This window comes from Peromyscus maniculatus, chromosome 23 (assembly GCF_049852395.1).
Source record: "Peromyscus maniculatus bairdii isolate BWxNUB_F1_BW_parent chromosome 23, HU_Pman_BW_mat_3.1, whole genome shotgun sequence".
In the NCBI taxonomy this organism is placed as follows: Eukaryota; Metazoa; Chordata; class Mammalia; order Rodentia; family Cricetidae; genus Peromyscus; species Peromyscus maniculatus.
The window spans coordinates 39,878,153-39,950,241 of NC_134874.1; the positions used below are offsets into that span (position 1 = coordinate 39,878,153).

Consider the following 72,089-nt stretch of genomic DNA (forward strand, 5'->3'; position numbering starts at 1 on the left):
ATGTAAAAGAGGCTTGTCAAAAATATCTGTGATTAAAGTAATGATGTCAGTCACCAAAACCAGTACAAACTCTTGCACTCACAAATACTTGAGCTCTATAAGTAGCTGCTGAACACATTGGAATCTGTGTTACACTGTGGTAGACACTTGTATTTTATGATGTTCTCTTGGATTTTTCTTTTCTTGCTCCTGCAGGCTCTTGTTCCTTTTTACTCGTATGATGCTTTTCAGTGCGATTCCAAAGCACAACGTCCTTTACATAGTGATGGGAATGTGACGATTGCTGCACTTTTTTCACTTGTTAATTATTACTGCATGGATATATATGATTCTAGATGTGAAGAAGAAAAGGCAATACAGTAAGTGCTTTTAAAATGTATTCCTTTTCAGAATTCGGATTTCATTGTCTTCAACTAAGTTTGCATTCACATGAATTTAACTTTCATTTCCCATCCTGGCATTCCCTCTCCTGTATACACAGAACTCTTTTCCAGGTGTGTCTTCCTCCTGTTACCTTTTTCATCCCTCAAAGAAAGAAGAGTGTGTTTTACTTCATGTTATTTAGTAAAGTTGGTACTCTGAATGTCTCTACATTCCTCTGCCTTGCCTTTCGTTGTTCATGGCTTTCTCCACAGAGACAATGATTTTCAAAAGTTAACACATTGTTTTAGGCAGTTGTTAAAGTGTAGTTTTTTCCCTTTGAGAATATGTAATGCTATTAATTGCAGTGACTACAGAGTCTTCATATGATGATAGAGTGACAGGGACTGCCTTTGTTAGCTGCTGCTGTTTTGGAAGTCAGAATATGAGAACTTGGTTTTGGGACCTCATCTGTTAAAATGATTTCAAAATGAAATACAATTTTTGTGTATAATTCTGATTAGTAATCCTTTAGATTCTGTCAATCTTGTACCATACTCTCCATTTCATTCCAGTTTTTCTAATTATTTACATCTGGTAGGGTTGTGTTCTACAAGGCACATAGATATTGTTGGTGACCTCTGCTGGTTTTATCTTAGTTTGATGCCAGTTGGATTAGAGGCCATGGAAGACAATGGCAGTAGCACTGAGTGGACTCTGCTGGAGAGAATGTCTAAGCAGGATTCTTTGTGAAGGATGTGGGATTTGTTTTACTCCATGCAGACATTTCTGAAGCCATAGAATCCACTTATTAAGGTCTGAAATGGAGGAAGATGGCTTGTGTTCAATTTAGAACAAAACCCTGGAAAATGGAAATGCAGAAACAACGTATAGGGGAAGAGTCAGCAGATGGACAATTAAGAAAATAGATACACTTATGAAGTGCTGATACAATTGTGTTTTTGCTGAAACCTGGATGCAGTGCTAATTCATCAGTCCTGGGGATATAGAGCAGGAAAAATGATCAGGGAGGCAAAGTTGATAGATATAAGTATGCATTGACAGCTTAGTCTGAAATAGACACAGCAAATGTGGTGACAGAAATCCATTTGCAGGAATGTGCCTATGTTCCCTTATGTGGAATGTGGGTTTCTTTTGTATTTTCCTCTCACGCTTGGTTTTCCTCACATTTTGATTGTATGCACATAGGTATTTTCTTTCTCATAATCGTAACAAAAAGTACATGGAATGTGTGGCCAGGAATATATTCATCACATTAATATTTTTGTGTCTTAATTTCTAATTTTATTTTACTTTCATGCAGTCCTAATTTAAAAAAAAAAGTTATATATATATAGTTATACTAGGTATATATACATATTACAAGTAAGTATTTCCTTTCAGATTAATGTATATTAATTCATATGAGCAGGATAGCTAGTTTCCTTGTCAGGTAGATTTTTTAAATGTATTTTATGAGTGGACCACAATATCCTAAGAGACTTCAAACAGAGAATCTCTCTACTCATCTATGAGCATCATTTTTAACATTCACTTAAATGTAAAGCTTACATGACAAGTCAATATGGCATTTGAACAATGCAATTACAAGTAGATCTGTTGTGTTGAGAAACTGAAACATGCAACCTTCTCTCCCATCGGATGATCCCCCCTTGTTACTTAGCTTCTATGGGTCTGTTAATTGTAGTGTAGTTCTATTTGTAGCTAATATCCACTTATAAGTGAGTACATACCATGTTTGTGTTTCTGAGTCCGGGTTATCTCACCCAGGATGACCTTTTCTGGTTCCATCCATTTGCCACCAAATTTCATGACGTTATTTTTTTAAAAAGTGAGTAATACTTCATTGTGTTAATGTGCCACAATTTATTCATACACTCACCAGTTGAAAGGCATCTAGGTTCTTTTCTAGTTCATGGCTAGTACAAATAAAGCTGCTATGAACAGAGTTGGACAAAAACCATTTTGATATGTTAGAGCATCCTTTGGGTGTATTTTCCAGGAGTCGTAAATCTGGGCCTTGATCTACATCGATATTTAATTTCCTGAGAAACCAACATATTGATTTCCAAAGCTGCTGCACAAGTTTTCATTCCCACCATTATTGTAGGAGTGTTCCCCTAGTTCCACATTCTCACCAAAATGAACTGTCACTGGAATTTTTGATCTTAGCCATTTTGAAATGTGTAAGATGGAAGACCAGTGTTCTTTTTATTTGCATTTGCCTCATGTCTAAGGATGTTGAACATTACTTTAAGTGATTCTCGGCCATTTGAGATTCTTCTGTTGAGAACCTCTGTTTAGGTCCGTACCCCATTTTTTAATTGGATTATTTGGTTTCCTAATGTTTAGTTTCTTGATTTTAGTATATTTTGGATATCAGCCCTCTGTCAGATATGTAGTTGGTTAAGATCTTTTCCCATTCTGTAGACTGCAGTTTTGTGCTTTTGACAGTGTCCTTTCTCTTACAGAAGGTTTTCAGTTTCATGGAGAATATATTCCTTGATAGTTTGGACATCATAATGTTTCTAATTAGGTGCTTTCTTCCTAATAAATGTATTTCATGTTACAGGACAAAGATTTGCTTTGTGGCTATTCTAAAATTTCTCACAATTCCTTTCAAATAGGTTCATATTTCTTTTTGTGAAAATAAAAATATGAAGTTCAAGACTGATCAAAACTTTCCATTTTTAATTTCACTATTCATTTTTTTCTTGTATACCCACAGTCTACAAATATAAGTACTTCAATTCTTCTATTCCATTTACCTTCATTAATAATGTGATCTGCATGTCACTTAAAGTTCCCTAAAATATCAATGGATTAACCACCCATTTTTTCCAGTCTTTCATGTAATCCTTTTAAGTGAATTTCTAACATATTCTATCTCCTTTGATTTTTTAATGGAAATGATGTGAATTGAAAAACATTCAGAAATCCACAGTGGACATTTTGTTCTGTTTCTCCTTTGCTCATGTATCTTTGTTTTGCTCTACTGGAAACAATCAATGCTTAATATGTTATTTTATTTTTATGTGTACTTAATGATCAGTGATGTTAAAACTTTGTAGGTGCTAGCTGTATGAGTTTTTCTTTGGTACAAGATTAGTTCATGTCATTACCGATTTGCTGGTTGGAGGCTGTTTTACCTTGATTTAAAACTCCTTCAGTTATCTGAAAATATTTGACATTAGTCCATGAACTAAAGAACAAATGGAATGTGTTTTCTCCTATTATACAGTGTTTTGATTAAAGTTTTCTTTGTTGTAGGGAATAATATTTTGTAGTTCCATATTCATTTTGTGTGATCCCTTCTTTTCATATCTGAGGCTAATTTGTGTAACACTGGCATTCTCTTCAGTAAGTTCTTGCCTACATTAATGTCTTGACAATTATTAGCTGTGTATTCTCCTATCACATTCAGTGTTTCATGTTTTAAGGTAAGGACTGTGATTATTTTGAATTGATTCCTATACAAGTTGTAGGAAAATGGTTGCTTTTCACTCTACTGCCTGTTGATACCCAGCCTGTCAGCTGCCTTTGTTGTATAGGATCTTTGTCCTCAACTGTCCATTTTCCTCCTTGCCTAAAAAATGTTTGGCTGTACCATTGATGTGTAAATATAATTACAACTACCTAGAAGTACAAGCTTACCCCAGGATAGTGATTATCATCAAGAAATCTAACCATGTGTATTTGAAAGTCTGTTGGCAAACAGAAATCATTATTTGATATTGGTGTGCATTGAGATGTACAGATATTAGGGAAATTGTTTTGGAGGCTCATCAAATTTCCAAAATAGAAATAAAATGACATATGAAACAGTATTCCAATTCTGGCCTCCAGAAAACTCTACATTCAGTCATGGAGATTTTCTATATCTGTGAATAATATTCTTATCAATTTTTTGCTTTTAGTTATTGTTTGGTTTTGTAATTTAAAAACATTTTTAATCTTTTTTTTATTTAATTTTTCAGTATAAAATTAAATTTATTGCAATATGTTTACATAACTAGATACGCATTTCTACAAAATATTAACCATTTCTTCATGATGAGAAAATTTTCTTTTCTTTTCTAATACTTCAAATACATGTGTGTGTGTGTGTGTGTGTGTGTGTGTGTGTATGTTTCTTGAATTTGTGGATAAATATTATTATAGCATGAATACTTTAGTTTTCAAATTCTACAAATTTTTTTCATTTTACAAGGTTTGTTTTATTTTTATTCTACACATTAAGATTTATTTTATCTCTATTGTCAGTATTATTGTGTGTATTACTACTCAGTGGATTTTTTTTAACTTTTCACATTTGCATGTATATATATATATATAGTACTTTGAATACATGACGTAGAGGATAAAGGTAAGTCCCAGGATTAGAAATTTCAAAGCCACATATCATGATATATATTCTGGAATCCAGGAGATGTAATTCCAGTGAAAGAATGGACTTGGTAGTGAGGTGGTAGCAAGCAGACAGAAATCAAAGTTTCCTTCTCTCGTGTCCTTATATAGGCTTCCATCATATATGAACTGCATTAAATGTGTGTCTTCCTCCCTAAAGTTCCAGATTACATACGTGTCTTAAATAACTGGATTAAAAGACTGTTTCGCTACCTCTAAGGTTCAGATTATACATAGTGATGTAGATAACCAAAGTTAGCCATTGCAGCTCCACCCTTTGCCAAATGAATACACAATGATAACTCCTTTTGGTGTGATTAGTATCCAAATGAACAGACCACGAGACATAGGAGGTTTATCAAATACATTTCCTATGTACTGTGAGAATATTCTATCAATGGGGAGACCTTAAGTAAAATCTGTCTCTTCTCTCTCAATGACACCAAGTTTCCTTCTCACCAATGTTCTCCATAGAGAACCCATGAATTCATGAGGGATACTTACAGAAAATAAATAAGGTATTTCTGATGAGAGCGTGATGAAACAGAGTTAGTCACTGTGGGACTGTGACACAGTGGCCACCATTTTGGACTGTCCAAAGTGGTCACATGTACCAAGATGGTGTAGAAGTCACATGACATATGCATTCTTTATCATACCATTAGCAATGTTAGTAGCCAAGTTATATAGTTGCTCCCATTTAATGAAGATCCTCAAGTCATGTGTTCAATAAACCAGGTCATATTTTCTTTTCAAAATGAACTCAGCTTCAGAGTAATATAATTTCATCTATTATCAGGGCTTTCAAAGATGTTGTGTAATTCACTTTGTGTGGGAGGTAAGAACATAGTGAAAGAATAAAGAAAGAGGCAGGCAACAGAGGAAAATAAAACAAGTAGCACAAAGTACCCAAGAGGATTTAAGTCATGACTGTAGGCTGTTAAAATACAGGAAACTCAATACATTCAAACTCATGCACATTCTGTTCTTCATTATATGGCTCTTAGAAAGGAGAGGGGAGATGGCAATGGGAGAAGGAAGAGATGTGCGTGGGTGTGGGAAGCTATAACCCCTGCCAGGTTCATATCCAAGATTGCTTGGGGTTGATGCATGTGACACAGGCAGACATCCCCATAAGCATCATTGATCTTTAATCAGAACAACTGAAAGGCTGCAGTCTCCATCTATATACAGACAGAGTGAATGTGGTGTGGAAGCCTTGAAGTTTTTTTTGTACAGAACAGGGGAACCTTAAAGGATGTAAGTGTCCCTTTCCTGGTTATTTCACTAAAGCATCAAAGAATTATGTTTGTGTTTTCCCATACTAGAGATTCCAAGGTTTATATCAGTCCAGGTTAATGTTCCAGGCCATAAATTTTAGATACACCTGAGGCTTTTAGTTAATTAAAACATCACTAACCATATATACCATGACATTAAAACTATAACCATTAAATTGATGACAGAAAATTGTTTGTAGATATATAATAGTGACAGTATAAAGGCCATTGTTACTATATCATGAGGATGTGGCCCAACATCTTACCAAAAGATATGATGTGAGTCCCCATCATAAGTATTGGCAATCTTTCTCTCCAGGTTCAAATTGAGGAGCTACCAGTTTACTTTGGCCTTCATATTTGCCATTGAGGAGATCAACAGGAACACTCATATCCTACCCAACACATCTCTAGGATTTGAGCTATATAATGTAATAAACAATCACCTGGATATTATGCGGGAAACTTTACTTTTCCTCATAGGAATGAGAATAAATATCCCCAATTACACATGTAGAAGGGAGAACAAACCTGCTGCCTTACTTACAGGAACATCATGGGAAATGTCTATACAAATTGGGAGACTACTGAATCTTTACAAATATCCACAGGTGAGGGACATGGCTGTGAGACAACAAGAAACTCATATTAAACTGGAGACATTTCAGGTGTTTTCAAATGTGAAGAAGTAAGCCTGTGGCTTTCATCTATTGGAGAATAAATCAGGCATTTGTTTATATGTCCTTATATACTTTGCTTACGAGAGAGAAGAGAAAGAGGGTGGAGCTTATAGTCAGTGTTTAGAAAACTCTGTTTCTTGTGACAAATTCTTCATAAATGTCTTCAGAGAAAGGATGGGAGTTTAAAATACCATGAGCATAAGTTAGTTTATACCAATCCAAAGTGTCACCTCAGGTTTAAGACTGTATTCTATGTCAATCTTTTCACTCTTGTTTCCTATTTGAAATTTTCTTTAGATTACTTTTGGGCGATTTGACACTATCCTAAGTGACAGAGGCCAATTTTCTTCTCTCTACCAGACAGCACCCAGGGACACATTTCTGTCACATGGCATTGTGATTTTGATGGTTCATTTCAGCTGGACCTGGGTGGGACTGGTTCTCATAGATGACCACAATGCAGCTGAGATTCTATCCAACTTGAGAGGAGAGATGGATAGAAACAGAGTGTGTATAGCTTTTGTAGAAATGATTCCATTCAACTGGATGAACTCTGACTTTAAATCCAGAACAATGCATCCACAGATCCTGAAATCATCTGCAAATGTGGTTATCATTTATGATGTCACTAAATCTTTATATGCTATAATAATATATATAAGTATACATTCAAGTGCTTGGAAAGTCTGGATCATAAAGTCACAATGGGATGTAACTACTGATGTTCCTTATTTCATATTTGATCCATTCCATGGTAGTCTCATTTTTGCACATCCCCATGCTGAGATTCCTGATTTTAGGAAGTTTATCCAGACATACAAGCCTTCCAAATATCCAGGAGATCATATCCTTGCTCTTCTTTGGAACACATATTTCAATTGCTCTTTTTCTGGACCTGATTGTAAAAGTTTGGTTAACTGTCTACCCAATGCTTCTTTGGAAATGTTGCCTGGAAATGCTTTGGAAATGGACATGAGTGAAGAGAGTTACAATGTATATAATTCTGTATATGCTGTGGCTCACAGTCTCCATGAGATGACTGTCAAACAAGTAGAAATCCACCATCATAGCAATGGGGCGGTAAATACCTATCCTTGGGAGGTAATTTCTCTTCCTGTATATTTTATACATAGCCCTGTGACATAGGGAGGTTTCTAAGGAACACACTACATGATTGTATACAGTGGCAGGTTTTATACAAAAAAGCACCTGAGAGACTGTATAAAATTTATTATCTAGAAGTCTTTGTGGACTCGTGTGTTATTGTTCACGATTAACGGGTGGTAATAAGAATATAAATGTATGTATCTCATCATTTAGTTTGTGTTACAATTAACATCAGAATCTTGCTATCCTCAATTGAAACCCCATTAATTTAAGCATATTTCAGAACAGAAATAGGAGAATTAGATCCTAAAATGTCAAATGCTATTACATCCTTAAAGTTTAAATTCTGAATCTATGTGTGAAAGTCTTAACTGACCATTTTATTACATTTTGGAATTAAACACCCCAAATTACACCTTGAAACTTTGAGTAGATTACTTAAATATTTGAATTTCAAGGTTTTGGTATTTGCATGAATCAACATTCATGGAGTAAATATTTTTGTTTGTCTACTTCTTATTGTATAAGTGTGTGTGAATTCTTTCTTTTGAAATAACAGTCTAGAAACATGATATATTCATTTTAATTCTTCATCCATTAAAATGTTGATAGCTTGGTATAGCTTGCAATTAATGTCAGGGATTTGGGTCACTGAGACCTATACCTTCATTGGATTCTGTTGAGCCTTTGTGGGAATAAATTAATCATAAAGTTCTGCATTTCTTCTAGGTACACCCGTATCTCAAGAATATCCATTTCAAAAATGGTGCTGAAAAACTTATGGTTTTGGATTCACAAAGGAGATTAGATGCAGAATATGATATTCTCAACCTCTGGAATTTTCCAGATGGTCTCAGACAAAAGATAAAAGTTGGAACATTTTCTCCAAATGCTCCACAGGGCCAAGAACTGTTTCTCTCTGACCATATGATACAGTGGGGTATAAGATTTCCAGAGGTGGGCTGGATCTTATCTCATTTTTTTGATCCTTATGTCAATAGAGATTTGTTTGTGGATGTAAGATTGTTGGTTCCTTACTGAATGCCCATCTGTATGCCCCAAACTACTGTCATTTGAGAAAGTTTTTGTTGCCTTATACAACATGTGATTGATTGTTTTTCCATACTTTTATCTTTGGACACATTTCCCAATAATAAATACAGTGTCTATTTATTAAGTTTTCTTTCCTGACCTGAAACCACCTGTCATGAGTAGTAATTTGACTCCCAGATTAGGAAATATCAGGACATGATCATTTTGCTTTCAGGCATCTGGCAATGCACTGTAGCATGGAGGGCTCATGTACATGGGTTAATTACTTATCTTCCTGATGAAAAAAGAAACAATTTGTCAAACAACCAAAAAAAAAAACAAAAAACAAAAAATGAATAGGCTGACATTACTTAAAACAAATGACTTATATAGTTCACACTTGGTGTGAGCAGTTCATAATGATTCAGGCAATCATGTTGGCAGGAATGTGAGAAAGTGAGTCATGTTGTATCTTCAGTCAGAAAGTAGAGAGATGTGAACACTCTCTTCTCATACTTTTTTCATTTTTTTCTGTCCTTAACTACATCCAATGAAATGGAATACCTAATTATTGAATATGTCTTCCCACTTCAAATACCTTAATGTAGATCATCTCTCAAAGAAAGTCACAGAGAGAAGTTTATATACTAACTCTGAGTCCTGTCTAGTAAACAAATGTGAATTAAGCATGACTTGGGAAACAATGATACTCTCACTCGAGCAGTCATGAAGTATACAACAAGAAGAGGATGGCATTACAGTTGCCCATTGAAACGTGTACTCAGTTAGCAAACTTCTTATTTTGCCCAACCTCTTATATTTTCACAATTGTTCAGATTTCTATTATCTCTAGACCATTATTTAAACACATTGATCTTCATGTATATACTATATTGAAATTAGAAGCATCAAAACAAGAATGTGCAAAGAATAATTATAAAAACTTGCCATTTCATTGTCCAATATTAAGAAATAATATTTTTTTTGTTTTAAAAGTATACACTCCTGAGTATTTCCTTTTCACTATTTAATTCCCAGCTTCCTCACTCTGTGTGCAGTGAGAGCTGTGTTCCTGGATTTAGGAAATCCCCCCAGGAGGGCAAGGCTGCCTGCTGCTATGATTGTACTCATTGTCCAGACAATGAGATTTCCAATGAGACAGGTAAGTGTCAGTCTAACTGGTGTATTCCCCACCTCTCCACAGTGTTCTGCAATTTCTAAGCTGATAAGTTCTGGGAAGGAAAAGTAAAGATAAGTCCTGTGGTTTTTTCACATATAAGTAAAAATAATTTGGTTCATATTATCATCATTTTAAAACATTTTATTTTTCGAGACAGGGTTTCTCTGTGTAGCTTTGTGCCTTTACTGGAACTCGCTTTGTAGAGCAAGCTGGCCTTGAACTCACAGAGATCTGCCTGCCTCTGCCTCCGGAGTGCTGGGATTAAAGGCATGCGCCACCACATTTTAAATGGTGCTCGGCCCATTGAATCTCATACTTGATTCATATATTTAATACACTGGAGCCATTGTTCCTTTCTGAGAACAAATTTACCAGTCACAGAATAGTCTGCTTTATTTCACCATGGCATTTAGCACACACACACACACACACACACACACACACACACACACACACACACGGACACACACACACACACACGCACACACGCACACAAGCACACATGCACACACATGCATAGGCACACACATATGCACACACAAACACACACATTATAAATACTGAATTTTCTTGCATTTCAAAGCATATGTAGTTCATGATTGGCAGATATTTAAGGATTGGTCCCTTATGCCACTCATTGCATAATTTCAGTCATGGTTCTAGGTTTAAAAGATGTGATCAGAAAGATCATATTTGATTTACCTGTGGACATGTTTTAATATATGGTTTTAGATTCTTTTTCTTTTTGTTTTATCTGTGAGTGTTTTGCCTGCATGCATGTATGTGTACATGTACATGCTTAGTGCATATGAAAGTTAGAAGAGGGTTTCAGAACTCCTGGAGGTGAAGGCACAGATAACATTGATATTTTTGTGGGCACTTGCAACTGAAACTAGGTCCTCCTTAAGAGAAATAGTATCCTGAACCACAGATCCATTTATCTACCTTCATCTTTTTGATTTGTAGTATAAATAACTTTCAACATTCCCTTAAAGGGTATCTTTCTTCCCCTTTTGCCTCCATCCTCCATCCATATAAGTACCAAAACTTCAAGCTCCTTAACTTCCATGGAGTGGGCTGTGCTTCAGTAACATAGATATTTAATATCTAAAACTTGTCATGGACCAGAATATAACCACTAGGGAAGTATGTCAATAACCTATTATGATAATCTTTTACTGAACACAATTATCTTAAATCAATAGTTGCTATGTATCAGGAATTTGAATCTAGATTTGTATAACTTCTGTGTTAATTTGATTAACATAAGCTAAATAATGTAATAAGTACTCACTGATTCATTGTATACAATTGATTCTATTTTAAACAAGTTAATGGAAGCATTATTAAACATAGAGGTATTTTATGGGTATGATGGTAAATTATGGGATGATGTCTTGTGACAACTAGGTGAAATGGCACATCATGACTTCTGTAATGATACTGTTGTGAATAAGTGATGCATAAATGCAAACCTTTGGTCTTTTAACAAGGCAGGACACTAACTTGAAGGACCCTCTTTTCCAGGAATAGGTGGACAAAGTAGAGGAACTTTATGTCAGAATATATCCAAAGACAAGAAAATAGGCATGAGACAATTGAGAACACTGAATGTTCAAAGCACACACAAACACAATGTTGAATATGGAGAGGAAATTAATGAGGATTCTTCAACATTAATGTCTAGTGAGAATTTTTCATATATTAATTGGAATACTTTGAGTAACAATGTTTTTCCTGAATACACAGATGTTTTAACTTTATTTTATAAAGATAGAAACTTACAAATTATTTGGTGGCTTTAATTTGCCAAATTTAAACCATTGATAATGAAACTGACTATACAGATCATCAAAGACTTAATGTGCGTATAGGTACTCTGTGTACATTAGGGCCATGGTAAGTTCATGAACATGCTAATTTTATTCATTGGAGAAAACTAAAAACATCAATATCAAATCCTAGATGTTTGTAGTTTAAGTAGATACTTTAAATTATTACAAGTAAGAAAGAATAATATACAACATAAATGCTAAATATTTCAACATAATGAATCCAAAACCTCAAATCCTATAGAGTGATGTGTATCTATATTTTAAAAATCATATTTAAAACTTTATTTAATGTGTATCATGACTTATGTACCCTGTGCATTTACAAAATAATATGTGGAGTTGCACAGATGAATCATTCATCATTTGTTAGAAACCAATATAAATAAACACATGGAATATAGTAGAGACACATTGCCTTGGGAGTGTGAGTACAACAGGAAGGCACATCTGGAAGAAACAAATAAAATGCTGGTAATGGAGTAAAGGATGCTACAGACTCTAGCAAAAAGTTGAATTCAATAGATTTTTAATTAGAATTTTCAACACCAATTAAGTTGCAAATTTCACTTTGCAAGAATATCAAGTATTTTAATTGAAGTATGAAATGGAAATATTTTAATGAAAATATGTAATAAATAGATTGACATTTATATCTTGAATTCAAGATAAAACATACAAATTATAAATGATAAAGTATCACAGAACTTATCCTATGATCAACTAAGACTAAACCCAGAGTTTCATATCTACCTGTTCAACAGATATTTTCTCCCTGGGAATGATTAAACAGATTCACAAGGGGATTTTTTCCATCTTTCAAGAATCTAATAATTCTCATTCCCACAAGAATTATCAGAGAATGAACAGTTTGAAGAATTCAATAAATTCAATGTAAATAGATAAGTTTTGATATTAGGACTGAGAAAAACATTGAAAGAAAGACATAGCAAAGCATGTAATTTTTACTTAACTCACATGAAAAAGTCACATAAGGGAATACAGAAAGAGGTGATTATAGGATCAAGTTAGGTTTATGTAATTTAATTCAATAATTTAAGACAATATAAAGAAAAAATACAAATTATCACTTAATTGAAAACATATTTAAATATAACAGTGAAAATTACAGACTTGTCAGTATCGATGTGGAATGGTTGATTAGATATCATTTGGTAATCACCACTATTGAATGGTAATCATCACTATTGAATGCTTGTTTAGTTTAGTCTCAAACATGGAAAGTAAATGTGGGCAACTGCCAGCGAGCTGGTACTGGGAAGTGGCTTGAGATCAAATGAGAACCTGTGCAGAGACTCACAATAACTTTAATTCCTCAGTAGATGTGGATCATTGTATGAGGTGTCCAGAAAGTCAATATGCAAACACAGAGCAGAATAAATGCCTCCAGAAAGCAGTGACTTTTTTGTCTTATGAAGACCCTTTGGGGATGACACTCACCTACTTGGCCCTGGGCTTCTCTACCCTAACGACTGGTGTTCTTGGTGTCTTTCTAAAGTACCACCACACTCCCATTGTCAAGGCCAACAATCAGACTCTCTCTTACATCCTGCTCATCACTCTGATCTTCTGCTTTCTCTGTCCATTGCTCTTCATTGGCCATCCCAATACAGCAACCTGTATCCTGCAGCAATACACATTTGCAGTTTTATTCACAGTGGCTCACTCCACAGTCTTGGCTAAAACTGTTACTGTGGTTCTGGCTTTCAAGATCACATTGCCAGGGAGACTGATAAGGTGGATAATGATATCAAGGGCTACTAATCTTATCATTCCTGTCTGCACTCTTATCCAACTTGTGCTGTGTGGAATTTGGGTGAGCACCTCTCCTCCATTTATTGACTCAGATGCTTACTCTGAACATGGACACATAATTATTCTATGCAACAAGGGCTCCACCATTGCCTTTCATTCTGTCCTGGCTTACCTCTGCTCCATGGCACTTGGGAGCTACACTATGGCTTACCTGTCCAGGAACCTGCCTGACACATTCAATGAAGCCAAGTTCATCAGTTTCAGCATGTTGGTGTTCTTCAGTGTGTGGGTCACCTTCCTTCCTGTCTACCACAGCACCAAGGGGAAAATCACTGTGGCCATGGAAGTCTTCTCTATTTTGGCTTCCAGTGCAGGTCTTCTAGGTTGCATCTTTGTCCCCAAGTGCCATGTTATTTTGTTCAGATCACATAGAAATGTGCTTCATCATGTTAGGAACAAAGGACATTTTAAAGGAAAAGTCAATTTTCCAGCATAGTCCATGTTTTTATTAATTATACAGAAGTCTTCCATCTTGTCTACCACCAAAGTTATAGTTGTCACAGATAAAATAGTGATTTAAAATTTTATATGTATTGATTTCTTTTATTGATGATCCAATTTTCTTCTCTCAATTCTAATATTATTTACAAATTTTTCTACATTAGAAAGTTGAATTCATAAGAAAATATTGTGTTCTCTATATTAAATAAGAGATGAATGAGATGTGTATGTATTTTTCACCTCTTCAACACTGCATTGCTTTAACATTATAACATTACATGATTTCATATATTTCTATGTGGTTTTTTTTGCTCTTGATATGTTTCCTGGATTCATCAAGCTTACAGTTCATGTATGCTGTTTCTTTGAAGAAAAGGACATATTAAAAAATTAATACAATTTTGACAGGAAGGAATTACTCTCTTTATTAATTGCATAATGAGCTATGTATTTGAGTAGAACAGAGACCAATATATTTTTTAATTGTAGGCTAATGTCATATTTCAGTTAATCCAGTACTTACCCAAGAAATCAATTACATAAAGTTTATGTTAAATATACAAACATTGTTCAACTCTCTGCTGTAACTTGTTCTGTACAACCTGTCCTCACATCTAATTTGACACACATACCTAAAGATTTTCTGTACTCAACCCTTCACAGTTCATCAATTTTCATAAGCTTCCCTATATTCTTTCAGCTGAAACTCTGTATTGTGTGACTACTGCACATTTATGAGGACCCATTCCTCTACATTTTATCAACATGTCATAACTGACAAATAATTCTTTGGGAACAACGTTTATGACTCTTCTTATTCCAGGTCTAATGTATATTTGTATAAAGTGAAAGACATCACATGCTGTATGACTTGTATCTTGTCATTTATCAGTAATCAGTCATTTATAGTTTATAAGATGTAAAATTTCAAGAAAAAAATGGAGTTTAAATAATGTGAATCACTATATTTAAGTTGCAAACAAACCAGATTGCATCATTGAAAACTTGTTCATCAGGGTAACATTTTTTTTTTCTGAGACAGGGTTTCTGTATGTAGTTTTGTGCCTTTCCTGTGACTCACTTGGTAGCCCAGGCTGGCCTCAAACTCACAGAGATCCACTTGGCTCTGCCTCGCAAGTGCTGGGATTAAAGGCATGTGTTACCACCGACGGGCCTCTTTTTTCGAATGGGTAACTTTTTTTTTTTTTTGGTTTTTCGAGACAGGGTTTCTCTGTGTAGCTTTGCGCCTTTCCTGGAACTCACTTGGTAGCCCAGGGTGGCCTCCAACTCACAGAGATCCGCCTGGCTCTGCCTCCCGAGTGCTGGGATTAAAGGCGTGCGCCACCACCACCCGGCTGAATGGGTAACTTTTAAAAACATATTTTGGCCTTCGGTGGTGGTGCATGCCTTTAATCCCAGCACCCATTGATATTAAGAGATATTAATGACCAGTGATTGTTCATCCCTGTTTTTTGGTGGTAGTGTGTGTGTACTTCTCTTCTTTGGGGTTTACAGGCTTTATCTATTGCCTGTGTTTTCTAGTGTGTATCTGACTTCCTTCGGTTGAAATTTTCCTTTTAGTGCTTTCTGTAGGGCTGGGTTTGTGGATATGTATTGTTTAAATCTGGCTTTGTCTTGGAATATCTTGTTCCTTCTGTCTATGATGATTGAAAGTTTTGCTGGGTACATTAGTCTGGGCTGACATCCATGGTCTCTTAGTGTCTGCATTACATCTGTCCAGGTCCTTCTGGCTTTCAAAGTCTCCATTGAGAAATCGGGTGTTATTCTGATGGGTTTGCCTTTAAAAGTCACTTAGCTTTTTTCCTTTGCTGTGCTTAATATTCTTTTTTATTCTGTACATTTAGTTGTTTAATTATTATGTGTCGAGGGGACTTTTTTGGGGGGTCTAGTCTGTTTGGTATTCTATAGGCTTCTTGATCTTCATAGGCATTTCCTTCTTTAAGTTGGGAAAGTTTTCTTCTATGATTTTGTTGAATATATTTTCTGTGCCTTTGAGTTGGTATTCTTCACCTTCTTATATCCCTATAATTCATAGGTTTGGTCTTTTCATGGTGTCCCAAATTTCTTGGTCATTTTGGTTCATGACTTTATTGGCTTTAGTGTTTTCTTTGACTGATGAAACTATTTCTTCTACTGTATCTTCAATGCCAGAGATCCTCTCTTCCATCTCTTGCATTCTGTTGGTTATACTTGCACCTGAAGTTCCTGATCTTTTATTCAGTTTTTCTATTTCCAGCATTCCCTCTGTTTTTGTCTTCTTTATTCTTTCTATTTCCCTTTTCAGGTCTTGGACTGTTTCCTTTATTTGTTTCATTGCTTTTTCATGATTTTCTTTCAGTAATTTATTGTTTTCTTCCAGTACTTTTTGTTTTCTTCCAGGACTTTATTGTTTTCTTCTAATTTGTTTGCCCTTTCCTCTAGTTGTTTACAGTGTTCTTCCCATTTTTTTTGACTTTTCCTCTACACAAGCCTCTACCTTCTTCATGATGTTATTCATAAGGCTGTTTTCTTCTGCTACTTCCAATTTTTGATGTTCAGGTCTTGGTGTTGGAGGCGTGCTAGGTTCTGGTGATGCTGTATTGCTCTTCATTTTGTTGTGTGTACTTCTGCCTTGAAGTCTGCCCATCTCTTTGTGGTTCATTCTTGATCTTATCAGTGCACCTGGTTCAGACAGAGCTGACGGATTCAGGAAATCTCTCTTTCTTGTCCAGATGGGAGCTCTCTTGTCCAAATGGAAACTTCGAGGCACGATGGAAGCTCTTATCTGGACTGAAGTCTGTGGCAGGATGGGAGCTTTTGTCCAGACAGGAAGTCCGGGGTAAAATGTGCACTCTTGTCCAGAAGGGAAGTCCAGGTCAGGATATGAGCTCTTGTCCAGAAGGGAAGTCCAGGGCAAGATGGGAGCCCTCTCTGGTCCAGATGGGAAGTCCAGGGAAGGATGGGAGCTGGGGGCCAGTCTCTAAGTCCCAGGAAGTGGCTGGGGTCTCGTGCAGATCATCGTGAGGGCAGGGCGTGGAGATTGCAGGGGTTGCCGGGGGGCTTGGAAAAGTGGATCTCTCCTGGTGGGGCTAGAAGGGGACCTGCCTGGTGGCCAAAACGTGGGGCCAAATAGGGCATGTCTTCCCTGAGTGACTGGTGCCCAGGGATGGGGTCCAGGTTGGGCCCGGATACTCACCTCTCTGGTCCAGAAGGGAAGTCAGGGTCAGGGTGGGGTTTGGGGGCCGGTCCCTAAGTCTCGGGAAGTGGCAGGGTCTCAGGCAGATGGGTGTGGGTGCAGGGCATGGAGATTGCAGGGGCTGCTGGGGGGCTTGGAAAAGGGGATCCCTCCTGGTGGGGATAGAAGGGGACCTGCCTGGTGGCCAGAACCTGGGGCCAAGTTGGGCAGGTCTTCCCTGAGTGGCTGGTGCCCAGGGATGGGGTCCCGGCTGTGCCCAGATACTCAACTCTGGTTCAGAAGAGAAGTCTGGGGCCAAGTTGGGCTGGTGCGCCCCCTTTTTTTAAAAAAAAGGAAGGTTTCAACCTTAACAAAGTAAAATTACATATAATTTGGGAATTTGGGTATAGATTCTCTTACTACTTCCTGTTGGAGGGGGGTTGCTGTATTTTATGGGGATACAAAGAAATGTTAGGATTATGGAATAGTCCATAAGGCTGTATTGTCTGAGCCAGTTGCTTTCAAACCATTCTGGAGGTTGGATCATCTGGGCCGTGGTGTCATCATAGAACTTTCAGTGGGTCTTGGCTGGTCAAACCTTATGTGTCTTAATCTGGAACAAATCCATAGCATCTGGCTTTCTGCAGGAACAAAAGCAGAGTCTCCAAAGCAACACATCCTTAGACATAGATTTCGAAACTGAAATACATTTAAAATATACACATTGATTTAACTGAGCAGTCTTTACAATCAAATGTCTTTCTTCAGTTAAAAATCCCAAAGACAATATAATCCAGACTCTCTGTATGATATCCATCTTTACATGGCTTATTTTTACATTACTTTTACTTTCTCATTAAAGACTTTATTTTTTTAAAACTTTCTATTTCTTTATATAACTGTCTATGTTCCTTTTCCTCTATCTTCCAAGCCTATGTACATTTTTACACACATTGTAAAGCATTTAAAGTCTTGTTCCATCTGAATCTGTCTTATTGTTAATCTATTGCTTTAAACTGCAGCATTTGTAAGACTGAATCGGTGCTATGGCTGCTGACTCCACCCACCTCAGCTTCCCAAAATGGTGGTGGTCTGTTTACCACCAGCTCTGGGAGCTATCGTGGGTCTATGCTTTTATCTGACCAGCGTGGAGCCCAGAAACCTGTTTTGTTTTGTACTAGCAAAGGCTAAATCCACCATGCAGCTTAATGTGCCACTTGCAGAGGCCTCATTCCCGCCATAAGGCAAATTGAGTGCACACACTAGGAGTGCACAAGTAGCTACAACCAGCAGCTGCCGCTCATTTGAGAGAAACAATAAGGAAGCTGTTTTTAGCTCCATTTTAAATTCTTTTCTCAGGTTTTAGGTACAAACTCTTGCCAACACATTGGGCACCATTTGTAGCTAGAGTTTTCCTGGCTGGCCCACAGTCAGGACAAATCTTTGTCACCCACATGTCCCACAGCTGCTCAGACCCAAACAAGTAAACTCAGAGATTTATATTGCGTACAAACTGTATGGCCGTGGCAGGCTTCTTGCTAACTGTTTTTATATCTTAAATTAATCCATTTCCATAAATCTATACCTTGCCACATGGCTCGTGGCTTACTGGTATCTTTACATGCTGCTTATCCTGGTGGTGGCTGGCAGTGTCTCCTTCTGCCTTCCTGTTCTTTTATTTCTTCTCTCTGTTAGTTCCACCTATACTTCCTGCCTAGACATGGCCAATCAGGTTTTATTTATTGACTAATCCGAGCAACTTGACATACAGACCATCCCATAGCACAGCCAAGTATAGACCATCTCAGACACCTGCACTCAGGCCTGTGGTCCCAAACTTCCTCTTTGTGGACCTGCTGGGTAAAGCCATGAGGAACCCGAGAACGGGCTCCCACAGGACATACAGAACATCCCACAGCAATGTCCTTTGGGGGATATACCAGGTTTTTTCTTATCATCCTACAAACTTCATAACTTAAAACCTTTCTCTTAATAGTCGGCACCGCTTATGCTTTTTATCATGTCTGCCTCCTCTCAAATTTTCACAGTCTTGGCAAAGCTATTAGAAATGTGGGCATTGTGGATTTCTATGATTCTGCTTCATTCCATGTTCCTAGACTCTTCTCAAACTCTTGATATCTTTTCATTACCATTCTTCCTAGATTCCTGATGTTAGAATCATTATCTCCAGAACTGTCATGCAAGTTTGTTTTGTCATGAACTGCTCTGACTCTTTTAGCCTAATCACAAGGAACATTGAAAAGGCAACATCTTGACCTTGAGAATTCTGAATTCATGGTCACACTTAAAATAACAAAGGCTTTGGAGCTGAATCAGGCATAATGTATATAGTTAACAGCATCCCCTCTGGCTCACACAGAAGACAGTTTTCAGGGGGATCTTTTAATCTTACAATAGCTACTTTATCAGTAGCTCTGAGGAAGTGAAACTAGAGGCAGTGAGCAACTGCTTTGGATAGAGAAAGTAGGGTGATCAGGTAGCACATAGATAGGCTCCTGGGGTCATGCTGAGAATTATGCAGGGATGTATCCACTGAATTTTCAAAATGAGTTGTATTCTCATGGGACTTGCAATAAGAATTTGTTTATTCTATTCTCAGGCTTTGTCCTCCAAAGAAGTCTCATGGTCCTGGCATCTCCTTTTTTTTGTAATTGGAACTAACAAACATCAGGAAGGACTATGCAAAGGGCAAATCTTAATTTTTTTGTAGAGGATTAGAAGCAGAAGAATTAAGATTAAAATTAAACCAAGAGCAACAGCCAGATTAATGATAAATGTCCAAAAACAATTTATAGTACAAAAGAGGTAATGGAATTTTAAAAATGAGATGCAATCTTTTTGGGAGAGCACACCTGGAAATGTGCATGAGAAATAATTGGAATTTGCTCACGGAGAAATGAATACTTATATCTAGATTAGAACTATTCCATATTCATCTAATATGAGCCTGAATTTGTTCCCATGGATAATGAGAACCATTGTAAGACAATGGTGTAGCACAAAACCATGTATATTTTGTATGACAAATTGAAGTAGGTCTCATTTCAATAGGTTGAATCTGTATACCTATGTATAAGACAGCATTCTCCAGTGCACTAACCCTATTCACAAGGCCCTCATCAGTAGATTCTTAAGTAAAAAGAGCAAGAAAACATTTCAAGACAGTGTATTAATATGATCAGCCATATGTACTTGTTATACAAAGGCCATAGTAAAGACAGTTATAGTTCCAATGATAGAAAATCAGGGCAGTAATTAAGCATTTAGAATGAGAAAGGAGATTAACAATAGTTTCCATAGCATAAATGCCTATGGTTCAGATAGGGGCAGAGGTGGAAATTGAGAGCCTGACATATTGCCTAATAAAACAGTCTGGAAAGCAGGGTGATGTATCAGCATACTGCAAAAAGATACAAACATAATCTCTACTGGTAGTCAAAAGGACATCTGGTCTTTTTCTTTTGGTTAATATACATTTCCATCTAACCACAGGTTTGTAGGTAATTAGATTAGTAATTAGAGTGTCTCTGGGAAGTAGAAATGTCCTCTAAGTCTAAATTAAGGTAATTAAATACAAAGAGAGCATGATTTAAATTGTGAAGGGGGAGAAATATTTATACTCTCCTTGTTAAGGCTTGTGAAGTTGTGGTTTTAACATTTGAGGAAAGCATTCCACAATGGCCTGTCCCTAAGGATTATACAGAATCCCAGTTGAGTGTGCTCTGTTTCTTGGTGAATATGAAATTGGAAAGGCAGAGCTAGCATTTCTCCTAGACACTTGTGATTAGAATCACTCTCTCCAGAACAGTTATGAAAATTTGTATTGTCATGAATTACTGTGACTCTTTCAGACTAGTCACAAAGTGTGTTGGCAAGCCAGCACCCTGTTCAGAGAATCATGAATACATGATCACAATTGAAACATCACATTGTTAGTGACTGAATCAGGTACATGTATATTTCAACAATGCCCACCCAGAGGAGCTCCATCAGGGGAATGTTTTTGTCTTGCAATAGATATTTTATCCATGACTCTGAGACAGTGAATCTAGAGCAGCCAACAATATGGTTTGTATAAAGAAAGCAGTGTGCACAGGTAGCAAATATGTTCTTTGGGTCATTATGTCCAAAACTATGCAGTGAACCATCTACTGGCTAGGAAAATGGGTTTTACTCTCAAGGGAATTGCCACAACAAGAATATGTTCATGCTATTTTCTGGACCTGTCCCCCAAAGAAGTCACATGGTTCCAATCATCCCCTCCTTTCTTCCTTTGGTTATTTGAGACAGGCTTTCTCTGTTTAGCTTTGGTGCCTGTCCTGGATTTTGGTCTGTACCAGCCTGGCCTGGAATTCACAGAGATCCTCCTGGCTCTGTCTCCCAAGTGGGAGCATTAAAGGTGTACGACACTACTTTCTGGCCTTTTTTTTTAAGTTGGAGCTTGTGAATGTCAGGAAGGAGTATGCAAAGAGGAAGTCTTAATTTTTTGTAGAGGACTGGAAACAGAAAAACTTAAATTAAACACAAACCAAGAGGAACAACAAAATTAATGGTAAGTGTCCAAAAATATTTTATAGTACAAAAAAGGTAATCCAACATAAAAAATGTGTTGCTATCATTTTGACAGAGGACATCTGAAGAGATGCATGAGAATAGTCTGGAATCCAAAGTGGTGTATCAGCATCCTGTAAATAGTAACAAGCATAACATCTTTCAGAAGTAAAAAAGACATTTGGTCCTTCTATTCAATTTTTCTGTTTTGTTGTTGTTGTTAATGTATATTGGCATCTACCCATAGGTTTTTTAGGTAGTTGGTAATCAGAGTGCCTCTGGGAAGCAGAAATGCCCTCAGAGTCTAAATTAGGATCACTAAGTACAAAGAGAGCATGATTTAAAATGTGAAGGGGGAGGAGTATTTATTCTCTCCTTGTTAAAGCTTGTGAAGTTGGGATTGAATATTTGATAAAAGCATTCCACAATGTCCTATCCCTGAGGATTATAGGGAATCCCAGTTGAGTGTGCTGTTTCATGGGGAATATGAAATTATAAACTCAGAACTAGCATTTCTCCTAGACTCTTGCACTTAGAATCATTCTCTCTGAACAGTTATGCACAATTTTAATATCATTAACAACTGTGACTCTTTCAGGATAATCTTAAGGTGTATTGGAAAGGAAACATCCTATTCTTGAAAATCCTGAATTTATAATCACATGTGAAACAACAAATCTTTAGGGGGTTAATCAGGCACACTGTATATTTTTAACAATGCCCCCACTGACTCACCTAGAGGAAATTCACCAGCAGGATGTTTTTCTCTTGTAATAACCATTTTATCTGTAGCTCTGTGAAAGTGAAACTAGAGGCAGCTAGCCATATAGTTTGTATAAAGAAAGCAGGGAAAGTAGGTAGCACAGATGCTCCTGGGGTCTTGCGTAGAATCATGCAGGGAACTATTCATTGTCCTTGTCAAAATGAGTCAGATGCTCAAGGGCCTTTCACAAGGATAATGAGTTTGTGCTGTTCTGAGGCCTTGTCCCCTGGAGAAGTCACATGGCTCTCCATATGCATACAGGGGTAGAATATGGGGAAGGGAATCAATAAAATCTGAGCTTAGGTGAAAGTACTCTAAGCAAACTCCTCACTCAATGATCTAATTAAAAATACATAAAATTAATGCTAAATCAGAGACAGAGTCACTCAAGAATGACAGTTTTTAAGATTTCTCTATCACAGTGTCCATTTTGATTCTATTTCCACAATTTTCAATAAAGTATAATGAAAATATTACAGGTTTTGATGTCTATTCTCATGCTAGTAAGACTATATATGTATACATTGCATATATATATATATATATATATATATATATATATATATATATCCGGAGGATATGAGAAGTTTCTTGTGATAATATGAATTAACTGGTTTCAGATACTAGTAAAAAATAATGTCAGGAATTCCATGTTTCATGCTGAGTTACACAGATCATTTATCGTAATATGAGTTGCACCAGACCAACTGTCTATAAACTGGTAATGTAGCAATGACATTCTGGTAAAATAAAAATAATGATCCAAATCTGAGTGTTTAAAGCATGAGATATTTTTGTTGCACAACTCTAGATCACAGGAACTCAAACTTTCCATAGGCCTGATTGTTCTCTGAGCTTTTGACAAAGAAATGACATTTTACCCTCTGAATGTCATGAAGTAAAGACCCTGAAGTTCTGGCATTAAAGTTGTTCATCTTGTCCATGCCATGGGAGATTCTGTATGATAGAGTTCCAACTACAACAGATCCACTAATAATTACCTTATCCACATTGATCATCACATCAAATGAACCATTTCCTACAATAAGTCACAAGATATTAGGGCATAGAAGTTCAATATATCCTTTGTCGAGATGCCAGTCTAGAGTCTTCTATAACTTTGTTCAAGATAAGGTAAGTGTAGTTCAGTGTGAAAGTCAGTAAATGCATTTGTTGTCTTCAGAAGGGAGAACCTCTGCTTCTCTATACACTGCAGATGTGTACACGTGTGATCATGCTCAGTTTAAGAGCTACCTGGAATATTCAACTGTGTCACTTAGGTTGTATAAACAAATAGAAGTAATACTTTGCATCATACAATGGAATCTACATGAAGTGTGGTTGAGGTATTAAGCATGTGTGTTTTTCTAAAATCCTTGAAACTCTGGATAGTTCACCCTCCATAATTTTCTGTTCAGATAAACTTCATTTCAAATACCCAGAATTAACTTTTGTCTGCTGAAAAAGTAGTTATTTTGGTTATTTATATTAAAGATATTGTGGGGTTTTTTTTTGGTTTTTCGTGACAGGGTTTCTCTGTGTAGCTTTGCCCCTTTCATGGAACTCACTAGGTAGCCGAGGATAGTCTGGAACTCACAGAGATCCACCTGCCTGTGCCTCCCATGTGCTTGGATTAAAGGCATGCACCACCACTGCCAGGCCAAGATACTGTGTTTTTAAGAGCAGTAATTAGGTTAATGAATTGAAGAAAAAATCCTGGTTAACATACCATGTATAATGTTTCTATTTTCTCCTGTATAGACATATTGCATTATCAGGGATTATGGCACAATTGATTAAGCAATCTTGATGCACCATTTTCAATGAAGGTCCTCATTTGCATAGTGACTAACATTTTTTGTTTGACATGGTTGTTTTACATTTAAATTATTGTGAATATAATTATACTAAATTTTAGTTTAGGGCTACAGGATAGCATATACTATTTTCCATGCTTTAAATTCAAATTACTATAGAAATTTCAGGATACATTTTTTACGTGTTTTGTACAACATGATATATTGGACATACTTCTCAGATATCATGTTTTATGGAGGCAAGTGAGAGGTTTCTCACAATATCACACATTCAAGGAAAAGCCCAAAAAGTAAAGAAGCATGCACTCTGGTTCAAGGAGAAATCAGAAATCTATGTGAATGAAGGATTTACCGAGAAAAGATGACAAAATTGTACAGACAGTCAAAGTTCAGACTGTTAATAGGAAACTTAATCTCAGCTTTGACATTAAGCTGCTGCTTTGAAATTTATGAATTCAACATGACTACTGATATCCCCAGGATTTAGACAGACTCTTTTTTGGAGTAATTAGACAGGGATGAAATGTTGTTATACAAACATACATGATTTATAGAAAGAGATATTTAAAACTCCTCCAGGTCCTGGGAAAGAGAGATTTGCATAGACAGTACTCATTAATAGAGAGTAAGTTGTCCCATTTATTTTGATTGAATCATGCCTGGCTTTAGGGTTATCTGGCCCTTTCAACTTTATTTAGCCCAGCAAGGCTTTTTCTAACATATCATTACACAATAGCATCTTCATTTTATTGAACCATTTAACATACACAATTTAAGTTACCACTCTGTATGTATTTGAACCCATACATCCTCATTATTTTGGACAGACTTATGCATAGGTCCTTTACACCCATACTTTCATAATTCCCAGCAAATTTCTTGATTCATCAAAGTTGACCAGAAAGGTTGGACTTCATTGTTCCCTGTATGTACATCTGATAACTAGCAAAAGAAAACCTCAGCATTCTTCTGTCAGTAGGTTTTCTTCCCTGTTTTCCTACAGACTTTCTGAGTGCAAGAGGCACCTTGCTGCATGGAAAAATCATTAAAAAGGGTCAGTCTTTACCATAGGCATCCAAATACCCAAAAACAATATAGACAAGAGAATTATGGGAGGAACTTCCCATGTATCAAGAGACACAATCATAGACCAGAAAATATTGAAAAAAATCAATATTTGCCTATGATTTTATGAAGTAGAATTAGAGTTGTTTCACCATTGACATTGTTATGATGAACTTGAGCTGCATTGGATAGAAAGGATTGGCTAAATATCACTACTTCATTAATACAAACCTCATAAACACCTCCAAATTTTTGTGTAAAAGCATTTTATGAAACATAGCATGTTTTATATAAGATGCAATGATTGCATGATTTTGAGATAATTTCTATTGAGAAGTAGAGGATATTGCAGTTTCGGTTCTTGCAATATTACAGGGTAATAACGTTACCCATACTTTTGTTCACAACACATCTGGATACTGAAGTGGAGGGAACATTATTTCCAGGTTAAGAGGTGCAACAGTAGCTGAAATCTATATCAAAACACATTCAAGGAACATAAATAGTCACAAGGTAACTATAACCAGAGAGTGTGATAATGGGCATAGAGACACAATGCTGAAAAGGATAGAACTAAAGATAATTCCTCGTCAGTAATATTTATGTGCCTAATTAGATTATTTGTATAATCATTTGAATATTTTGGATAGCTATTGTCTTTGAACATTTCCATGATTTCAAGTGGTGCATTATTCATTTGTTTTGTACAATTACCCTGACCCACAAAAGGCAAACCATGATTTCAATATTTGTTTTTTTTAATATATTGAGTTGGACAATTCAAATCAGGAAAAAATTACCTAGGGTATGGATGCTTTGTATGCATTAGATACATGATAATTTCATGAACATGTGGAGTACATACACTGCAGGAAATCTGAAGCAATAAATTTAAACCATGTAAGATTCTAATTCAAGGGAGTACTATACAACCGAATATGGTAAAATAAGAGGCAAAAACACACATGGATCAAATTGAAATAATAATTATGGGCTAATTTAAGATATAGAGCTAGCTAGGTAGAAGCTTGCTATGGCCATACAATTTTAATTAGTAAAAGCCTCTGTGTGTTTACTTGTGGGATGACAGTGAGAGAGATTTGTTTTGCTCCATGGAGGTCCTAAATATTTCCACTGTGTACAGTGTATGTTTTCTGTATAGAGATATTACTCTCTTTACCAAAACCAGGAGCTTTGCATTAACTTTGCCTGCATCTTTAATTCACCAAGTTTGACCAAAGGTCAAGGCATTCCTTATTTATTTTTATTAGTTCTTTGTGAATTTTGTTAGTGGGTTTTGATGATTTTTCCCCACAATCTAGGGACTCTAGATTTAACCCCTATATTTATCAGCTTAACTTTATGCCCTAAGTTTCAAACATGAAGTATATAAGGCTTGTCCATAGATGTCTGGATTCTTTGCTAATCCTCTGGAATGCTGTAGAGATATCAGAGATATTTTGCTTAAAAAAATTGTATTTCTTCTTGGTAAGTATGTATCAAATGTCAAAAGCCTGTAATTTCTCAGTGAGTAGCAGATCTTCCTTGCTATCTCCCATCTCAATACATGGATTTAGTCCTCTCTGTGGTTGCAATAGGCCTGTGCATATTGTCACACTTAATGTGAGTTCATATGTTCAACTGCTTTCTTGTGCACCAAGAAATAGTTTCTTATAGTAAATCAAAGCCACTGACTCTGACAATTTTCCACTCTTTCATAAGGATCCAGAATCCTTGTAGGAGTTGACGTGAAGTAAATGTCCCACTTAAGACTGATCATTCTCCACAATACAGAATATATATTGCTCATTTTTTGTCTCTGTATTAGTCATTATCTGCTCCAAAGAGAAGCTTCTTTACATCCTAATTAAGTATGAGATCACTATTTTTGCAGTTTGGAATGTAACACATATTTGTTTGGAAAATAAATACTTGAGTATAATGAAGATCACATTGTAAAAATAAATTTGGAAATCAGAAGCTTAAAGAGAATAGGTAATAGTGTTGGCTTCACTTGTGTTGTCTTAAATAATTGAAAATACAATGCATGAAGTCATGAGTTAGTATTGTGAGATGTTTTGATCACATTCAGACACTCCTGAGACTACCCAATAAAGTTATACCTTGAATCAAGGGGTGGAACCAGTGACTAGCTGAGGGGAATTCGCCTCAGATGAGCCAGCAATTTGGATAGAGAAGATGGACAGGAAGGAAAGTGCCAGGACCAGAGTTTGCATGTGCTACTGGTTCTAGGATGAGGAAAGAGACACCAGGAATCAGAACAAGCAATACATGAAGAAGAGAGGTAGCAGCCACAAACTATGTGGAAGTATGTAGATTAGTAGAAATGGGTTTAATTTAAGGTATAAGAACTAGTTAAGATAAGCCTAAGTTATAGGCTGAACTTTCATAATTAATGAATCTCTGTCTTATTATCTAAGGGCTGGTGGACGGACTAGAATGGACTGCCACATAGTGGCTTATTTTTGCTCAGTGAATCAATTTGGATATATCTTCAGAGATTCACCCAGCATTTTGCACATCATGATTCAAGAACCGGAAAATATTCCTTCACAGAAACAGATGATAAAGTGTTGGCTTCATATCTCCCTTTGCTGTGACATCTTTTTGGCCCAGTTGATCATGAGTTCCATGCAATGGTAATGTTAGTATTTTTGATATTTAATTGAGAGTTTGGTATATCCTAATTACAATAATATTATTCTGTTTTTATGTTTTTGCTTACCGCTTGTTTTTCCAGCCTGTGGTATTTTGATGGCATGTCTCTCACCTATTCAAATTAACTTTTGAAAGTGTCTGGACTTTGGGCCTTTTGTCAAAACTGTGATGGGTTCAAATTGAGTGTCTTCTGTATTTAATCACATCCTGTACTACTATCTTCAATATCCTTTTCTTTGGGTCTTAGCTCCACATCTTCAGATATGAATCCATGACGTGAAGCAATTGAGAAATCAGGAAAAGAGAAAGCAACCACAGCAGGGTGTGTATGGGAAATGAAGAGGAAGTGCAGTACACTAGTGATCTTAATGGGATATGACAAAATGGGATGGGGTGACTTTAGTTGGGATAGAGAGGGAGGTAAATACATAAGGGGAAAGAAGGGATGGTAAATGAGAGGAAATGTGACAATTTCAATAAGAATCACACTATTAACTCTCTATATAAATATACCTAAAATACATGTAAGTCAACACACACACACACACACACACACACACACACACACACACACACACTTCATTTGTGAAGTTTCCATATGTCTGAATGCTTCTCTGAAGAGCAACAGAGCGCCTAAACAGATGTTAACACTTTTCATGGGATACAAATTTCTGAGTTTATTTCCAGTGTTGTCCAAGAAACTTGTAAAATACCAGAATTTAAGTTCCTGATGTCAGAAATAACATCTAATTTAGAAATAATACGCAGAGAACCTGAGTTAACACAATTCTGAAAATCTCCCCCAAATCTTGCTTCTGTATAAGAGATGTTCTTATTTAAAGTTCAAAGGGATAAATGGTAAGTAAGGAATTCTGATTGCAGAAGAAAGAGTTTCCCATAGAGTAGAGTGCACAGTGTTAAAAAATGAACTGGACACAGGACACATTTAAAGTGGAAGGAAGTGGTTTGAATGAGGCAGAAGTATACAGCAAGGATATCTAGAAGTTAGAAAATGGGAAGTAGAACAAAAAAATCTAATCTCCTGTAGAAATATTCTAAGTGAACTCATTACTTTATAAATTATTAAAATACAATGTAGTCTAAGGTGGGGTCTTCATTTATCATGGTATCTATTTCCTTGCTCTCCCACTCTGTCCTTGTTCCAGCTCAAACCTCCCATTTCCTTATCTTCTCATCCCCTATCCCTTGCCCTCCATTACCCACCCTCACCCCATTTGCACCTGTACCTATTTCATTTGCACTTCCATCTATTTCTTCTTTGTTGGGCTCTCTATGCATCCCTCTTTGGGTCCTCCTTGTTAGCTATCTACTCTGGAGCTATGGGTTGTAGTCTGGTTATCCTTTGCTTTACATCTAGTATCCACTTATGAATTAGTATGTATACTGACACTATTTGCAATGTCGAGAGGATGCCTGAACTGGCCTACTCCAGTAATCAGATTAGTGAATATCCTAAGTGTCATCATAGAGTCTTCATCTGGTAACTTAGGGAAACAGATGCAGAGATCCATAGTGGGGCACCAGGCCGAGCTGCGGGTGTCCAGTTGATGAGAGAGAGGAGGGATTGTATAAGCAAGGGACATAGAGATCATAGTGGAAAAATGCACAGAGATGGCCAGCCAACGTAGTGGACAATCATGGACTGTGGACCAATAGATGTGGAGCCTTCATTGGACTGGACTAGGCCCTCTGGATAAGTGAGACAGTTGTTTAGCTTGAACTGTTTGGGAAACCCCCACACAGTGGGTTCAGTATCTGTCCCTGGTACATGAGTGAGGGTTTTGGAGTCCAGTGCTTATGGTAGGACACCCTGGGCAGCCTTGGTGTGGTGGGGAGGGGCTTGGACCTGCCTTAACAGAATAAACCAGGATTTGTTGACCAGCCATGTGAGACCTTGCTTTGGACGTGTTAGGAATGAGGGGTGGGTTGGGAGGGAAGGCTGGAGGATGGGAGGAGGGAGAAAAGGGGGATCTGTGATTGGTATGCAAAATGAATAGAAAATTTCTTAATAATAGAAATTTAAAAAATAAAAAGTAATGTGAACTCATATACAGCCTGACTCAAGGTCATTTTTCTGCATCTCAACTTTTATGATCTCTCTGATATCAATGTCCACTTTGTTCAATTTCCACATTTTTCTCCCCACACTAATGATAAGGTAAGGTGTTTTGATTTCCATCATACTGACATATGAATTGTAAATTACACATACATGTGGCAGATCACAGAAGGGGATCATAAGGCCTAGTGATAATATGAAATCCCAAGTATCAGACAATAAAATAAAAATGAGAACAAATCTGTGGCAGTCACATAGAAGAACTGTACGGCTTGTTTTGAGTTACCAAGGAGACTGTTTGCTGAAAAGATTTGAACCAGCCCACCAATGTGTACACACAGTTCATTGTTCTGTTAAAGCTGTAAAACGGAACCAAATATGAGTGTTTAACACATGAGAACTATATTCTCCCACAACTTAAAACACAGAAATTCAAGCTGAAAGTTTCCCTGGATCTGCTGATTCTCTGAACATCTGAATAAAAGTGACTAGGTTTCCCTGAGAGTCAGATCATGATATCTCAGCAATTCTCTTTTCCATGTTCTCCATCTTGGCAATTGGTCTTTCCAGCCATATGAGGTCCAACAATAATGACCTTATCCACACTGATCACCTCATGAAATTACACATTTTCCATCGAAAGTCATATGTATCAGTGTTTAGAGGCTTAACAGAGCCATCTGTGAGACAAAAATCTAGAGTTATATATAACCTTTGTCAAGATAATGAAACTGCAGGCCCCTGTGACAATCAGTAAATGTAATTGTTTTCAGAACTTGCTCTTTATTCACAGATAAATATTGAAATGTGTGGGAGTACTAGGTTAGAAGCTAGCAGCTATATTCAACTTAGCCACTAAGGTTGCATAAAGTAATGGAATGGAACCTATGTGAAGTTATGGCTAACATATTGTGTATATTTGCACACGTGAAATTAAATTTACAGTCATGGCACTTTCTACTCCTAAGTTAACTTCATCGAAAACATTAAGAAGGAACACTTTATACATGATGTATGGTGTATATAAGCTCTTGTTTGTTTATTTATTTATTTGGATAGAATGGAAGGGGTATACTCAATACTTCACATTAAAGAAAACATAGTATCTGAATCTTTTCTCTGGATGTAGGGAATGATTGGGATTTTATATTAAAGAATGATTCATCATTGAAAAAACAAATAAAGCACAGTAAGTCTGAGTTCAAAAAGTAAACAAATCAAAATCTCACCATTGATTGAGCCATTTTTTGGAATTAGTGAATTCAGCCTATCAGTTTTCCAGTGTTGACACAGAGAACTTTTGAAGTATAGGGGGACATGGAAGAAATTTTGTTATGCAAACATGCAAGGTTTGCAGAAAAAGTGTTTTTAGATTCCCCCAGGTCATTAACATGATAGATTGGCATAGGGAATAATCAGTTTTAAAAAGCAGGATGTCCTACTGATTTTCATTGAACTATATCTGGTTGGGACATTTTCCAGAATGTTTTCCTTCTCGTCTCCCTTGGCATCCTCCCTTGCAAGGTCTTTGCATCATCCTGAGTCACTGTCTCATGTAACTTTTGTGATAGAGTGTTCTTGCCAAGTCCATTCAAGTGGAGTCATCAGTGGAGTCTTGCTGTTCTGTCTTCCTAGGTGAAGTCATTGGGCCTGTGGATAAAGAAGATCCCAAATGAGTTTTGAAACTTGTTTTTATCCTGAGTGCAGTGTCTCTGATGGGAAGTCTCAGGGAAGAAAATTGTCCACAATTCTCCATGGAGTGTAGAAGAGGCTTGTCAAAAATATCTGTGATTAGAGTGATGATGTCAGTCACCAAAACTAGTACAAACTCTTGCACTCACAATACTTGAGCTGTATAAGTAGCTGCTGAACACATTGGAATCCGTGTTACACTGTGGTAGACACTTGTATTTTATGATGTTCTCTTGGATTTTTCTTTTCTTGCTCCTGCAGACTCTTGTTACTCTTAATTCCTTTGATGCTTTTCAGTGCGATTTAAAGTCACTAAGTCCTATACATAGTTATGGGAATGTGACGATTGCTGCACTTTTTTCACTTGTTAATTATTACTGCATGGATATATATGATTCTAGATGTGAAGATGAAAAGGCAATACAGTAAGTGCTTTTAAAATTTATTCCTTTCCAGAATTCAATTTCATTGTCCTCAACTAAGTTTGCATTCACATGAATTTAACTTTCATTTCCCATCCTGGCATTCCCTCTCCTGTATACACAGAACTCTTTTCCAGGTGTGTCTTCCTCCTGTTCCCTTTTTTCATCCCTCAAAGAAAGAAGGGTTTGTTTTAATTCATGTCATTTAGTAAAGTTGTTACTCTGAACCTCTCTACACTCCTCTGCCTTGCCTTTTGTTGTTCATGGGTAAGACATTTTCATGGCTTTCTCCACAGAGACAGTGATTTTCAAAAGTTGACACATTGTTTTAGGCAGTTGTTAAAGTGTAGTTTTTTCCCTTTGAGAATATGTAATGCTATTAATTGCAGTGACTACAGTGTCTTCATATGAGGATAGAGTGACAGGGACTGCCTTGCTAGCTGCTGCTGTTTTGGAAGTCAGAATATGAGAACTTGGTTTTGGGACCTCTTCTGTTAAAATGATTTCAAAATGAAATACAATTTTTGTGCATAATTCTGATTATTAATCTTTTAGATTCTGTCAATCTTGCACCATACTCTCCATTGCATTCCAGTTTTTCTAATTATTTACATCTGGTATGGGTGTGTTCTGCAAGACACATAGATATTGTTGGTGACCTCTGCTGGTTGTATCTAGTTTGATGCCAGTTGATTTAGAGGCCATGGCAGATAATGGAAGTAGCATTGTGTGGACTCTGCTGGAGAGAAATGTCTAAGCAGGAGTCTTTGTGGGATGTGGGATTTGTTTTACTCCATGCAGACATTCCTGTAGCCATAGAATCCACTTATTAAGGTCTGAAATGGAGGAAGATGGCATGCGTTTAATTTAGAACAATACCCTGTAAAATGGAAAACAAACAAGGTACAGGTGAGGAGTTAGCAGATGGACAATTAAGAAAGAAGATACATTTATGTCATGCTGATACAATTGTCTTTTTGATGACACCTGGATGCAGTGCTAATTCATCAGTCCTGGGGATATAGAGCAGGAAAAATGATCAGGGAGGAAAAGTTGATAGATATAAGTATGTATTGACAGTTTAGTCTGAAATAGACATAGCAAATGTGGTGACAGAAATCCATTTACAGGAGTGTGCCTATGTGCCCTTATGTGGAATGTGGGTTTCTTTTGTATTTTCCTCTCATGCTTGGTTTTCCTCACATTTTGAATGTATGAAGACAGGTATTTTCATTCTGATAGTCGTAACAAAATGTACATGGAATGTGTGGCCAGGAATATATTCATCACATTAATATATTTGTGTCTTAATTTCTAATTTTATTTTACTTTCATGCAGTCCTAATTTTAAATATATATATATATATATATATATATATATGTATATATATATAACTATTTATACTAGGTATATATACGTATTACAAGGAAGTATATCCTTTCAAATTAATGTGTATTAATTCATTTGAGCAGGATGGCTAGTTTCCTTGTCAGGTACATTTTTTTAAATGTATTTTATGAGTGGACCACAATATCCCCTAAGAGACTCCAAACAGAGAATCTCTCTACTCATCTATGAGCATCATTTTTTAACATTCACTTAAAGGTAAAGCTTACATGACAAGTCAATATGGCATTTGAACAATGCAATTACAAGTAGATCTGTTGTGTTCAGAAACTGAAACAAGCAACCCTCTCTCCCATCGGATGATCTCCCCTTGTTACTTAGCTTCTATGGGTCTGTTAATTGTAGTGTAGTTCTATTTATAGCTAATATCCACTTATAAGTGAGAACATACATGTTTGTGTTTCTGAGTCCGGGTTAACTCTACCAGGATGACCTTTTCTGGTTCCATCCATTTGCCACCAAATTTCATGATGTTATTTTTTTTAAAACTTAGTAATACTTCATTGTGTTAATGTGCCACAATTTCTTCATACACTCACCAGTTAAAAGGCATCAAGGTTGTTTCTAGTTCATGGCTACTACAAATAAAGCTGCTATGAACACAGTTGGACAAAAACCATTGTGATATGGTAGAGCATCTTTTGGGTGTATTTTCTAGGAGTGGTATAGCTGGGTCTTGATCTACAACTATGTTTACCTTCCTGAGAAACCAATATATTGATTTTCAAAGTGGCTGCACAAGTTTTCATTCCCTCCATTATTGTAGGAGTGTTCCTCTAGCTCCACATTCTCACCAGAATGAGCTGACACTTGAATTTTTGATCTTAGCCATTTTTATATGTATAAGATGGATGACCAGTGTTCTTTTTATTTGAATTTGCCTCATGGCTAAGGATGTTGAACATTTCTTTAAGTGATTCTTCGCCAGTGGAGATTCTTCTGTTGAGAACCTCTGTTTAGTTCTGTACCCCATTTTTAATTGAATTATTTGGTTTCTTAATAGTTAGTTTCCTGATTTTAGTATATTTTGGAGATCAGCCCTCTGTCAGATATGGAGTTGCTTAAGATCTTTTCCCATTCTGTAGACTGCTGTTTTGTTCTTTTGACAGTGTCCTTTGCCTTACAGAAGGTTTTCAGTTTCATGGAGAATACATTCCTTGATAGTTTGGACTTCACAATGTTTCTAATTAGGTGCTCTCTTCCCAATAAATGTATTTCATATTACAGGACAAAGATTTGCTTTGTGGTTATTCTAAAATTTCTCACAATTCCTTTCAAATAGGTTCACATTTCTTTTTGTGAACATAAAATATGAACTTCAAGGTTGATCAAAAGCTTTCCGTTCTTAACTTCACTATTCATTTTTTCATGTATTCCTGCAGTCTACAAATATAAGTACTTCAATGCTTCTATTCCATTTACTTTCATTAATAATGTGATCTGCATGTCATTTAAAGTTCCCTGAAATATTAATGGATTAACCTCCCGTTAATTTTTCCAGTCTTTCATATTATCCTTTTAAGTGAATTTCTAACATATTCTATCTCCTTTGATTTTTAAATGGAAATGATGTGAATTGAAAAACATGCAGAAATCCATAGTGGACATTTTGTTCTTTTTCTCTTTCTGCTCATGTATCTTAGTTATTGCTCTACACCAATTACTGGAAACAATCAATGCTTAATTTTAGTTTTACATTTACTTGGTGATCAGTGCTGTTAAAAACTTTGTAAAGTAGGTGCTAGCTGTATGAGTTTTTCTTTGGTAGAAGATTAGTTCATGTTACTACCGGTTTGGTGGTTGGAGGCTGTGTTGTTACCTTGATTTAAAACTCTTTCAGTTAACTGAAAATATTTGACATTAGTTCAAGAACTAAAGAACATATGGAATGTGTTTTCTCCCATTATATGGTGTTCTGATGACAGTTTTCTTTGGTGTAGAGAATACTATTTTGTCGTTCCATATTCATTTTGTGCGATTCCTTCTTTTGATATCTAAGGCTAATTTGTATATCACTGGCATTCTCTTCAGTAAGTTCTTGCCTCCATTAATGTCTTGACAATTATTAGCTGTGTATTCTCCTATCACATTCAGTGTTTCATGTTTTAAGCTAAGGACTGTGATTATTTTGAATTGATTCCTATACAAGTTGTAGGTAACAGTTGCTTTTCACTCTACTGCATGTTGATACCCAGCCTGTCAGCTGCCTTTGCTGTATAGGATCTTTGTTCTGAACTGTTCATTTTCCTCCTTGCCTAAAAAATGTTTGGCTGTACCATTGATGTGTAAATGTAATTACAACTATCTAGAAGTACAAGCTTATCCCACTATAATGATTATCATCAAGAAATCTAACCATGTGCATTTGAAAGTCTGTTTGTAAACAGAAATCATTATTTGATGTTGGTGTGCATTAAGATGTACAGAGATATTAGGGAAATTGTTTTGGAGGCTCATCAAATTTTTAAAATAGCAATTAAATGACATATGAAACAGTATTCCAATTCTGGCCTCCAGAAAACTCTACATTCAGTCATGGAGATTTTCTATCACTATGAATAATATTCTTATCAATTTTTAATTTTAGTTATTATTTGGTTTTGTAATTAAAATACATTTTTAAATTTTATTTTAATTAACTTTTCAGTATAAAATTAAATTTATTGCAATATATTTACATAACTAGATACACATTTCTACAAAATATTAACCATTTTTCATGATGAGAACATTCTCTTCTTTTTTTCATTTTTTACAATTTATTTATTAAATTTAATTTTACATATGAGCCACAGATTCCCTTGTTCTCCCCCCTCCCACCCCCCAAACCCACCTCAGCCTTCCCCCCAGTCCACCACCCATTCCCATCTCCTCCAGGGCAAATACTCCCCCGAGCATTGAGTTCAACCTGGTAGATTCAGTCCAGGCAGGTCCAATCCTCTCCTCCCAGGCTGAGCCAAGTGTCCCTGTATAGGCCCCAGGTTCCCAACGGCCAGTTCTTGCACTGAGGACAGATTCCGGTCCCACTGTCTGGATGCCTCCCAAGCAGCTCAAGCTAATCAATTGTCTTATTTATCCGGAGGGCCTGATCCAGTTGGGGGCTCCTCAGCTATTGGTTCATAGTTCATGTGTTTCCTTTCATTTGTATATTTGTCCCTGTGCTTTTTCCAACCTTGGTCTCAACAGTTTTCACTCATACAAACCCTCCTCTTTCTCACCAATTGAACACCTGGAGCTCCACCTGGGGCCTGACCGTGGATCTCTGCATCCGGTTCCCTCAGTCATTGAATGGGGTTTCTAGAACAACAATTAGCCAGAAGGACCTGGACATATGTAATGCAGCCACTAAGAGACCATGGATGTCAGCCCAGACTAATATACCCAGCAAAACTTTCAATCATCATAGACGGAATGAACAAGACATTCCAAGACAAAGCCAGATTTAAACAATACTTATCCACAAACGAAGCCCTACAGAAAGCACTAGAAGGAAAATTCCAACCTAAGGAAGTCATATACACCCCCCAAAACACAGGTAATAGATAAAGCCACAGCAGTAAACTCCAAAGAATAGAAGTACACACACACTACCACGAAAAAATTACAGGGATGAACAATCACTGGTCATTAATATCCCTTAATATCAATGGACTTAATTCACCTATAAAAAGACATAGGCTTACAGGATGGATACGAAAGCAGGACCCATCTTTCTTTTCTAATTCTTCAAATGTGTGTGTGTGTGTGTGTGTGTGTGTGTGTGTGTGTGTGTGTTGTGTGTTTCTTGAATTTGTGAATAAAATATTATAGCATGAATACTTTAGCTTTCAAATTCTCTGAATTTTTTCCTATTTAAAAGATTTGTTTTATTTTTATTCTACAAATGAAGATTTATTTTATGTCTATTGTCAGTTTAGTTATTATGTGTGTATTACTACTCAGTGGATTTTTTAAAAATTTTCACATTTTCATATATACATATAGTACTTTGAATACATGATGTAGAGGATAAAAATAAATCCCAGGTTCAGAAATATCAAGGCCACATATCATGATATATTTTCTGGAATCCAGAAGATGTAATGCCAGTGAAGGAATGGACTTGGTAGTGAGGTGATAGCAAGCAGGCAGAAATCAGTTTTCTTCTCCCATGTCCTTATATAGGCTTCCATCATATATGATCTGCATTAAAGGTACGTCTTCCTGCCGAAAGTTCCAGATTAAATATGTGTCTAAAATAACTGGATTAAAAGACTGTTTCACTACCTCTAAGGTTCAGATTATACATAGTGATGTAGATAACCAAAATTAGCCATTGCAGCTCCACCCTTTGCCAAATGAATACACAATGATAACTCCTTTTGATGTGATGTATCCAAATGAACAGACCACGAGACATAAGAGGCTTATCAAATTCATCTACTATGTATTGTGAGAATATTCTATCAATGGGGAGGCCTTAAGTAAAATCTGTCTCTTCTCTTTAGGGTCTCAGTTTCACCAAGTTTCATTGTCATCAAGTTCTCCATAGAGAACCCATGAATTCATGAGGGATACTTACAGAAAATAAGTAAGGTATTTCTGATGAGAGTGGGATGACACAGAGTTAGTCACACTGAAAATTCTTTACTCAGTTTGTGTGAAGATAATTTATCATTTCCTACATAAATATTCCCCTTTCCCCTTTTAAAAATATTGTCAAGTAACCTACTTATCTCTTAAAGTTGTATTAACTATTAAGATGTCCCTCTGTGGTCATTTTAGTCATTTGAAGGAATGAAAGAGGCTGTTGTCTAACTTAATTAATAGGACAAAATCTCTGTGTTGGATCTTCAAACACATATTTATTTATTTATTTGTTTTAATGAGGCTTCAATGTTGAGAAATATCCTTATAATCATTAAAATATTTATTTCTGTATATGCATTAATACATGTATGCATATATATATATCAAATTTAAAAATACAGTTTTAACTTATTTGTACATAAAGGATGGAAAATTTCTAATATGAATAACATATCCTGTTTTAGGAACAATAATATCTTAAAGGTAATGGATAACCTTAAGGGATATGAAACATATTGTAAAATTAGAGTTGTGATAGACATCAAGTAGATATCATTTTGACCATAACTGTATGATTTCATATGTCTTCAACTTAAATGTAGATATTAAATTTATATTTAAAGCCTCCTGTAAATTGTTCCAAAGAAGTGTTCAGAAGCATGGTCATTTCTGTCTATTTTATCTACTTGATCAGATTGATTTTATTTAAGATTTTTTTAGGTTTAGTATTACTAACAACAAAATGATCTAGGGAGGGTCAAATCAGAAAATTTACTTAACAGGAACATTTACTCATAATCATTTTGTTACTAAATACATGGTATGAACAACAAACCATAATTTTATATGGATAGTCTATACACAATTAATACAAATGACAAATTCTAATAAACCAAAATTTTATGATGATTGTTGGTTGGGATTAGATTTTTATTTTTTCATTGTAAAAGGGAAACTTAATAGATGGATCTTTAGTCAATATGTTGTTAATTTGGGCGGAAACAAAAGCAAAGTATCAGAGAACAAAGGAGCATAAGGGGCAAAGGACATTTTTATCTCAATTAGAAGAAAATTAACTTGGACTTTCCAGTCAGAATTAGCAGTGAGACCCAGTAGAGCCTGACATAATAGCACTTTCCTGGCTTCAGTTTGTCTCTCACAAGGCCATTTATGCTTAGAGTCTCGATTGGGACACGTGTTAGGATCTCTTTAGAAGCCAGGAATTATACATGTAATAACCTATTTATTTAAAAAAATCAGAGGAAAATATATTTAAAAATGACAAAATAAACACCTTAGAGGTCAGATATTTCCTCCATTGTCATATATTAAATGGATATGGGGATCCCATTGGACTCAATGGGACTGACATATAATATTGGCCACCATTTTGGACTGTCCAAAGTAGTCACTTGTACCAACATGGTGTAGAAGTCACATGGCATATGCATACTTTATCATACCATTAGCAATGTTAGCAGCCACGTTACACAGTTGTTTCCATTTGATGAGCATCCTCAAATCATGTGTTCAATAAACCATGTCATATTTCCTGTTCAAAATGAACTCAACTTCAGAGTAATATAATTTCATTTATTATCAGGGCTTTTAAAGCTGTTGTGTAATTCATTTTGTGTGGGAGGTAAGAACATAGTGAAAGAATAAAGAAAGAGGCAGGCAACAGAGGAAAATAAAACAAGTAGCACAAATTACCCAAGAGGGTTTAAGTCATGACTATAGGCTGTTAAACTACAGGAAACTCACTCAGTCATTCTGCTCTTCATTGTATGGCTCTTAGAAAGGAGAGGGGATGGCAATGGGAGAGAGGAAGGTTGTTCAAAGAGATGTGCATGGGTGTGGGTAGCTATAACCCCTGTCAGGTTCATATCCAAGATTTCTTGGGGTTGATGTATGTGACACAGGCAGACATCCCCATAAGCATCATTGGTCTTTAATCAGAAAAACTGAAAGGCTGCAGTCTCCATCTATATACAGAGTGAATGTGGTGTGGGAGCCTTGGAGTTTTTATAGTACAGAACAATTGAAGCTTAAAGGCTGGAAGTGTCCCTCTCCTGGTTATTTCACTATAGCATCAAAGAATTATGTTTGTGTTTTCCCATCCTAGAGATTCCAAGGTGTATATCGGTCCAGGTCAATGTTCCAGTCCAGAAATTTAATTAAAACATCACTAACCTTATATACCATGACATTGAAACTATAACCATTACCCTGATGACAAAAAATGTTTGTAGAGCCGGGCGATGGTGGCGCACGCCTTTAATCCCAGCACTCGGGAGGCAGAGCCAGGCGGATCTCTGTGAGTTCGAGGCCAGCCTGGGCTACCAAGTGAGCTCCAGGAAAGGCGCAAAGCTACACAGAGAAACCCTGTCTCGAAAAAAACCAAAAAAAAAAAAAAATGTTTGTAGATATATAATATTGACAGTATATAAGCCATTTTTACTATATCATCAGTATGTGGCCCAACATCTTACTGAAAGTTATGATGTGAGTCCCCATCATAAGTATTGGCAATCTTTCTCTCCAGGTTCAAATTGAGGAGCTACCAGTTTTCTTTGGCCTTCATATTTGCCATTGAGGAGATCAACAGGAACACTCATATCTTACCCAACACATCTCTAGGATTTGAGCTCTATAATGTCGTAAACAATCACCTGGATATTCTGCAGGAAACTTTACTTTTCCTCATAGGAATGAGAATAAATATCCCCAATTACACATGTAGAAGGGAGAACAAGCCTGCTGCTTTACTTACAGGAACATCATGGGAAACGTCCATACAAATTGGGAGACTACTGAATCTTTACAAATATCCACAGGTGAGGTACATGGCTGTGAGGGAACAAGAAACTCATATTAAACTGGAGACATTTCAGGTGTTTTCAAATGTAAAGAAGTGAGGCTGTGACTTTCATCTATTGGAGAATAAATCAGGCATTTGTTTATGTCCTTATATACTTTGCTTACGAGAGAGAAGAGTAAGAGGGTGGAGCTTATAGTCAGTGTTTAGAAAACTGTTTCTTGTGACGAATTCTTCATAAATGTCTCCAGAGAAAGGATGGGAGTTTAAAATACCATGAGCAGAATTTAGTCTATACCAATCCAAAATGTCACCTCAGGTTTAAGACTGTATTCTATGTCAATCTTTTCACTCTTGTTTCCTATTTGAAATTTTCTTTAGATTACTTTTGGGCGATTTGACACTATCCTAAGTGACAGAGGCCAATTTTCTTCTCTCTACCAGACAGCACCCAGGGACATATTTCTGTCACATGGCATTGTGATTTTGATGGTTCATTTTAGCTGGACCTGGGTGGGAGTGGTTCTCATAGATGACCACAATGCAGCTGAGATTCTATCCAACTTGAGAGGAGAGATGGATAGAAACAGAGTGTGTATAGCTTTTGTAGAAAGGATTCCATTCAACTGGATGTACTCTGACTTTAAATCCAGAACAATGCATCCACAGATCCTGAAATCATCTGCAAATGTGGTTATCATTTATGATGTCACTAAATCTTTATATGCTATGATAATATATATAAGTATACATTCAAGTGCTTGGAAAGTCTGGATCATAAAGTCACAATGGGATGTAACTACTCATGCTCCTTATTTCATATTTGATCCATTCCATGGTAGTCTCATTTTTGCACATCCCCATGCTGAGATTCCTGATTTTAGGAAGTTTATCCAGACATACAAGCCTTCCAAATATCCGAGAGATCATATCCTTGCTCTTCTTTGGAACACATATTTCAATTGCTCTTTTTCTGGACCTGATTGTAAAAGTTTGGTTAACTGTCTACCCAATGCTTCTTTGGAAATGTTGCCTGGAAATGCTTTGGAAATGGACATGAGCGAAGAGAGTTACAATGTATATAATTCTGTATATGCTGTGGCTCACAGTCTCCATGAGATGGCTGTCAAACAAGTAGAAATCCACCATCATAGCAATGGGGCGGTAAATACCTACCCTTGGGAGGTAATTTCTCTTTCTGTATATTTTATACATAGCCCTGTGACATAGGGAGGTTTCTAAAGAACACACTACATGATTGTATACAGTGGCAGGTTTTACAAAAAAGCACCTGAGAGACTGTATAAAATTCATCATCTAGAAGTCTTTGTGGACACGTGTGTTATTGTTCACGATTAATGGGTGGTAATAAGAATATTTAAATGTGTGTATCTCATCATCTACTTTGTGTTACAATTAACATCAGAATCTTGCTATCCTCAATTGAAACCCCATTATTTTTAAGCATATTTCAGAGCAGAAATAGGAGAATTAAATCCTAAAACGTCAAATGCTATTACATCCTTAAAGTTTAAAATTTGAATTTATGGTTATGATACCTAACTGACCATTTTATTACATTTTGGACATGAACACCCCAATTTACAAACTGAAACTTTGAGCAGATTGCTTAAATATTTGGATATAGCTAGCACTTCAAGGTTTTGGAATTTGTGTGAATCAACATTCATGGAGTAAATATTTTTGTTTGTCTACTTGTTATTGTGTAAGCATATGTGAATTCTTTCTTTTGAAATAATAGTCTAGAAACCTGATATGTTCAACTTTAGTCTTCATCCATTAAAATGTTGATAGCTTGGTATAGCTTGCAATTAATGTTAGGGATTTGGGACACTGAGAACTATACCTTCATTGGATTCTGTTTAGCCTTTCTGGGAATAAATTTATCATAAAGTTCTGCATTTCTTCTAGGTACACCCGTATCTCAAGAATATCCATTTCAAAAATGGTGCTGAAAAACTTATGGTTTTGGATTCACAAAGGATATTTGATTCAGACTATGATATTCTCAACCTCTGGAATTTTCCAGATGGTCTCAGACAAAAGATAAAAGTTGGAACGTTTTCTCCAAATGCTCCACAGGGCCAAGAACTGTTTCTGTCTGACCATATGATACAGTGGGGTATAAGATTTGCAGAGGTGGGATGGATCTTATCTCATTGTTTTGATCCTTATGTCAATAGAGATGTGTTTGTGGATGTAAGATTGTTGGTTTCTTACTGAATGCCCATCTGCATGCCCCAAACTACTGACATTTGAGAAAGTTTTTGTTGCCTTATACAGCATGTGATTGTTTGTTTTCCAAACTTTTATCTTTGGATACATTTTTCCAATAATAAATACAGTGTCTATTTATTAAGTTTTCTTTCCTGACCTGAAACCACCTGTCATGAGTAGTAATTTGACTCCCAGATTAGGAACTATCAGGACATGATCATTTTGCTTTTATCACCTGGCAATGCACTGTAGCATGGAGGGCACATGTACATGGGTTAATTACATATCTTCCTGATGATAAAAGAGACAATTTGTCAAACAACCAAAAAAATATAGGCTGACATAACTTAAAAACATTGATTTATTGTTCACACTTGGCGTGAGCAGTTCATAATGATTCAGGCTATCATGGCAGGAACCTGAGAAAGTAAGTCATGTTGTATCTCCAGTCAGAAAGTAGACAGATGTGAACACTCTCTTCTCATACTTTCTTCGTTTTATTTCCTGTCCTTAACTACATTCAATGAAATGGAATACCTAATTATTGAATATGTCTTCCCACTTCAAATACCTTAATGTAGATCATCTCTCAAAGAAAGTCACAGAGAGAAGTTTATATACTAACTCTGAGTCCTGTCTAGTAAACAAATGTGAAATAACCATGACCATTGGGAAACAATGATACTCTCACACCCGCCATCATAAAGTATACAACAAGAAGAGGATGCCATTACAGTTGCCCATTTAAACGTGTACTCAGTTAGCAAACATCTTTTTTTTGCCAAAACTCTTATTTTTCACAATTGTTCAGTTTTCTATTATCTTTAGGCCATTATTTAAACACATTGATCTTCATGTATATACTATATTGAAATTAGAAGCATCAAAACAAGAATCTGCAAAGAATAATTATAAAACCTTGCCATCTCATTGTCCAATATTGAGAAATAATATTTTTTTTTTGTTTTAAAACTATACACTCCTGATTATTTCCTTTTCACTATTTAATTCCCAGCTTCCTCACTCTGTGTGTAGTGAGAGCTGTGTTCCTGGATTCAGGAAATCACCCCAGGAGAGCAAGGCTGCCTGCTGCTATGATTGTACTCGTTGTCCAGACAATGCGATTTCCAATGAGACAGGTAAGTGTCAGTCTAACTGGGGTATTCCCACCTCTCCTCAGTGTTCTGCAATTTCTAAGCTGAGAAGTTCTGGGAAGGAAAAGTAGAGATAAGTCCTGTTGTTTTTGTCACTTAGAAGTAAAAATAATGTGGTTCATTTTATCATCATTTTAAATGGTGCTCTGGCTGTTGAATCTCTTACTTGATTCATATATTTGATCCACTGGAGCCATTGTTCCTTTCAGAGAACAAATTTACCAGTCACAGAATAGTCTGCTTTATTTCACCATGGCATTTAACACACACACACACACACACACACACACACACACACACACACACACACACACACACAGAGGCACACACACACATGCACACACATGCATAGGCACACACACTTGCACACACAAACACACACATTATAAATACTGAATTTTCTTGCATTTCAAATCATATTTAGTTCATGATTGGCAGATATTTAAGGATAGGACCTTTATGCCACACATTGCATAATTTCAGTCATGGTTCTAGGTTTATGATCAGAAAGATCATATTTGATTTACCTGTAGACATGTTTTAATATGTTTTGTTTTAGAATCTTTTTCCTTTTGTTTTATCTGTGAGTGTTTTTTTCCTGCATAGATGTATGTTCACATGTATATGCTTAGTGCATATGAAAGTTAGAAGAGGGTTGCAGAACTCCTGGAGATGGAGGCACAGAGAGCATTGATATTTCTGTGGGTGCTTGAAACTGAAACTAGGACCTCCTTAAGAGTAATAGTATCCTGAACCACAGAACCATTTATCTACCTTCATATTTTGGTTTCTAGTAAAATAACATTCAACGTTCCCTTAAAGTGTATCTTTCTTCCCATTTTTCCTCCATCCCCATATGAGTATTAAAAATTCAAGCACCGTAACGTCCGTGGATTGGGATGTGCTTCCGTAACATAGATATTAAATCTAAAACTTGTCATGGACCAGACTATAACCACTAGGGAAGTATGTCAATAACCTATTTTGAGAATCTTTTATTGAACACAATTATTTTAAATCAATAGTTGCTATGTATCATTAATTTGAATCTAGATTTGTATAACTTCTGTGTTAATTTGATTAACATAAGCTAAAGGATGTAGTAAGTACTCATTGATTCATTGTATACAATTGTCTCTGTTTTTAAACAAGTTAATGGAAGCATTATTAGACCTAGAAGAGGTAAATTATAGGACAATGGCTCATGAAAACTATTTGAAATGGCCTATCATGACTTCTGGAATGATGCTATTGTGAATAAGCCATGCATAAATGCAAACCCTTGATCTTTTAACAAGGTAGGGCACTAAATTTGAAGAACCCTTTTTTCCAGGAATAGGTGGACAAAGTAGAGGAACTTTATGTCAGAATATATAAAAGACAAGAAAATAGGCATGAGACAATTGAGAACACTGAATGTTCAAAGCACACACAAACACAATGTTGAATATGGAGAGGAAGTTAACGAGGATTCCTCAACATTAATGTCTAGTGAGAATTTTTCATATATTAATTGGAATACTTTGAGTAACATAATGTTTTTTCTGAAGACGCAGATGTCTTTACTTTATAAAGATAGAAACTAGAAATTTTTGGTGGCTTTAATTTGCTAAATTTAAAACATGCATATTGAGACTGACTATACAGACCATCAAAGTCTTAATGCAAAGTATAGGTACTCTATATACATGGTAAGTTCATGAACTTGCTAATTTTATTCATTGGAGGAAACTAAAAACATCAATATCAAATGCATGTTTGTAGTTTAAGGAGACACTTTAAATTATTATAAGTAAGAAAGAAGAAAATACAACATAAATGTTAATATTTCAAAATAAAGAATCCTAAACCTCAAATCCTATAGAGTGAGTTGTATCTATATTTTAAAATTCATATTTAAATCTTTATTGAATGTGTATCATGACTTATGTAGCTTGTGCATTTACAAAATAATATATGGGGTTGTGCAGATGTATCACTCGTCATTTGTTGGAAACCAATAGAAATAAACACATGGAATATAACAGAGACAAATTTCCTCAAGAGTGTGAGCACAACAGGAAGCACATCTGGAAGAAACAAATAAAACGCTGATAATGGAGTAAAAGATGCTACAGAGTCTACCAGAAAGATGAATTCCATAGATTTTTAATTAGAATTTTCAACACCAATTAAACTGCAAATTTCACTTTGCAAAAATATCAAGTATTTTAATTGAAGTTATGTAATGGAAATATTTTAATGAAAATATGTAATAAATAGTTTGACATTGTATCTTTTGAATTCAAGATGAAACATAAATTATAATGATAAAGTATTACAAAACTTATTCCATGATCAACTAAGACTAAGCCCAGAGTTTCATGTCTATCTGTTCAACAGATATTTTCTCCCTGGGAATGATTAAACAGATTCACAAGGGGATTTTTTCCATCTTTTATGAATCTAATAATTCTCATTCCCACAAGAATTATCAGAGAATGAACAGTTTGAAGAATTCAATAAATTCAATGTAAACAGATAAGTTTTGATATTAGGACTGAGAAAAACATTAAAAGAAAGACATACCAAAGCATGTAATTTTTACTTAACTCACATGAAAACGTCACACAAGGGAATACAGAAAGAGGTGATGATATGATCAAGTTAGGCTTAAGTAATTTAATTCAATAGTTTATGGCAATATAAAAATACAAATTATCACTTAATTGAAAATATATTTAAATATAACAATGAAAAGGACAGACTTGTCAGTATCGATGTGGAATGGTTGATTAGATCTCATTTGGTAATCATCACTATTTAACATTTATTTACTTGAGTCTGAAACATGAAAAGGAAATGTGGGCAACTGACAGAGAGCAGGTGCTGGGAAGTGGCTTGAGATAAAATGAGAACCTGTGCAGAGACTCACAATAACTTTAATTCCTCAGTAGATATGGATCATTGTGTGAGGTGTCCAGAAAGTCAATATGCAAACACAGAGCGGGACGACTGCCTCCAGAAAGCAGTGACTTTTCTGTCTTATGAAGACCCTTTGGGGAAGGCACTCACCTACTTGGCCCTGGGCTTCTCTGCCCTAACAGCTGGTGTTCTTGGTATCTTTGTGAAGTACCACCACACTCCCATTGTCAAGGCCAACAATCAGGCTCTCTCTTACATCCTGCTCATCACTCTGATCTTCTGTTTTCTGTGTCCATTGCTCTTCATTGGCCATCCCAACACAGCAACCTGTATCCTGCAGCAATACACATTTGCAGTTTTATTCACAGTGGCTCACTCCACAGTCTTGGCCAAAACTGTTACTGTGGTTCTGGCTTTCAAGATCACATTGCCAGGGAGACTGATAAGGTGGATAATGATATCCAGGTCTACTAATCTTATCATTCCTGTCTGCACTCTTATCCAACTTGTGATCTGTGGAATTTGGGTGAGCACCTCTCCTCCCTTTATTGACTCAGATGCTTACACTGAACATGGACACATAATTATTCTATGCAACAAGGGCTCCACTCTTGCCTTCCATTCTGTCCTGGCATACCTCTGCTCCATGGCACTTGGGAGCTACACTATGGCTTACCTGTCCAGGAACCTGCCTGACACATTCAATGAAGCCAAGTTCATCAGTTTCAGCATGTTGGTGTTCTTCAGTGTGTGGGTCACCTTCCTCCCTGTCTACCACAGCACCAGGGGGAAAATCACTGTGGCCATAGAAGTCTTCTCTATTTTGGCTTCCAGTGCAGGTCTCCTAGGTTGTATCTTTATCCCTAAGTGCCATATTATTTTGTTCAAACCACATAGAAATGTGCTTCATCATGTTAGGAACAAAGGACATTTTAAAGGAAAAGTCAATTTTACGGCATAGTCCATGTTTTTCTTATTATAGAGAAGTCTTCCATCTTGTTTATCACCCAGGTTTCAGTTGTCACAGATAAAATAGTGATTTAAGATTTTATATGTTTTGATTTCTTTTATTGATAAAATCCATCTTTATTCTTTCAATTCTAATATTATTTACAAATTTCTCTAAATTAGAAAGTTGAATTCATAAAAAATTATTGTGCTCTCTATATTAAATGAGAGATGAATGAGATGTGTATGTATTCTTCACCTCTTCAACACTGTGCAACTTTAACGTTATAACACCACATGATATCATACATTTCCATGTGTTTTTATGCCCTTGTTAGGTTTCCTGGATTCATCAAGCTTACAGTTCATGTATGATGCTTCTATGAAGAAAAGCACATATTAAAAAATTAATACACTTTTGACAGGAAGGAATTACTACCTTTTTTAATTGCATAATGAGCTGTGTAGTGAGTAGAACACAGACCAATACATTTTTTAATTATAGGCTAATGTCAGATTTGAGTTAATCAAGTACTTATTCAAGAAGTCAATTACTTAAAGTTTATGTTAAATCTACAAACATTGTTCAACTCTCTGCTATAAATGGTTCTGTACAACTTGTCTTCGCATCTAATTTGACACACATACCTAAACATTTTCTGTACTCAGCCATTCACAGTTCTTCATTTTTGATAAACTGCCCTATATTCTTTCAGCTAAACCTCTGTATTGTGTGACTACTGTACATTTATGAGGACCCATTCTTCTACATTTTATCAACATGTCATAACTGATACATAATTTTTTGGGAACAACTTTTATGACTCTTCTTATTTTTAGTCTAATGTATATTTATATAAACGTGAAAGACATCACATGCTATATGCCTTGTATCTTGTTATTTATCAGTAATCAGTCTTTTTATAGTTTACAAGTTGTAAAATTTGAAGAATAAAATAGAGGCTAAATTATGTGAATCACTATATTTAAGTTGCAAACAAACCAGATTCCATCATTGAAAACTTGTTCATCAGGGTAACTTTTTTTTCCGAGACAGGGTTTCTGTGTGTAGTTTTGTGCCTTTCCTGTGACTCACTTGGTAGCCCAGGCTGGCCTCAAACTCAAAGAGATCCGCCTGCCTCTGCCTCCCAAGTGCTGGGATTAAAGGCATGTGCCACCACCGACTGGCTACTTTTTTTGTTTTTTTTTTTGGAATGGGTAACGTTTCAAAATATATTTTCTTGTACAATATGTGGTGATCATGGTTTGTAACCCAAGATCCTCCTTAAATGCCCACCCACCCCACTTCATGACATCTTTTTTCTCCATTTTGAAAACAAACTAAGAAAAACATTCAACTAGAGTAAAACAAAACAAATAAAAACAAACAATGACAGAACAATCTAAAGTATGTAGAATACATGTTAAACTTAACACACACACACACACACACACACACACACACACACACACACACACACATTCTCACACAGGTGTCCGGCTTGCAAGGCATTGTAGTGCTGTAGTGTCATAGAGATTCATGCAGCAACCAACCAATATCTGATTTGACTTAAGGTCCACACCATGAATTGGAAAACATACCTGACACTGTTTCATGACCATGCACCTGAAGTTAGACAGCAAAAGGACCTATAATAATACCAAGTACTACAGTTCTACCAGAGGAATATAACAATAAAATGACTCCTAGTGACACTCTGATATATACCAGTGCCTTCCTTAATTATTATTAGAGAGGCTTCCTCCTGCAGCAGATGAGAGAAAATATAGAGTTCCACAGCCAGGCATTATGCTAAAAGTGATAGACATTGTTGGGATTCTCACCCTAAACTGTGTGCCTCCCTCTAGTCCCTCTGCTCAGGGCACATGGAACACTGTGGCAGATGAGGCAGAAAAAATGTAGGAGGCAGAAGGAATACAAGACACTAAGAGAAAAAGACATTGACATCAACAAGACAGATGCACATATGATCTAACAGAGATGAAAGCAACATCAACAGGGCCTGCTCTTGTCTGTCCCAGATGAGGTCCTTCAGCTAAAAGGGGAATGTACACATTCCTCTATTCCTATCACAGTATCTATTTCTAATTACTAACCAATTATCAATGAAGGTCTAGTTTTCTCTATGAGAGTCTCACTGGTTGAACCCAAACTACTTCTAAGTATAGACTGTAAAACTAGCGTTAGATTGCCAACAGAAAACAAACTCAGTGGTATGGTGATATTTTATTTGTATTAAAATATTATTTGTATGCCGGGGGTCAGAGCTATTAGCAAGCCATAGGAAAGCAGGGCAGTGGTGGCGTACACTTGTAATCCCAGCACTTGGTAGGCAGAGCTAGGTAAGTCTCTGTGTGTTCAGGGATACAGCCAGTATTGGATACACATGCCTTTAATCTCAATACCAATCGTAGAAAACCTGGAGGTCTATACAGACAGGCCGTGACAAGGCCTGTGGTTGGGTTTACAACCAATAGAAGGCAGAACAGAAACACTATAAAAACACAGACACACAGGAAGTAGCTCTGGTTCAGAGAGGTAGGACCACCGCAGGAGGAATGGTAAGGTTTTAGCTCTTAGCTCTGACCTCTTGGCTTTCTTCTTTGCTTGTTCTCTGTTTCTTATTTAATAAGACGGTTGGTTACATCTACATAAGTCTATGAATAAATATATATAAATAATACATATGGTAATTTCTCATCTAAATTAATGGTCCTCATAAGAGCAATAGAGTACCTAAAAATTATAAACACCTGACATGGGAAACAAATTTCTGAGTTGTTGTCCAAGAATCTTCTAAAATACTAGATTTTATGTTCCTCCTGCTAAAAAGAACATTTGTTTTAGAAATAACACCCAGAGACCCTGAGGTAAAACTATTCTGAAAATCTCCCTAAAGTTTTGCTCCAGTATAAGAGAAGTTGTTATATAAAGTTCAAAGGGTGAAATGGTAAATAAGGAATTCTGACTGCAGAAGAAAGAGTTTCCCCTAGGGAAGAAAACACAGCTTTACAGAAAGAACTGGAAACAGGACACATTTAAAATGGAAGGATGTAAGTAGAATGAGGCAGAAGGGTACTCCAAGGATGTCTAAATGATTAGAAAATGGAGAGTAGAACCAATAAAATCCAACCTCCTGCATAAGTATTCTAAGTGAACCCATTATTTTATAAGATAATTAATATACAAATTAATGTGAACTCAGATGCAGTCTGACACAAGTTCATAGTTCTGCATCCCAATTTCTATGATCTCTCTCATATCAATTTTCCACATTTTTCAAAATGTGGAAATTTCCACATTTTTCTCCTGAATCTAATGAAAATGCAAGGTGTTTTGATTTCTATCATACTGATGTGAATTGTAAGTTAAACATACATGTGACAGATCTGAAGAAGAGATGATAAGTCCTAGTGATAATATAAAATCCCAAATATCAGACAATAAAATAAAAATAAGAATGCAACACATTGAGGGCCACAATATATCACCCTTTCCCCCTTTTCTTGTCTAATAAAAAATAAAAAAATAAAAAATTTATATCTAATATAAGAATAACTATACAATAACAACAATATCTGTATACAATATATACAAGCAATAAATACATTAACAATGCCTAGTCCATTTCCATTTGACAAATTCAGAGAGAAACTTCATTATCTATCCTATTTTAGTGAGCCCAAAATGCTCAAATTACTTTCCATCCTAACTTATATTACCAACAGAAAATATCTTTTATGTCTTTCAAACTCACACATTTTACATCTCATATTGAGTTTCTTTTGTGAAATTGTTATCAAGGAAAACTGTTCCTAAAACTATCCAATCTTCAACTCTCTCAGAGACCTGAGAAGGAAATATTACCTAGTAAAACAGGAAGTGCAAACAAGTGACTCCCAAAAAATGTGAGTTATGACAGAAACAGTCAGCTTCCTAGACAGTCACCTGAGGTCTCTCTGCAATACTGTGGCATCATATTTGACCATGAAAACATACCAAATATGACTACAAGCTCAATTGTAACATCTAACTACTAACTTTCATTTCTTTATATCCCAATCATTGGTAATAATAACTTTCAAGTATTATCAAATTGCATTACATTGTTAAATGAACTGTATAGTTACAATATCCTCAAGAAGGTTAGAAATATATGTACAATATATCAATCTCAAATTGGCATCAATATACATAACTTTTATAGGATATACAAAAATCCAATCCAATGTAAAATATATAAAACTTGTAGTTGCTTTCTAAGATAAGATTCAATAATCTACCTTTTTATCTTATCATATCTACAAAATTCAACCTCAGATTTGAAGCAATATACATAATATGTATATATACACAAACATCTAATCCAATGTAAAATATTTAAAACTAGTAGTTACCTTTTAAAAGTAGATTCAATAATCTACCTTTTTATCTATATCATATCTATACCCTCTCTTTTTTGTTTTTGGAGTAAATACAATAATCTTACCTTTATTCTATCATTTGTATAACTTTTTTCAGAGTAGATTCACTGGTCTACCTCTTATCTGTATCCTCTTTTTTCTTTTTCTTTTTTTAAAAATAAGAACCTTACATCTAACCTCCATTGTTCAGTATTTTTCCTGATCAATAACAATAACAACTTGTAACCAACCATTCTAGACAATGACAATTATCCAAAACACACTGAAAGACAAAACACTACCTGCCCCACCTCTTTGGAATATGGACATTGTGTTCTCAAAATTGCTTCCTGCACTATAGGTGTGATGACATCTTTAGGGGATCCTGAAAACAAAAGTTTTGGATTAATTGTCAAGTCCTGGGAGAGGTAGCTTTGTCATATGTTGTCCAGCCTCTGCATAATGCAAAAGTACAGGGCTTCTATCAAATCCTTGCTTGATTAATCTGTGAAGCTGGATCACCTCAGCTTGCCATCTGAAAATTGTCCTGAGGAGTTTGTAGTCCAAAGCTGATCTTTGGGTATTTTTGCATCTTAGTGTTATTATTATTATTGTCCATCTGGAATCGTCAAACAACAACAACAACAACAACAAAACCCAAAAAATCTTCTCCAAGCTTAACTTTGGATGTTTTCCCTTTTGGCAAGTTATATCTGATTAAATGAAAAGCACTTGTTAGTGGTATAAGTTAATTTTTAATTGGATGGTCTTGCTTGCCTTTAATGGCCCAGTTACCCCCTTGAATGCTTTACTTGCAGTCTCAAAAGTTGGAGTCCACTTAGCTCATACACATTTCCCATTTGGAAGTTCCTGTAATGTTACTGGGTAGATTAAGTTTGGTTGCTTGAAAACAGGCTCTTTCTCTGTAACCATATAATTCAATCCTGAGATAGGTTCACCTTTAAATTCTTTTGTCTGAGTCTGACTTTATAATTCATTTTCTTTTGTCTGAGTCTGACTTTATAATTCATTTTTACAGGTTTTTCTAAAGCTTTTATCTTCGCAATCAAATTGGCCAACCTTTTTAATGCTAAAATAAAAGTATCAAACAAATAATATCCATTATTTGTTACATACATTCTATCAACACTAATTATCCTCTTATCTAATTGTTCCACTTTCAGAATGACCAATGTTTTATCAAACAGAGACTAAATTCCATCCATTGTAAAAATGTTTCACAGTTTTTAATATGGGAAAAATTCTCTTTTAACTAATTTCTCCTTTTAACATATTTCTATTGACTTACCAAGACTGTTGACTGCATAGAACAGTAGAAATCTGAGGGAATTTCAAAGCAGCTATGTAGTGTGATGGCAGTCTGAGATGAGAATCCAGAGAGAGCTCACACCCGCCAGGAGAAAGAAAGTCAAAGAGACTCCTCCAGGCAAGGTAGAGTGGAGATCCAGCTGTGTGCAGGTATGGAATGAGCCATGCAGCTCAGGTCTGAGCCAGGGACCTGTAAGGCCACAAGTAGGTTTTTATTGAATTCTTGCCACAATCATTGGAGCACCAATTGTAGAAAAATTGCTAAATGGTCTCATTAAAGACAAAACGAAGAGCCAGAAATTGGGGTTAAAGCCTGAGAGAGATCAGAGGAATAGGAAAAGCCACAGCTATCCTCACATTACCAATTCTACAGCTTCCAAAGCAAGCTACTTCCTGTCTGCCTAAACCTGAATGCCTTTCTTCTCCATTCTTTTATTTGCTCTGAGCCCAGCTACATCACTTCTTCTTCCTGTCCAACTCTGTCACTTCCTGTCTGTCTGTACAGACCTCAAGACCTCAATGGATAATGGTGGGATTAAAGGCATGTATCACCATGCCTGGCTCTGTTCCCAGTGTGGCCTTTAACTCACAGAAATCCAGACAGATCCCTGCTTCCCAAATGATAGGATTAAAGGTGTGTGCTATCATTGCCTGATTTCTATGCTAATATAGTGGCTAGCTGTTTCCTCTGATCCTTAGATAAATTTTACTGGGAGATAAAATATACTGGGGGAAACAATATATCACCACATTCTCACATAAACCTGAAACAGAGAAATTTAGGCTGAAGGTATCCTTGGCCCTATATGTACTATGAACCTCTGAATAAAATAGACTAGATTTGTGTGAGAATCAGATCATGAAGTCTCAGCAGATCTGGCTTCCATGTCCCCATCTTGGACATCGGTCTTTCCAGTCACATCAGCTCCAACAATAATGACCCTATTTACACAAATAACCTCATAAAATTACAAATTTTTAATAAAATTCACAGGTATTAAAGTTTAGAGGCTTAACATAGCCATCTAGGAGACACAAATATAGACTCACTTATAACCTTTGTCAAGATAATAAAAGTGCCGACCCCTGTTATACTCAGTATGCAATTGTTTTCAAAACTTGCTCTTTTGTTCTGAAGATTAACATTAAAGTGTGTGGAAATACTCAGATTAGAAGCTAGCTGCTATATTCAACTTAGCCACTTAGGTTCTATGAAGTAATAGAATGGAACCAATGTGTAGTTATGCCTAACATGTTTTTTTTTTTGCACAGGTGAAATGAAATCTATAAGTATAATACTTTCTATAGAGTACTAATTCTAGAAAAAAGGCTTCAATTAGGTGCCTATATATGTCTTTGTGTTCCAGTCTATATCAGTTTTCTGCAGGAAATCACAACTAAGTTTAACCTCAAATTTGAACTCTCCAGAAAGATAATGGGGCCCCATAGCAACAATTCCACATGGACAATAATAATACCACTAAACTGACAAACATCACCTACAGATCAGCTTTGGATAAACAAACTGCTCAGAGCAATTTTGAGATGGCTAGCTGAGATGATCCAGCTTCACAGACTACATGAACAAGAACTTGAGATAAGCCCTGAACTTTGGCATTATGCAGAGACTGGACAACAAATGCTATAGCTACCTTTCCTAGAATTTAAGAATTAACTCAAAAATTTTCTTTTCAGAATAAAGATGCCTTCGCTCATAACCAGCAGGAAGTAATTTTAAGAAAATGATGCCCACATTCCCAAAGAGGTGTGGGGTGGGTGTTTTTGGTCTTTCAATGGGTTTTGGGTCTGGGATTATTTTTACTGTTTAGGAGGGTTCGTTACAAGTTGTTGTTAGGAAAAGGGCTAAGCAAAGGAGATAGATTTAAGGTTCTTGTTCAAAAAGAGAAGATACATTGAAATGATAGAATACAAGGTAGATTATTGAGTCTACTCTGAATAGTAAGGAGAAGATATAGATACAATATAGATAAAAAGATAGATTACTGAATCTACTTTTAGAAGACAATACTAGTTTTACATAGTTTACATTGGATTGGATTTTTGTATATTGTATACAAATTATATACATTGAGATGGAGATTGTTAGAAAATGCTGTGTGCATATTTATAATCTTGTTCAAGATATTGTATGTATGGCCGGGCGTTGGTGGCGCACGCCTTTAATCCCAGCACTCGGGAGGCAGAGCCAGGTGGATCTCTGTGAGTTCGAGGCCAGCCTGGGCTACCAAGTGAGCTCCAGGAAAGGCGCAAAGCTACACAGAGAAACCCTGTCTCGAAAAACCAAAAAAAAAAAAAAAAAAAAAAAAGATATTGTATGTATACAGTTATTTAACAATGTAATGCAATTTGCTAACCTTTGAATGTTATTATTACCAACTACTAGGATATAAATAAATGAAAGTTAATAGACATTGCAATCAAACTCATAGTCATATTAGTTATGTTTTCAAGGTCAAACAGATATATTTTAGATAGACAGGTCATCTTCAAACATTTCAGAGATCTACAGAATATGGCATTTAAAATGTTTTAATAACTTAGAAATTTTTATTTTTTTTATGATTATGAGACATGTCAGCTTCTGGCAGCACCAATCTACTTCAAAGAAGACATGGACATTGAAGAAATTGCATATGGAGTTAACTTTCATTGTGGTAAAAGTTAGCCACTGGACAACAAAGTGTCCCGGAATCGACTGCTGACAAACAGGACATAATGGTCAGACAGGACATGAAACAATGGACTACTGATTCTTGCCAAGACAAGTATGGTTGTGCCTTTAGCAACAGGCATTCTCTGAGGCCAGGACAATATTGCACCATCCCTGAAGTGGTCGTTGCAATCCGGAAAATGTACAGTGCCCCTTTCTTCAAAGGCAGCTGAATAGGCAGTGGACCAATGTTTTTTGATGTGCAGTAGATCAGCAGCTGAAACAGCTATTCTAGAACAAGTAACTAAGCTGATGGAGTCTAACTTCTCAATGATAGACTGGCATTTAATAAAAGAGATGAAACCACCCACAAGCTGAGAAGAATGGGATGCAGAAAGAATGGGATGCCAAAATTAAGCCACCCACAAGCCAAGAAGAATGAACAGCTGACTTCCAAAAACATCAATAATTTCCAAAATTTAAAATCCTGACATGACAGGATACTAGTGGAATTCAGGTGTTTCTGGTACATGGACTGCTCTCACCGAATGTGAGGTCAAACTGTATGCCTTGTGTACATCCCATTTCACAAATGAATCTGTCAGAAATGCCAAGCCTATAGGAATTAAGATGATGCCCAAATCTTGCAGAGAAGCCTTGGGTGATTGTCCAGGCAGCTGGCAGTTTATATCAACTCACATGTTATGGAAGCCGTTTCCATGCATTTCCTGTTTTTTTATGTAATATTATCCTTCTTGGGTCTCTGAGGGAGATGAAGATTAGATAGTTTTAGTTATAGTGAGTTGAAGAATATATAGTTATAGTTATAGTTTTCCTTGTTAAAAATTTCAGAAAAGAAACTCACTAAAGAGGTGTAACTCTAAAAATTTGAAAGACATTATAAGATAGCTCTGTTAGCAATGTAAGTTAGGATAGAAAGTAAATCAGGTACTTTTTGGACTTACCAAAAGAGGATCGATAATGGAATATTTTCTCTGATTTTGTCAAATGCAAATGGACTAGACATTGTTTAGTATTTATTGCTTATATATATTTTATATAGTTATTATATTTATATATAGTTTTTCTTATATTAGTCATAACTTTTTTCCTTTTTTCTTTTTATTAGAATAATAGGGGGAGATGTTGTGATATTTTAATTGTGCTGAAATGTAATTTTATTTGTATGTTAATAATTAAAATTTGCCTAGAGTTCAGAGGTCATTAGTGAGCCAGGAACAGATATCCGGAGGGGGTAGCCCATGCCCTTAATCCAATCATATGGCAGGCAGAGCCTCTGTGTGGTCAAGGACACAGCCAAGTGTGGTGACACAAGTCTTTAATCCCAGTACCAACCATATAGGCCAGGAGGTCTGTATATACAGGCAGTAATAAGAAAGTCATGTGGTTGTGTTTAGAGCCAATGAGAAGGCAGAACAGAAAGGCAATAAAAAGACAAGTCAGACAGGAAGAAATTATCTGTCAGGGAAATTGATGGCAGTGAGTGGTAAGCTAAGGTAGTCTTGGCTAGTGCTCTGAACTCTTGGGCTTTTAAGTCTGTATTTGGCTCTGTGTTTCTTATTTAATAAGACTGTTTAGTAATTCTTCTACAATCACTGGTCATTAATATCTCTTAATATCAATGGACTTAATTCACCTATAAAAAGACACAGGCTTCCAGAATGGATGCGAAAGCAGGACACATCTTTCTGCTGCATTCAAGAAACATACCTCAACATCCAAGATAGACATTACCTCTGTGTGAAAGGTTGAGAAAAGTCTTTCAAATCAAATGATATCAAGAAACAAGCTGGTGTAGCTATCCTAATATTTAACAAAATAGACTTCAAACTAAAATCAATCCAAAGAGATAGAGAAGGACATTACTCATACTCATCACAGGATGGATCTACCAAGATGAAGTTTCAATTCTGAACATTTATGCTCCAAACACAAGGGCACCCACATGTGTAAATGAAACATTAATAAAGCTTAAATTACACATCAAACTCCACACATCAACAGTGGGAGACTTCAACACCCCACTTTCACCACTGGACAGACTTGCCATATCAAAATTTAACAGAGAAACAAAAGACTTAACTGATGTTATGACTCAAATGGACTTATTGGATCTCTATAGAGCATTCCACCCTAACAAAAAAAGAACATACCTTCTTTTCAGCACCCCATGGAACCTTCTCTAAAATTGACCACATACTTGGCCACAAAGCAAATCTCAACAGATACAAAAAATTGTATTAACCTCCTGTAGTCTATCAGATCACCATGGTTTAAAGTAGATGTCAACAACAACAAAAATTACAGAAAGCCTACAATCTCATGGAAACTAAATAGTGCTCAACTGCGTCACCACTTGGTCAAGGAAGAAATAAAGAAAGAAATTAAAGACTCTCTAGAGATCAACAAAAACGAATATCCTACATACCCAAAATATCAAAGCAGTGCTAAGAGAAAAATTCATAACACTAAATGCCCACATAAAGAAAATGGAGAAATCTCACACTAGTGAATTAACAGCACACTTAAAAGCTCTAAAACAAGAAGAAGCAAAGTGACCCAGGAGGAATAAATGGGAATAATCAAATTGATAGCTGAAATCAATAAAATAGAAACAAATAGAACAATACAAAGAATCAATGAAACAAAGAGTTGGTTCTTTGAGAAAATCAACAAGATAGATAAGCCCTTATCCAAACTAACCAAAAGACAGAAAGAGAGCATCCAAATTAACAAAATCAGACATAAGAACTGACAACAAGTAAGTCTAGAAAATCATCAGGGCATACTTCAAAAACCTGTACTCCTCAAAATTATAAAATCTAAAAGAAGTGGACAATTTTCTGGATAGGTACCACCTAATTAAGTTAAATCAATACCAGATAAACTATTTAAATAGACCAATAATCCCTATGGAAATACAAAGTCATTAAAAATCTCTGAACTAAAAAAATCCCAGGACCAGATGGTTGAAACACAGAATTATACCAGATTTGCAAAGAAGAATTAATACCAATACTCTTCAAATTCTTCCACACAATAGAAACAGAAGGAACGTTACCAAACTCCTTTACGAGGTTATAGTTATTCTGATTCCCAGACCAAAGAAAGATGCAACAAAGAAAGAGAAATACAGACCAATTTCCCTCATGAACACTGATGCAAATATACTCAATAAAATATTGGCAAACAGACTCCAAGTACACATGAAAAAATTATCCACCATGATCAAGTAGACTTCATCTCAGAGATTCAAGTTTGTTTGTCAATGTAATACACCATATAAACAAACTGAACGAAAAAACAAACATGATCATTTCATTAGATGCTGGAAAGGCCTTTCATAAAATCCAACATCCCTTAAATTTTTGGAGAGTTCAGGAATACAGAGAACATGCCTAAACATAATAAAGGCAATTACAGCAAGCCAACGGCCAACATCAAATTAAATGGAGAGAAACTCAAAGCGATTCCTCTAAAATCGGGAACAAGACAAGGCTGGGCACTCTCCAAGTATTTATTCAATATAGTACTTGAAGTTCTAGCTAGAGCAATAAGACAATAAAAGGAGATCAAGAGGATACAAATTGGAAAGGAAGAATTCAAACTTTAACTATTTGCAGATAGTATACATAAGTGACTAAACAATTGGACCAAGGTACACTTACAGCTGATAAACACCTTCAGAACATGGCAGAATACAAGATTAACTCAAAAAAATCTGTAGCCTTCCTATATACAAATGACAAATGGGCTGAAAAAGAAATAAGAGAAACATCACCATTTACAATAGCCACAAATAATATAAAATACCTTGCAGTAACTCTAAGCAAGTAAAAGATCTGTATGACAAGAACTTTAAGTCTCTGAAGAGAGAAACTGAAGAAGATATCAGAAAATGAAAAGATCTGCCATACTCATGGATAGGTAGGATTAACATATTAAAAATTGCAATCTTACCAACAAAAGCAATGTATATATTCAATGCAATCCTCATCAAAATCCCAACACAATTCTCCACAGGCTTGGAAAGAACAATATTCAACTTCATATGGAAATACAAAAGAAAACAAAAAACTAGGATAGCTAAAAGAATCCTGTACAATAAAGCAACCATTGGAGTCATCACAATCCCTGACTTCAAGCTCTACTATAGAGCTACAGTAATAAAACCAGCTTGGTACTTGCATCAAAACCATGTGGACCAATGGAATTGAATTGAAGACCCTGACATTAATTTGCACATGTATGAACACCTGATTTTTTTTTTTTACAAAGCAGCCAAAACTGTACCATGGAAAAATGAAAGCATCTACAACAAATGGTGGTGGCATAACTGGATATCAATGTGTAGAAGGCTGCAAATAGATCTGTATCTGTCACCATGCACAAAACTTAAGTCCAAATGCATCAAAGCCCTCAACATAAATCCAGTTACTCTGAACCTGATATAAGAGAAAGTAGGAAGTAGTCTTGAACACATTGGCACTGGAGATCACTTCCTAAATATAACACCAGTAGCACAGACACTGAGAGAAACAATTAATAAATGGGACCTCCTGAAACTGAGAAGCTCTTGTACTGCAAAGGACATGGTCAATAGGGCAAAACGACAGTCTACAGAATGGGGAAAGATCTTCAACAACTCCACATCTGACAGAGTGCTGATATCCAGAATATATAAAGAACTCAAGAAACTAGACATCAAAATACCTAACAGTATAATTGAGAAATGGGCTATAGAGCTAAAGAGAGAATTCTCAACAGAGGAAGCTCAAATGGTTGAAAGACTTTTAAGGAAATGCTCAACATCCTTATTCATCAGGGCAATGCAAATCAAAATGATTCTGAGATACCGCCTTATGCCTGTCAGAATGGCTAAGATCAAAAACAGTGAAGACAGCTTATGTTGGAGTGGATGTGGAGCAAGGGAATCACTCCTCCATTGTTGGTGGGAATGCAAACTTGTACAGCCACTTTGGAAATCAGTATTGTGTTTTCGAAGAAAATTGGAAATTAATCTCCCTCAAGACCCAGTTATACTACTCTTGGGCATATACCCAAGGAATGCTCAATCATACCACAAGGACACATGCTCAACTATGTTCACAGCAGCATTATTTGTAATAGCCAGAACCTGGAAACAACCTAGATGCCCTTCTACTGAAGAATGGATGAAGAAAATGTGGTACATATGCACAATGGAGTACTACTCAGCAGAGAAAAACAGTGACATCATGAAGTTTGCAGGCAAATGGACAGATACTAGAGCAGGACATATCTCCATGAGTTCGAGGCCAGCTTGGGCTACAGAGTGAGTTCCAGGAAAGGCGCAAAGCTACACAGAGAAACCCTGTCTCAAAAACAAAAAAAAATAGAAAATATAATCCTGAGTGATTTTACCCAGACTCAGAATGACAAACATGGTATGTACTCACTCATAAGTGATACTTGATGTAAAGCAAAGGATATCCAGAATGCAACCCACAGCTCCAGGGAGGCTAGCTAGTAAGGAGAACCCTAGGATAGACACATGGATCACCCAGCAAAGGAGAAATGGATGAGATCTACGTGAGAAAACTGGGATGATGGAGGGTAATGGACGGCAAGGGACGGTCGAATGAGAGCTTAGGGGAGCGGGAGGTTCGAGCTGGAACAGGAACAGAATCAGAGAACAAGGAAAGAGATACTAACATAAATGAAGGTACCATAGCAATAGGAACAAGCAGAGGTCTAGGGAGGTTCCCAGGAATCCACAAAGATGACCCACCCATAAACTACTGGCAATGGTCGAGAATGTGACTGAGCTGACCTACTCTGGTGATCGGATGGCTGAATACCCTAACTGTCACCATAGATGTCTCATCCAGTGACTGATGGAAGCAGATGCAGAGATCCAAGCCCAGGTTGTAGGTGTAGCTCCAGGAGTCCAGTTGACAAGAGCGAGGAGGGGTTCTATGACCAAGAGATATCGAGACTATGACTGGAAAAAGTGCAGAGCCAGCTAGCCAAATTTGTGAAAACACATGAACTGTGGAGCCCCCATGATACTGGACTAGGCCCTCTGGATAAGTGAGACAGTTGTTTTAGCTAGAACTATTTAGCCTCCCCGCCTCCCCCGGCAGTGGGATCAGGACTGGTCCTTAGTGCATGAGCTGGCGCTTTGGAGCCTAGTGCCTATGGTGAGACACTTTGTCCAGACTTGGTGCAGGGAGGAGGGGCTTGGACCTGCCTCAGCTGAATATACCAGGCTCTGCTGACTCCCCATGGGAGACCTTGCCTTGGAGTAGGTGGGAATGGGGGGTGATTTGTGGGTGAAGGCTGGGGGTGGGAGGAGGGAGGACAGGGGAATCTGTGGTTGATACATAAAATGAATAGTAAATCTATAATAAAAAAATATAAACCTTTCAAACTGGATTCTGACTTTGAGATTTGGCTTAGTCAGTGACTATTTTTTCTTAAAGTGTGAAGTAATTTCTGTGATTCAGATTTATCATAGAAGCTCCTTTCAGTTCCCTTTTAATAATATTTTGTACATAGAAGGAAAGAAAGCCCTTTTTCTGTGGAGAACTAACAGAGAGAAGACAGATTTCAAATACCTTGTTAAACAACTGAGACCTACACATAGAATATGAATGTTTGGCCTAGTGGTAGACAGTATGATGTTAACAAGCAGTACATTTGAAGTAGAGGCATGGAGGCTGAGCTGAGTTGTGCAAAATGCCCCATGGAAGACAGTTTCTAAAATCTACAACAGAGACTAATATAGAAAAATCTAAGTAAGTCTGAGTGCTGCAGTACTTCACTGGAGAATTTTAACTAGTGGTCATTTAACAGTCTAAATTATGGAAAGTGGAAAACAAAAGAATTGACAACTATTTTTAAAAAACATATATTCATTGTTAAATGTCATTAAAACTCATCACAGAAAATATGACACAATCAAAGTTAACATTTAATTTTTAGTAAAAACTAATGCATTAATTTTTCTGAAACATTAATCTATATTGTTTTGACGTGTTTACTTTATTAAAGTTTTTTATTGTTGAGACTTGTTTTTCTAAGTAACAAGATTGAGATTAAGAGCTAGCAACAGGCAAGGGATATATACTGTACACACAAATGTCACTCATATCAAAGATTCTTTCTCTTTCTCTTTATATCTCCTTTTCTTGTGTTTGTATATTTGTGTCTCTCTGTGTGCATCTCTGTGTGTATGTTTGTATTTGTGATAGTATGTGACATTTTCTCCTTCTGATTGTGTATGTGTTTGTGTCTCCATGTGTGTGTCTCTTTCTATATGTGCGTGTCTTTGTATGTGCTAGGAAGGAGAATAAAAATAACCATAAAGATGTCTGAAAAGCCCATATAGAATCATACTATTAAATGTCTAGACAAAAACAACTATAACACATGTAAATCAGCAAATACACACACACACACACAAATAATTTAAATAAATATTTCCTTTCACTGACAATGGTCCCCTGAAAATACTAAGGTCAAATTACAAAAACTCCAAAATCTGCATTGAGAAGCACTTTGTAGAGTTGTTGGATAGACTTGTATGAAAGATTCTTGTAAGAGGCAGAATGTAAGTCCCTATGACTGAAAACACCATTCAGTTCTGGAAATAGAGCCCTGAGACACCTGAGTTGGAACTATCTTTAAAACCTCCTCCTTTAGGGCTATCTTTCAGGGAAAGAGTTGTTACTGTTCAAGGTGCCAAGGGAGAGATGGAGTAAGAAATGCTCAGAAAAGGAAAAATAGTCTCCTTTAAGGAAGAACATAGTTCTTTAAAGAAGGAACTGGAAATAAAACATATGGAAATAAGGTAGCTATAATGAGGCATAAGGATACCCCGAGGATGTATATGTCTGGAGTCTCGTTCCAGAAGAGTCCAATAACCTGGGACAGATGTGTGAAATCAGTGCATTGAAGAAACTATGACCACCTGATTCAAACAAGTGGCCCTGGATATCCTGGGCAGTTTTTAATATACAGTTTCAGCAGTTTGCATGAACAGTTTTACAATCAGATTTATTTCCTTATGTTTCTAATAATGGTTAAAGTAATTACACATTTGTTTCTTTACCTCACTCTCTGTCTGTCCCCCAACTTGCCCACTGGTAATCATGGCCTACTTGGTTCATAGCTCTAAAGTTAGAAGCATAAGCAGTATTGCAAGTGACAAGAAAAGTTTTCAAACTAGGCACACCTACAGGTCAAACAGTGTGCCCACTTGGCAACATTTACAGTTAGAGCATCATGCAAAAAGAAAGAGGGTTTTCCCTCTAGTCAAATTTCTCACAATTAACTCATCAGCCAAGGCTGAATCAATTCATTCTTCATTCTGTACTTCTCTATGTCCTGTAGCTAGAGTTTTCCTGTCATGCCCACAGTCAGGACAAATCTCTCTCACCAGTCTGTCCCCCAGCTGCTCAGACCCAACAAAGTAAACACAGAGACTTATATTGCTCACAAACTGTATGGCCATGGCAGGTTTCTTGCTAACTGTTCTTATATCTTAAAATAATCCATTTCCATAAATCTATACCTTGCCACATGGCTTGTGGCTTACTGGCAACTTTATATGCTGCTTGTCCTGGCGGTGGTTGGCAGTGTCTCCTTCTACCTTCCTGTTCTTTTATTTCTCCTCTCTGTTAGTCCCACCTATACTTCCTGCCTAGCCATGGCCAATCAGGTTTTATTTATTGACCAATCAGAGTAACTTGACATACAGACTATCCCACAGCACAGCCAAGTGCAGACCATCTCAAACACCTGCACTCAGGCCTATGGTCCTAATCATCCTCTATGTGGACCTGCTGGGTAAAGCCATGAGGAACCCGAGAATGGGCTCCCACAGGGCATACAGAACATCCCACAGCACTTCTGCCCCCCTTTTTTTCCAAAAGGAAGGTTTTAACCTCAACAAAGTAAAATTACATATATTTTGGAAATTTGGGCATAGCTTCTCTTACTACTTCCTGGTGGAGGGGGGCACTGTATCTTATGGGGATACAAAGAAAATTTAAGGATTATGGAATAGTCCATGAGGCTGTATTGTCTGAGCCAGTTGCCTTCAAACCATTCTGGATGTTGGATCATCTGGGTCATGGTGTCATCAGAGACCTTTCAGGGGGTCTTGGCTGGTCAAACCTGATGTATCTTAATCTGGAACAAATCCATAGCCTCTGGCTTTCTGTGGGAACAAAAGCAGAGTCTCCTTTTCAAAGCAACACATCCTTAGACATAAATTTTGAAATTGAAATACCTTTAAAATATACGCATTGATTTAAGTGAGCAGTCTTTACAATCAAAAGTCTTTCTGCAGTTAAAAATCCCAAAAACAATATAATACAGACTCTCTGTGTGATATCCATCTTTACATGGCTTACTTTTATATTACTTTTACTTTCTCTTTAAAGACTTTATTATTTTAAAACTTTCTATTTCTTTATATAACTGTCTATGTTTCTTTTCCTCTCTCTTCCTAGCCTATGTACATTTTTACACACATTGTAAAGCATTTAAAGTCTTGTTCCATCTGAATTGGTCTTATTGTGAATCTATTGCTTTAAACTGCAGCATTTGTAAGACTGAATCGGTGCTATGGCTGCTGACTCTGCCCACCTCAGGTTCCCCACATGGTGGTGGTTCGTTTACCACCAGCTCTGGGAGCTATCTTGGGTCTATGCTTTTATCCAAGCAGCGTGTAGCCCAGAAACCTTTTTTGTTTTGTACTAGCAAACTCTAAATCCACCATTCAGCTTAATGTGCCACTTGCAGAGTCCTCATTCATGCCATATGACAGATGGAGCACACATGCTGGGAACGCACCAGTAGCTAAAACCAGCAGCTGCTGCTCATTTGAGAGAGACAATTAGGAAGCTGTTTTTAGCTCCATTTTAGAATCTTTTCTCAGGTTTTAGGTAGAAACTGTTGCCAACACATTGGCAGCCTTTTGTAGCTAGAGTTTTCCTGCCTGGCCCACAGTCAAGACAAATCTTTCACACCAACATGTTCCCCAGCCACTCAGACCCAACCAAGTAAACACAGACACTTATATTGCTTACAAACTGTATGGCTGTGGCAGGCTTCTTGCTAACTGTTCTTATATCTTGAATTAATCCATTTCCATAAATCTATACCTTGCCATATGGCTCGTGGCTTACCGGCATCTTTTCATGGTGCTTGTCCTGGCGGTGGTTGGCAGTGTCTCCTTCTACCTTCCTGTTCTTTTATTTCTCCTCTCTGTTAGTTCCACCTACACTTCCTGCCTAGCCATGGCCAATTAAGTTTTATTTATTGACCAATCAGAGCAACTTGACACACAGACCATCCCATAGCACAGCCAGTGCAGACCATCTCAAACACCTGCACTCAGGCCTGTGGTCCCAATCATCCTCTATGTGGACCTGCTGGGTAAAGCCACGAGGAACCTGAGAACAGGCTCCCACAGGACATACAGAACATCCCACAGCAATGTCCTTTGGGGGATATACCAGGTTTTTCCTTATCATCCTACAAACTTCATAACTTAAAACCTTTTTCTTTCTAGTCGGCATTGCTTATGCCTTTTATCAGGTTTGCCTCCTCTCAAATTTTTACTGTCTTGGCAAAGCTATTAGAAATGTGGGGATTGTGGATTTCTACGATTCTGCTTCATTCCATGTTCCTAGACTATTCTCAATAACTCTTGATATCTTTTCATTACCATTCTTCCTAGATTCCTGATGTTAGAATCATTATCTCCAGAACTGTCATGCAAGTTTGTAATGTCATGAACTGCTCTGACTCTTTTAGCCTAATCACAGGGAGCATTGAAAAGGCAACATCTTGACCTTGAGAATTCTGAATTCATGGTCACACTTAAAATAACAAAGGCTTTGGAGCTGAATCAGGCACAATGTATATAGTTAACAAGATCTCCTCTGGCTCTCACAGAGGACAGTTTTTAGGGGGATGTTTTAATCTTATAATAGCTATTTTATCAGTAGCTCTGAGAAAGTGAAACTAGAGGCAGTGAGCAACTGCTTTGGATAGAGAAAGTAGGGTGAGCAGGTAGCACATAGACAGGCTCCTGGGGTCATGCTGAGAATTATGCAGGGAACTATCCACTGACTTTGCCAAATGAGTTGTATTCTCATGGGACTTGCAATAAGAATTTGTTTATGCTATTCTAAGGCTTTGTCTTCCAAAGAAGTCTCATGGTCCTGGCATCTCCTCTTTTTTGTAATTGGAACTTACAAACATCAGGAAGGACTATGCACAGGGCAAATCTTAATTTCTTTGTAGAGGATTGGAAACAGAAGAATTAAGATTAAAATTCAACCAAGAGCAACAGCCAAATTAATGATGAATGTCCAAAAGCAATTTATAGTACAAAAGAGGTAATCGAATTTTAAAAATGAGATGCAATCATTTTGGGAGAGCACACCTGAAAATGTGCATGAGAAATAATTGGAATTTGCTCATGGAGAAATGAATACTTATATCTAGATTAGAACTATTCCATATTCATCTAATATGAGCCTGAATTTGTTCCCATGGATAATGAGAACCAAAATAAGACAATAGTGTAGCACAAAACCATGTATATTTTGTATGACAAATTGAAGTAGGTCTCATTTCAATATGTTGAACCTGTGTACCTATGTATAAGATAGCTTTCTCCAGTGCATTAACCCTATTTACAAGGCCCTCATCAATAGATTCTTAAGTAAAAAGAGCAAGAGAATCATTTCAAGACAGTGTATTGATATGATCAGCCATATGTACTTGTTGTACAAAGGCCATAGTAAAGACAGTTATAGTTCCAATGATAGAAAATCAGGGCAGTAATGAAGCATTTAGGATGAGAAAGGAGATTAACAATAGTTTCCATAGCATAAGTGCCTATGGTTCAATAGGGGCAGAGGTGGAATTTGAGAGCCTGACATATTGCCTAAAAATACAGTCTGGAAACCAGGGTGATGTATCAGCATACTGCAGAAAGATAGAAGCATAACCTCTACTGAAGTCAAAAGGACATCTGGTCTTTTTCTTTTGGTTAATATACATTTCCATCTAACCACAGGTTTGTAGGTAATTAGATTAGTAATTAGAGTGTCTCTCGGAAGTAGAAATGTCCTCTGAGTCTAAATTAAGGTAATTAAATACAAAGAGAGCATGATTTAAAATGTGAAGGGGGAGAAATATTTATACTCTTTTTGTTAAGGCTCATGAAGTTGTGGTTTTAACATTTGATGAAAGTATTCCACAATGGCCTGTCCCTAAGGACTATACAGAATCCCAGTTGAGTGTGCTCTGTTTCATGGGGAATATGAAATTATAAATGCAGAGTTAGCATTTCTCCTAGACACTTGTGGTTAGAATCACTCTCTCCAGAACAGTTATGAAAATTTGCAATGTCATGAATTACTGTGACTCTTTCAGACTAGTCACAAAGTGTGTTGGCAAGGCAGCATCCTGTTTGGAGAATCATGAATACATGATCACAATTGAAACATCACATTGTTAGTGACTGAATCAGGTACGCTATATATTTTCAACAATGCCCACCCAGAGGAGCTCAATCAGGGGAATGTTTTTGTCTTGCAATAGATATTTTATCCATAGCTCTGAGACAGTGAATCTAGAGGCAGCCAGCAATATGGTGTGTATAAGAAAAGCAGTGTGAGCAGGTAGCACATATGTTCTTGGGGTCATTATGCCCAGAACTATGCAGTGAACCATATACTGGCTAGGAAAATGGGTCTCACTCTCAAGGGCCTTGCCACAACAAAAATTTGTTCATGCTATTCTCTGGCCTTGTCCCCCAAAGAAGTCACATGGTTCCAATCATCCCCTCCTTTTTTCCCTTTGGTTTTTTGAGGCAGGCTTTCTCTGTGTAGCTTTGGTGCCTGTCCTGGATCTTGCTCTGAACCAGCCTGGCCTGGAATTCACAGAGATCCTCCTGGCTCTGCCTCCCAAGTGCGGGGACTAAAGATGTATGCCATTACTTCCTGGCCTTTTTTTAAAAGTTGGAGCTTGTGAATGTCAGGAAGGAGTATGCAAAGAGCAAGTCTTAATTTTTTGTAGAGGACTGGAAACAGAATAACGTAAATTAAAAACAAACCAAGAGCAACAACAAAATTAATGGTAAGTGTCCAAATATATTTTATAGTACAAAAAAGGTAATAGAACTTAAAAAATGAGATGCTATCATTTTGACAGTGGACATCTGAAGAAATGCATGAGAATAGTCTGGAATCCAAAGTGGTATATCAGCATCCTGTATAGAGTTACAAGCATAACATCTTTCAGTAAAAACGACATTTGTTGTTGTTGTTAATGTATATTTGCATCTAATCATAGGTTTTTTAGGTAATTGATAATCAGAGTGCCTCTGGGAAGCAGAAATGCCCTCAGAGTCTAAATTAGGTAAATTAGGATCGTTAAGTACAAAGAGAGCCTGATTTAAAATGTGAAGGGGGAGGAATATTTATTCTCTCCTTGTTAAAGCTTGTGAAGTTGGGATTGAATATTTGATAAAAGCATTCCACAATGGCCTGTCCCTGAGGATTATAGGGAATCCCAGTTGAGTGTGCTGTTTCATGGGGAATATGAAATTATAAACTCAGAACTAGCATTTCTCCTATACTCTTGCACTTAGAATCATTCTCTCTGGAATAGTTATGCACATTTTTAATATCATTAACTACTGTTAATGACAACAGGATAATCATAAGGTGTATTTGAAAGGAAACATCCTATTCTTGAAAATCCTGAATTCATAATCACACATGAAACAACAAAGGGTTTAGGGGATTAATCAGGCACACTGTGTATTTTTAACAATGCCCCTCACTGACTCACAAACAGTAAATTCAACAGCAGGATGTTTTTCTTTTGTAATAGCATTTTATCTGCAGCTCTGTGAAAGTGAAACTAGAGTTAGCTAGCCATATGGTTTGTATAAATAAAGCAGGGACAGCAGGGAGCACATATGTTCCTCGGGTCTTGCCCAGAATCATGCAGCAAACTATCTATTGTCCTTGACCAAAATGAATCAGATGCTCAAGGGCCTTTCACAATGAGTTTGTGCCATTCTGAGGCCTTGTCCCCTGGAGAAGTCACATGGCTCTCCGCATGCATGCAGGGGTAGAAGATGAGGAAGGGAAACAATAGAATCTGAGCTTAGGTGAAAGTACTCTAAGCAAACTCATCACTCAATGATCTAATTAAAAATAAATAAAATGAATGCTAAATCAGAGACAGTAACTCAAGAATGACAGTTTCTAAGATTTCTCTATCACAATGTCCATTTTCTTTCTATTTCCACAATTTTCAATAAAGTATAATGAAAATATTATGGGTTTTGTTGTTTATTCTCATGCTAATAAATAAATTGTAATTAAAACACACACACATATGTATGTATATAACAAATCCGTAGTATATGAGAATTTCCTTGTGATAATATGAATTAACTGGTTTCAGATACTAGTAAAAATAATAAATAATAATGTCAGGAATTCCATGTTTCACTCTGACTTACACAGTTCATTTGTCTTAAAATGAGTTGCACCAGACCACCTGTCTATAAACTGGTAAAGTAGCAATGACATTCTGGTAAAATAAAAATAATGATCCAAATCTGTGTGTTTAAAGCATGAGATATTTTTTGTTGCACAACTCTAGATCACAGGAACTCAAACTGATTGTTTCCATAGGCCTGATTGTTCTCTGAGCTTTTGACAAAGAAATGACATTTTATCCTCTGAATGTCATGAAGTAATGACCCTGAAGTTCTGGCATTAAAGTTGTTTATCTTGGTCATGCCATGGGAGATTCTGTATGATAGAGTTACAACCACATCAGATCCACTAATAATTACCTTATTCACATTGATCATCACAGCAAATAAACCATTTCCTACAATAAGTCACAAGATATTAGGACATAGTAGTTCAATAGATCCTTTGTCGAGGTGCCAGTCTAGAGTCATCTATAACTTTGTTCAAGATAAGGTAAGTGTAGTTCATTGTGAAAGTCAGTAAATGCATTTGTTGCCTTCAGAAGGGAGAACCTCTGTTCTTCTATAAACTGCAGATGTGTATTAGACCCCTGTGATCATGCTCAGATTAAGAGCTACCTGGAATATTCAACTGTGTCA

The 72,089-nt window shown here is 36.4% G+C and overlaps 2 protein-coding genes across 2 annotated transcripts in view; both read left to right on the forward strand.

The window, feature by feature from the left end:
• The window catches only part of LOC143270427 (vomeronasal type-2 receptor 116-like), a 15,382-nt gene extending 1,211 nt beyond the window's left edge, over positions 1 to 14,171 (forward strand). The window contains exons 2-7 of the mRNA XM_076560353.1: positions 196 to 359; positions 6,388 to 6,679; positions 7,046 to 7,849; positions 8,585 to 8,812; positions 9,926 to 10,049; positions 13,243 to 14,171. Of these exons, the coding sequence (XP_076416468.1) occupies positions 196 to 359; positions 6,388 to 6,679; positions 7,046 to 7,849; positions 8,585 to 8,812; positions 9,926 to 10,049; positions 13,243 to 14,171 (2,541 nt within the window). The remainder of the gene's footprint in view (positions 1 to 195; positions 360 to 6,387; positions 6,680 to 7,045; positions 7,850 to 8,584; positions 8,813 to 9,925; positions 10,050 to 13,242) is intronic.
• Positions 14,172 to 16,947: 2,776 nt separating this feature from the next.
• Positions 16,948 to 48,493, forward strand: LOC143270428 (vomeronasal type-2 receptor 116-like). The gene is made up of 6 exons (XM_076560354.1): positions 16,948 to 17,015; positions 40,964 to 41,255; positions 41,618 to 42,421; positions 43,169 to 43,396; positions 44,490 to 44,613; positions 47,565 to 48,493. The coding sequence occupies exons 1-6, from the start codon at positions 16,948 to 16,950 to the stop codon at positions 48,491 to 48,493; spliced, it is 2,445 nt and encodes an 814-aa protein (XP_076416469.1).
• The last annotated feature ends 23,596 nt before the right edge of the window (positions 48,494 to 72,089 follow it).

Coding starts and splice junctions, on each gene's coding strand:
- LOC143270428 (XM_076560354.1), top strand. CDS start 16,948: ATGGAAGCTCTTATCTGGACTGAAGTCTGTGGCAGGATGGGAGCTTTT. Junction 43,397..44,489: donor GGGGTATAAGATTTGCAGAG/GTGGGATGGATC, acceptor TTTAATTCCCAG/CTTCCTCACTCTGTGTGTAG. Junction 44,614..47,564: donor TGCGATTTCCAATGAGACAG/GTAAGTGTCAGT, acceptor ATTCCTCAGTAG/ATATGGATCATTGTGTGAGG.